This window comes from Mirounga angustirostris, unplaced genomic scaffold, assembly GCF_029215605.1.
Source record: "Mirounga angustirostris isolate CCGP_5_RB_7025 unplaced genomic scaffold, mMirAng1.0.hap1 SCAF_4, whole genome shotgun sequence".
Lineage (NCBI taxonomy): Eukaryota > Metazoa > Chordata > Mammalia > Carnivora > Phocidae > Mirounga > Mirounga angustirostris.
In genome coordinates, this window is record NW_026991712.1 from 118,598,529 (window position 1) to 118,659,122 (window position 60,594).

The following is a 60,594-nucleotide window of genomic DNA, read 5'->3' on the forward strand; positions in this document are numbered from 1 at the left end:
TTATTCCAACATCATTTATTGAAAAGAACTCTCCTTTATCCATTGCATTGCCTTCCCCCATTTGCCTTCCCCACATACCTTTGTAGAAAATCTATTGACCATATGTGTGTAGGTCTGTTTCTGGACTCTATATTCTGGGATATGTTTTATGGCCTAGCTCATGATCTCATTTGGTGACTGTTACATGAGCACTTAAAAAGAATGTGTACTGTGCACTAGTTGGTTGCAGTGTTTTATAAATGTCAAGGTTAAATTAGTTTATAATGTTGTTCAAATTCTTATTCCATTGTTGAATAATGTTCCATTCGTATTGAGTTTTTCAATCTAGTTGCCACAATTTTTGACAATGAGAGATTTATATCTCCAAGGTTGATTGTTGGTTTGTCTATTTCTCCTTTAGTTTTGCCAATTTTTGTTTCTGGTATTTTGAAGCTCTGTTAATAGGTACATGCACATGTAGGATTGCTATATCTTCTTAGTGAATTTATTTTTTATCATTATAAAACAATACTCTTTCCTTTCTCAAGGCCTGTTTTATCTTATAGTAATATATTAACACCAGCTATCTTATACTTAGCATTTGCATAATATACCATTTCCTTGTGTCATTTTTGACTTCGATGTCTTTATATTTAAAATGCACCTGTTGGGCGCCTGGGTGGCTCAGTTGGTTAAGCGACTGCCTTCGGCTCAGGTCATGATCCCGGAGTCCCGGGATCGAGTCCCACATTGGGCTCCCTGCTCAGCGGGGAGTCTGCTTCTCCCTCTGACCCTCCTCCCTCTCGTGCTCTCTGTCTCTCATTCTCTCTCTCAGATAAATAAATAAAATCTTTAAAAAAAATAAATAAATAAAATGCACCTGTTGTAAATTCCATATAGTTGAGTCTGCTTTTTTTAATCAAGTCTGAAAATCTCTGCTTTTTAGTTGAAGTGTTTAGTCCACTTATATTTAATATAATTATTAATTTAGTTGGCTTTAAGTCTACCATCTTCCTATTTGCTTTCTCTTATTTCCCTCTGTTCTGTGTTCCTTTATTCTACTTTACCTGTTTTGTGTTAACTGGTTAGTTTTAGTGCTCCATTTTATCCCATTTATTAGCTTTTTAGATATATAGTTCTCTATTATTAATGGGTGGCAAGGGGTTTATAAATGCATCCTTAATTTATCCCAGTCTACTTGAATATACAACTTCAAGTGTAATGTAAGTACCTTTTAACAGTATAAGTCCATCTGTCACCTGTCTGTTCTGCTCTTGCTGTCATATATCTTACTGAATTATGTTATTAATAAAATAATACCTTGTTTTTATTTTTACTTTAAACAATTAATTGGCTTTTAAAGGAATTGAAAGTAAAGAAAACCAACAATATATTACATTTACCATTTTATAATTTCCAGTGATCTTCATTCCATACTGTAGCTCTGTATTTTCACCAGATATCATTTTCCTTTAGATTAAAGAAATTACTTTGGTATTTCTTGCTGATGAACATGATTTCAGCTTTTATTTCTCTGCCTTCATTTTGAAAGGTATTTTTGCTCATTATAGAGTTACGCATTGACAGATTTTTTCTTTTGGCACTCAAAGATGTCATTTTGTTGTCTTCAGGCCTCAGTTGTTTCTGATGAGTAATCAGTCATTATTCCTATGATATACTGAGGTGTTATTTTCTTTGCACAGATCCTATGTTAGGTTTACTGAGCATCTTAGACCCATGGGTTGATAGTTTAAGTTAAATTAGGAAAACTTCAACTAGTATTTCTTTGAATATTTTTGTGCTTCGTTTTTCCTCCTTCTACTTCTGGGACTCATTTCTATGTATGTTAAACTACTTGATAATGTTTCACAGGTCATTTTGACTTCTTCATTTTTAAAAAATGAAATGCTTCAGTCTGCATGATTTGTTTCCCTGTCTTCAAGTCATCCGATCCTTTCTTCTGTAGTACCAGTCTATTGTTAATCCATTACAAAAATCTTCTTTTATACATTGTATTTTTCTGTTTTAGTAATTTCATTTGCTTCTTTTTAAAAATTTTGGCATCTTTCTTGAAATTTCTTCTCTATTCGTTACTTATACCTACCATTTCCTATAATTTCTTTACCATATTTATAATAGTATTGCCAGCTTATTGTTTGCTAATTCCAAATCTGGATCAATTTTTCATCTTCTGTTGACAGATTTTTATTCTTATTAATTATGGGACACATTTCCTGCTTGTTGGCATGTCTTTTGATTTTTTATTAGATACTTCATGATGTTTTGTAGAGACTCTGTATATGTTTTCTTTTTCTGAGTTATGTTCTAGCAGTAGTTTAATTATTGGTGAATCATCTTGATTTTGTGGAGACTTGGTTTTAGGCTTTGTCAGAGCAGATCTATTTCAGTTTTGTTCTTGTTCTAGGGCATAACTTCAGTCTGGGGACGTGAGCCTTGAAAGAGTTAAATATTTCTAGGCATAATCCCCACTATCTTCCCACACCTTCTTAAATAAACAGGAGTGAAGGAGTAGTATGAGAACCTGGCTCTACTCCTATATACCTCTGCTGTTAACCAGCATAGTGCTTTGCATTGCTCCCTTAACCATTTAATTTTCCTATCTATAAAATTAGGAAAACATTCAAAGGCTTAAAACCCACCACACCCCATCTCAGTACTATATAGTATCAGCTCACTGAAGCTACAGAGAAGCAAATCCCAGGCTAGCAGGCATAATGGCAATAGAGGGAGGAGGGACTGACTGCCTAGGGGCTTCAAGTGTGCATCAGCAAAAATTTAGGCACTGTGAGACTTAGAATATAACAGGTCAGACCTGGGATGTAGTCTAAGCTGCAAGGAGGCACCCTGGGTACAGAGATTTGCTGGTAATTTTACTCCTCAGCACTGCACTGAGTCTCTGACTCAAGCTCTATGCTTCTTTCTCTTTCCTCTTGTCCCAATTTCCTACAATTCCCTCCCTGCATCTCCAGAATTTAATCAAATTTTCATTCTTAATTGGTCCTGGTTTTAAAATTCTATTCCACATTATTATTTATATTTATCCAATAAAGTTTAAAGTTCTCTAATATACAAGACAAATTATTCTATTGCTGAATAATCTTTAAAAAATAAGGATAGTAAAATTAGATGAAAGATGGTTTTTATTTCCTTGTGAACTGTGCTTCACTCTAGTCACCCCCCACCCCCATAGGTAAATAACCTTTGATGGAGAAAGGATTCCCAGAATCTTCTTTAAACAAAAGATAGTATCAGTTAATCATTTCCAAAGGTCAGTTTCTCCCTCTCCCTTGGGTCCCCCATGGCCTCTTCTTTGGTTGAAATCAAATAAAACTATATAGCCTGTGTATATATTAAAATAAGCTCAGTGGGTGCCTGGGTGGCTCAGTTGGTTAAGCGACTGCCTTCGGCTCAGGTCATGATCCCAGAGTCCCGGGATCGAGTCCCACATGGGGCTCCCTGCTCGGCAGGGAGTCTGCTTCTCCCTCTAACCCTTCCCCCTCTTGCGCTCTCTCTCTCACTCTCTCTCTCTCTAATAAATAAATTAAAAAAAAATCTTTAAAAAAAAAAATAAGCTCAGAACTATGTCTTTCGTTCTTTACTTAAAGCCTTATGAGAGTTGTAACCATTTTTATTGAATAACACCCAAGGCAATAACTTGGAAACTGCTTTGATGAGAATACAATCGCATATGCAATAAATTCAATAGACCTCTCTTACAAAACTAATGTCAGGGGACAAGGATAATACCCACATTTTAATGCTAACTCTTACAGTGAACAAAGATCTCTTTGAGCACTAGCAGTGGGATTTGATCTGTAGTATAGTTAACCAAATGGCAAGAGGTGAAGAACTTTACAATAGGGGCTTCATATATAAAATGCAGCTTGATCTTTAGTCATAAGAAAGCAACCTATTCTGAAAAGATAAGGGGAAATAAAAATTAATCAAAGTAACTAAGCAGTTGCTTCATATAGACAGTTATACCAATCTCCTTTCCTCTACCTGGGGCTATTTTTCCTCTACAGTAAAACAAGCTTTTCTTGACTCTGGTTCACCCTTGCCCTTGCTTTGCTTTTAAAGAAATTATCTTGGAGAATAATTTTTATTATTTTGTCCATAACCAAAGCTTAAGGGTTTCCTAACTTCCTTCCAAAAATGAGTATTATAAAAGATTTTTTTGTCTGTTTACCATGTAAAAATCTGATCTGTATTATACAAAAACTCAAAGCATTTTTAATAGTTCTGATGTTAATTTGACTTTATTGGTATGTTTTTGTAAAGTGTAAAGGCCATGGATCTTATATCTAAGTAGGAAGGTACCCTGTACATTTGTTCATATTAATTTTGTCCCATTCTTTTTCTTGTCTGCTCTCTTTTTCCTGTTTAAAATACAGTGTGTTACAACTATAGTGAGGCAAATGATTCCTATCAAACCCACTGCTGTCAAAACTCCTTTCAATATAAGATTGTCTCTGTCAAGTATAAGAGCAGAATTTGGGGGAATAAACAGAGATGCTTGGGCAATGTTAGATACAGCAGACTTTAAGGAGTTCCTATCTATTGCTCGTATTGCCACATAAATTCTGTGGCTTTCTTGTGTCTCTCCATCAGGTTGGTGGTCAGGTCCATTTGTGAAAAGCCTTGGTGAGAATGTAAATACCTCCTTGGTGCCAGCTTGCTGAGGATTTAGCTTTGATGCATTCACTAAAATGGCATTGTTAAAGTCATCTTGAATATTCTGTAAACTTTTACTGATTCTTATTTCATAGCTGTTAGCTGAAATTAAAAAATATAAATGGAAAGGTTAAGTCCCTTGGGGAGGTTTTCTGGTTTATTAGAAATGACTAATGAGAATAGCAACAAAAAGTCAAAATACCTAGAAATAAACATAACCAAAAATTGCATATGAACAAAACTTTAAAACACTATATAAGAACTCATATTGAAACCTGGACAAGAGGAAAAACTTATTATGTTTTTTGAATAGGAAGATTCAGCATAATAAAGATGTTATTTTTCCCTAAGTTATTTTATAAATTTTACATAATTCTATTAAAAGTGCCTCTAGTTTCTATTTTAACAAGCTTATTGTAAAGCTAAATGGAAAATAAATAGTCAAGCTTGGCCATATAAAGACTAAAAAATAGCAATGTGGAAGGACTAAACCTATCAAATATAAAAACACTGTAATGCTTCTGTAACTAAAAATTGCAGTACTGGTGCATGAATAAACTAATACCTAAAAATAGGCCACAATACATCCAGGAATTTGGTATATGATAGAAGTAGAATTAAAATTAATGGGAGAAAATACAAATTTCTTGATAAATGATGTTGTGACAATTGGATAAAATGATGTAAAAAAATAAAACTGGATCCATATCACAAACATTTTTTTCAAGATAAACGCCACAATGATCAAAAAATTTGATGTAAAAAATTAAAATATTAAGTATTTAGTAGGAAACAATAGATAAATTCCAGTATAGCCTTGAAGTAGGAAGGGCCCTTCTAATTAAGACTCAAAATTCAGAAGCCATAAACAAAAAATTTAAGTACATAAAATGAAAAACTTCTACATGGAAAATAGCTTAAGTAAGACATAAGCATAAATGTTAAGTGACAAAAATATGCATTACTTAAGTCAAAGGTAAAAGTTTAGTTCTGAGTTCTGGTAATGGCTACATAGCTTAGACTAACTCTCTAGAAGATAACATGTATGAACTCGGAAGAAAGCAAAAAACAAAACAACAAAAAACCCACAAAGCTACTGAAGCACTGGATTCAGATAAAAATAGGCAGAAACCAGAGGCATTACAATCCTTAAAAGAAGGAAATCAGAGTAGGAATGATTCATGTTTGTACAGCTTTTCCTCTTACTTTTTTTAAAAGATTTTATTTATGTATTTGACAGAGAGAGACACAGTGAGAGAGGGAACACAAGCAAGGGGAGTGGGAGAGGGAGAAGCAGGCTTTCCACTGAGCAGGGAACCCGATGTGGGGCTCGATCCCAGGACCCTGGGATCATGACCTGAGCTGAAGGCAGACCCTTAATGACTGAGCCACGCAAGTACCCCTAGCTTTTCCTCTTAAAGCATTTCCCTCTCCTGTACAGATATGATAGCTGGAATGGAAAGCCAACTACCTTCTGGATCTGAAAAATCAGAAGACAGTATGGGATTGCCCGAGTAGCTAAAAGTTGAGGGAGCCAAAGAGGGACCAACCCCAAATCTATGCATTAACTTTTTTCAAACCATTGGAAGACTTCTAATTATTCATGTATGGGTGAAACATTAAGAGCTTAAGGGACAAACAGCAACTAGAAGGCTGAAAAACTGAGCAGAGTTTTATGCTAATGCTCACCAAGGGTATAGAGTTTGGAGTGTGAGTCTTGTCAAGTTAGAGGATCATGGTAAATATCTGAAGATAGCCACTAAAACACTGAAAGAGCCATGCTTTAAGAATAAAGATTGGGTTTCAGAATTAAGGGATATGCCCTGGATTAAGAGCAAAACTGAAATAGACGAACCCTAGGCAAAAGTAAAACCAAGCCTCCTCAAATTCAAGGTGAACCAAACTATGTATTAAAAAAATTTCAAAACTCTTGGGGTGCCTGGCTACCTCAGTCAGTTGAGCGTCTGCCTTTGGCCCAGGTCATGATCTCAGGGTCCTGGGATCAAGTCCCTCATAGGGCTATCTTCTCCCTCTGCCCCTTCCTCCACTCTTATGTGCTCTCTCTCTCTTTCTCTCTGAAGGGAAAAGAAAGAGGAAAGGAAAGGAAAGGAAAGGAAAGGAAAGGAAAGGAAAGGAAAGGAAAGGAAAGGAAAGGAAAGGAAAGGAAGGAAAGGAAGGAAGGAAGGAAGGAAAGAAAGAAAGGAAGGAAGGAAGGAAGGAAGGAAGGAAGGAAGGAAGGAAGGAAGGAAGAAAGAAAGAAAGAAAAGAAAAAGAAAAAGAAAGAAAAAAAGAAAGAAAAGGTTTCAAAACTCTTCAGAAGAATATAACAGATTCCAGAGTCTATAATTTACTACCACATGCCCAATATACAATAAAAAAATATCCCCAGACATGCAAAGAAGTAGAAAATGTAATATATAGTCAAGAAAAATATCAGGAAATAAAATGAGTCACAAAAGACTGAGATTTGAAATTAATAGCCAAGGACTTTAAAATAACCATGATGAGGAGTGCCTGAGTGGCACAGTTGATTAAGTGTCTGCCTTCAGCTCAGGTCATGATCCCAGGGTCCTGGGATTAAGCCCCACATCAGGCAGGGAGCCTGCTTCTCCCTTTCCCTCTGCCTATCGCTTCACCTGCTTGTGCTCTCTCTCTGTCTTTCTCTGTCAAATAAGTAAATAAAATCTTTAAAAAATAAAATAAAATAACCATGATGCAGATGTTAAAAGTCAACAGGACAAGTTGTATATAGTGAATGAAGAGATGGAAAATTTGAGGAGAGACATGGAAACTTAAAAAAAGAAGAAAATGAAAATTCTAGAATTGGAAAAAGAACAGAATGACAAAATTCACTTGAGAAGATTAATAGCAGATTGGACACAACAGAAGAAAAAAATCAATAAGCTTGAAGACAAGTCCATAAAAATCAAACTGTAGCACTCAGGACAAAAGAGAAAAATTGAACAGAATTTCAGTGATCTTTGTGATATACTGACATATCCATTTAGTGTATGCAGGTATAATATAATATATAATGTAATATGTAATATAATCATATCATATCATATCATATCATATCATATCATATCAATATTAGCCAGGAAGAAAAGAAGAAAAAGAATAGAATAGAAATTTTTGGAAGACATATTAGCTGGAAATATTCCAAATCTGGTCAAAAAGAATACAGATCCAGGAAACTCAGCAATCCCCAAACAGAATATGTATCAGGAAAACCACACTTAGGCACATCACATTTAATTTGTTGAACACCAAAGATAAAAACAATTTAAATCAGCCAAAGGGAAAGAAAGACACTTTATACTTAGGAGAATAATAGTAAGAATGATAGCGGACTTCTCATCAGAAAAAAAATTGGGGCCATAAGATAATGAAATAACATATTTAAAGTACTGAAAGAAAAATCTATTGCCCTGGAATTTTATATCTAGTGAAAATGTACTTTAAAACTTAAGGCGAAATGAACGCATCTTCACATAATTGAATCCTGAGAGAATTTCACCTGAAGACCTGAGCTACAAGGTAAATGATGATAGATAAAAATTCAGACCTACAGGAAGGAAGAAGACTAGAAATGGTGACTATATGGGTTACAAAAAAGTGTTATTTTTTTCTCTTTAAAATTTATCAAAAAGACAACTGATTGTTTAAAACAGAAGCCATAACAATGCATTGTGGGCTTTATAAAAATGTAGCAGTACAATATATGACAGCAGGGCGCCTGGGTGGCTCAGTTGGTTAAAGCAACTGCCTTCAGCTCAGGTCATGATCCTGGAGTCCCAGGATCAAGTCCTGCATCGGGCTCCCTGCTCAGCAGGGAGTCTGCTTCTCCCTCTGACCCTCCCCCTGCTTTTATGCTCTCTCTTGCAAATAAATAAAATCTTAAAAATATATATATATGATAGCAGGACCACAAAAGATGGCAGAGGGTACAAGGAATTATACTTTTGAAAGAGTCTCACATTATATGTGAAGTGGTATGACATTAATTCAAGGCAGACTATGATAATTTAAAAAACAACTGCATGTTATAGAACAGCTAAATTTGGAGAAGCTGAGGGCAGGAAGTTTATTATTTTGATTTTCCTTATATTGTTTTGATTTTTCAAAATTGGAGTAAGATACACATAACAAAATTTATCATCTTAACCATTTTTAATGTGTACAGTTCAGGGTATAGTTCAGTACTTTTTAAGTGTTACATTCACATTGCTGTACTGTTTTGATTTTCAATCATGTGAATGTATTACCAACTCAAAAATAAAATTATGAATAACAAATAATTATGCAAAAAATGGAAGCCACCTGTAGTACTAACCCACTCTAATAATATCATAATTCTTATCTAAAATGGCCAAAATTAGATTTAACAATGAATAGAGCAGCTTCAAAGGAGGATTTTATTCTGAGGAATGAAAACCATAGGGCATTCCAAGTTTTAATTAAAAAATGAAAATATTTTGATAACTATGTTTTTGAACAGTTTCCAAATCTATAATAATTTTTGATAGTGAGACTATTTCTATTCCTGAGTAGTAATTAGAATAAAGCACCCTTAGAGAAGGTTGTCAAAACAAAATAGGCTGTATATTCAAGTTTATCAATCAGCCAATTCCCCCTGAGTGAACCCACTTGGAGCTGAGTTGCTTCCTGCTGTGGTTCAAATATAGGAGGACAGATATGGGTGAGAAGCTAGGCTGACCATCCACTCTATACTCACAGTGGAACATATCCTCTGTCTCCCATTCTCTCTCTCAGATAAATAAATAAAATCTTTAAAAAAGAAAAAAAAAAAAAGGAACATATCCATTGTTCCCATGTCCGTTGTTCTCTCTGGAGAAAGCCCTCTCCATAGTGCTTTCCCAGAGTCTTCTAGATAATGAAACAAGTAATATTTCATAAGCCTCAGCATTGACAAAGATTTTCCACATCCACAGCTCTCTCTGGGTGAAATTAATCATCTCATTTTAAAATAAAAAGTAAGGACTCAGGAAGTTAAATGTGCTACCATGGTGAATAGTTAGGAAATAGTAGTGCTGGAAATGAACTCATTTCTTCCAACTCTAAATCCCATTACTTTCTACCATGAGCACCTAGAGCAACTGCAAAGACTCAAACTCAGCTCACACATTCATGGAGAAACACCTTCCATTTACAGTACTTGTTATGTTCCCTCTCTCCTTGTGAGAAAAAGAAATCAGGCTGGTTCTGCATCTTTGACCTCTTAGGTACATATCTCTAGGTTTGGTCTTTAACTCTTTTTTCACAGTATATTTTAGCAAATGAAAGTAACTCTATGGCCTTGGCAAGACACTTAAACTCTCAGGGTCATTCCCTTACATTTGAAACAAGGGGGTCAGACTAGCACATCTTTAAGATCCCTTCTGTCTCCAAAATGTTACAAATGCTGATATTTACTGAACACTTAGTATGGACCAGACACTGTTTTAATCCCTTTCTGTGCCTCACTGCATTCAATTCTCTTAACAACGCTCTGAGATAGCTACTCTTACCATCTGCTTTTGCAGATTAATAATCAGAAGTTGAGAGAAATTAAGTATGCCTCAGGTTACACAGGTAACAGGTGGTATGTCTGATTCCAAAGCCCAATCCTTTAACACTATGCCGTGCAGCCTCCCACTTGGCTACCCTCCCTCCTATTTCTTATTTCCCAATAACTGTGCTACTTTTCCAGTTACTGAGGCTTTCATCTTCATTAGCATCTTTACCAGTAGATTCCTAGTAGGGAAAGCACTGGGCTTGGACTGAGGACCAAGACAGGAAGTTGAATACTTGGTCCCATCTTCAGGGAGTTCTCTCAACTGTCAACAGTTGCTATTTCCTCTCTTCATTTGAAATACAATTCATCCCCTAAGAATTATTTTAGGTCTCTCCTACATTCACTGTTCTTCCAGCTTAGTAGTATAACTGAGGGTTAGAGGAGGGGGTCGTGAGAAGAACAGTTGCTATCACTGAATAGCTTCTTCAGAAGCAGCACATTTTCAACAACTTTTAAAGATAGTAAGTTGTCACAATAGTTGTATAAGAACATGATGAAACGATGTCAGAGGAAGAGTGTGAAAGTCAGGCTGTTCGGCTCATGGGGAAGGTAGTCAGTGCAGGGAAGGAGGTACAATATTGGTGCTTTTTGGAGTCTGGCCCCCCTCCAAAGGCTCTGCCCAGGCCCCTGGTGTAAGAACCTGGCTTCTCTGCTCCCACACACTGATCTCTACAGCCTTTTAATTTCTGTGGCTTCCAAACCATACAAATGGCATTGTGTTAAACTGTGGGTTTTGACCATTTTATGCCTTTTTTTCTCAGTATGCAATTATAAATTCTTGGAGTGCAAGGACCATCTTAAATTATGCTTATATAATGTTTAGTGCTGTGCTGGGCATTAATAGTAGCTTAGTAAATATATTTTCACTTTAATTTCTTTTTTTAAATATTTATTTATTTGTCAGAGAGACAGAGAGAGAGAGAGAGAACACAAGCAGGGGTAGTGGCAGGCAGAGGGATAAGTAGGCTCCCCGCTGAGCAAGGAGCCCAATGCAGGGCTCCATCCCAGGACCCTGGGATCATGACCTGAGCCAAAGGTGGATGCTTAACAGACTGAGCCACCCAAGTGTCCCTAATTTCTAAAAAAAAATACAAAGGAGATGCAGAACATGCTTGGTACTCAGTTTTAGCAATTATTTTACCCCAGACTTTTAATGAAAACCCAAGGAAGTAACCCATTTCCGTAATGCCTAGCCTGTATACATAATGGTGATCTGATAATATTTTGTTTATTCCACATAATTGGTCATCTTTTCTAGGATATTGTGTATAGTAAAGAGCTGCTATCTGGATAAATACTGATATGCTTGTCCATATATGAGATATTCACTTATTGCTAACAAGGTTCTTAAGAATAGTCACATTTTTAATAATTGTAAAGCCAGAGACATGCCCCCATTATTTTTAACTCTGGCCATAGAGGTGAGGACAACGCCTTTCTAGACAATAATTTGTGGGGAAAAAATAGGGACTGAAAGCACATGTTTATGGATTAAACAGGTGCCTATTTGCTAGTTGGGCTAGTCATGACTAATTGGTCAATTTTGCCATTGCTGAGTCATCAAATCAGTTATGAGAATAATTTCAGCAACTTAATACACATCCAGGCATCCCCCCCACTTATCTTTTGTGTTTTATGGTTTTGATATTATAACAAGCCAGATCTGCTTCAAGCATCCTGCTCATCAGTGAAGTTGCATGAAGATCTTTCTATTCCCTTGATTAAGGCCGACTGTGATACCAATTCTTTTCTTTTCTTTTCTTTTCTTTATTTATTTGAGAGAGAGAGAATGAGAGACAGAGAGCACGAGAGGGAAGAGGGTCAGAGGGAGAAGCAGACCCCCCACTGAGCAGGGAGCCCAATGTGGGACTCGATCGTGGGACTCCAGGATCACGACCTGAGCCGAAGGCAGTCGCTTAACCAACTGAGCCACCCAGGCGCCCTGTGATACCAATTCTAAAGTCCCATATGGTTGTATCTCTTCTTTTCAAGCCATTAATAACCACTAACACTGCACACTTTCTTTCTACTCTTATACTTCAGCAGTGTAGTTGAAATAACTAGGGCTCTTCAGAGGAACAGTTTCCAGTAGTAATGGGAGCCTGAGCTGGCATATGTCTCTTTCAGCACACTGGGGGCTTCTGAGGCACTGAGGAAGGAGTGAGAACACGGTTCCCTCTTACCTTTAAATACAGATGGGAGCGTTTGTGGCTCCTTACTCTAAATGTTAGAGAAGGCAGTAGCTACACAAACCAGCAGCCCAGTAAACTTGGAATACTTTCTCTTCCCCCTCTGATTTTATATATGTCACTTCATTTCCTCTTTACGATACCTTATGAAATAAATATTTGTAGCCCTATTTTCCATATAAGGAAACGGAGGCCAATGGAAGCTAAGCAACTGGCCAAAGGTCAAACAGCTGGCTTTAAAGCCAGAGTGGGAACAATTTTTTCCTGACATGTAAGTTACAGTTTTTTCCTTTATACAAAGGACATATCCATCCCAGAGTTTCAATCATTGCACATCTCCAATCTTTAAATTAGGAGAATCCTTAATTCAGAGTGTGAAGTATTTCACTTCCTTCTCCTCTGACAAGAAGGGGTAGATTTTGATAAAAGAACTAGAAGACAAAGCGACAATACTGATGTTCCTCAGCAGCACAAAATTATTTGTAATTGAGATGCTTTCTGGTGAATGTAGTAAATGGATGATAGAGAATTATAAGCCAGATAAAGATGACCCAAGTTGGAAGCAAGACTGGCAAAGGCCCAAGGTGGTCACTGTTATTGACTGATATTGACAAAATAAGCTTTCAGTAGAGAAGGTTGGTTTCTACAGGCATCTCAATCAGAGGCAACAGGAAATAAGTTATTTAATGTATAACCAATGATAACCATGTTCTGGTGATGGCAAAGCTGTTAGAAAAGTTATTCTCTGAGGAAAGTTATTTTGTTGAGTTGCTACAGGGATCCAGAAATGGTGCTGGAAGCCTGAACCTGGTGTAGGCCTTAGAAAAGGGAATGTTAAGAAAGAACTTCATCAGCGTCCACCCACACAAGGATAAGGAAGCCCACATAATGAAACTGGGTCTAGTCTCCCTAACAAAAGTGATGGCCACAAGTGGGGGTGGAAAATGCACCAAGTTTTGCATGACTTACGGGAATTATTCCCCTAACCCTGACTTGTAAATCTTTGAATTCACTATCCACTATCTAATCTTCAGAAAACTAAATACCTCCAGTATTTGGAGGCCCATGCTCTGTAATGCAAAACCCTTCTGTAGACTAAACTACTCTTGCATATGGTATTTATGTTTCCAATCAAGATTTCTAGATGATCAGTGTCAGTTCGTTTACCAGGGCCTTCTCAATTCTGGGGAGCTGATGAGCTCCCATTCCTACCTCTAGCATATAAGGCCCCATCAACAACTCAAAGCTTTTCATAACAATCCTCTGCAGCTTTGTCAGCTTGAAGCCCCCAAAGCTATTTTTACCCAGCTAACCCCTGACATAGTTATTGGAAATGCCACCTTGTAGAAATACAGGTAGTGAAGCAAGAAACCTACCATGGCCTTGATCATAGTCTTCTCCAGGTGCTGTCCAAGATAAAGTCACCTCCTCTTCCACTTCGACAGCGTGCAGGTCAGTAATTTTGCATGGTGGAAACACGTCAGGATGGGGGCCAGCTGGAACTCCTAGCACGGAAAAGGAGCCTCCTGAACTTACTCGGCTAAAGCCCCACTTTGGCTCCTCCTCACTCCTGCCCGCGGATTTTCTTGGGGCATTCATCTGAATGTTGCCTGTGACCAAGAAAAGAACGGCCAAAACCACAAATGACAATCTCCTGAGTAGCTTGTTTTTGAGAGATTCTGAGGAGACATTTTAAAACCTTTTTTTCTTTACTACATCCTTAGAATAACTGAGTTTGTTTATTCCACAATTCATTCATTCATTCATTCATTCATTCATCCATCCATCCTTTCACTAAATAAATATTTTGAAGGCAGTAATCACAGACAAAAGAGTATTCCTTTTGGGATTTATAGTCATACCAATAAAACTATCAGTCATGATAAACATAAGAAGGAAAAAGGGCAGGGTGATGTGAAGAAAAATAACACAGATACATAATTTGTAGCGGTATCAAGGAAGTAATATTTAAAGGCATCCTAAAGGGTGAGTAAGAGTCAGCCAGGCAGAGTGGAGGTAATAATATCTCAGGCAGAGGGAACAGATTGTATAAACTCTTGAGTTCCTAAAGAGCCCTGCAAATTAGAAAAATTTAATTAAAGCAAGGACGAGAATAGTTGGAGATAAGACCAGAGAGAGAAGCTCCTAGAGAGCCTTGCAGGCCACTCTAATGATTTTAGAGTTTCATCTTATGAGCTGTGGGGAAGCAGAGCAGTGACATGATCACATTTACTTTCTAACAGGTCACTGTGGCTGCTCTCGTTAAAGAATGGGTTCTAGCACAGCAAGCAGTGGGCCATTAAGACAGCCACTGCAACAGTCCAGACAGGGGGACATGGCAGGGTGGGCTGGGTGACAACAGTGGGGAGGAGGGCAGAAGTAGGCAGTTTGAGATGTGATTTGGAGATAAAATCAGTAAAAGCTGGTGATAGGTTTGAGTATGGAATGGTGAAGGAAAGTTGGTAGAAAAAAAAAAGAAAAGAAAAAGAAACAGCTCCCAGGTTTCTAAAATGAGCAACTTGGGAAGAGAAGCAGGCTAAAGGGAAAAAGACTGAAAATGTAAGTTACAAGGTTTGTGATTCCTTTATAACATTTAATTGAAGATGACAAGGAGCCAGTTAGACATAAAAACCAAAAGAGAGGTTTTTATCTAGATTTAATATTTTTGAACTTATCAATTGGGAAGTTATAGGCATATAGATATTATTAAAGTCATATGGGTTAATGAGGTTACCTAATAACAATTTCAATTGTAATGATAAATAGCATTTATTGAGTGCCTGGCTCACTACTTGCCAGGTACTTATTTAAGTATCTTACAGGTATCAGCTACTTAATTTTCCTAGCAATGCTATAAGGAAGGTACAGTTATTACCCCCCCTTTTTCAAGATGATGCAACTGAAGCAAACAGAAACTAAGTAACTTGCCCAAAGTCATACAGCTAGCAGTACATGGAGGAGCGAGGTTCCGAACCCAGGTAGAGTGGCTCCAGATGGTAGGGTAAGAAGGTTAGGCCTGAGCTCTGAGAATTGCCAACACTTAGAGGCTTGATAGAAAAGGAGGAGCTGGAAAAGGAGCCTGACCAAAAAAAAAAAAAAAAAAATTCCAGAACATAAGAGGTAATTGTAGAAGCCAGGAGATGACAAAGGCGAAATCAATCAGCTGTTTCAGACACTGCTGAGGACTGACATATATTCTTTGGATTTAACAGCAGAGTGGTCACTGGTGACTAGGCCCAGAGCCATTCCAGTTTTGGGGAGTTTGGGTGGAAGTCAGATTGTGGCAAACAGAGTCATAAATTGGAGGTGTCAAAGTGCAGGCAGCAGGTTTAGACTAATGTCAAGGAAGTCGATGACAGGGAGGTGGACAGTATCTGAAGGGAGACCAACAATAGAATTTTTTTTAAATATGGGATGATAAATCATGCTTGAATGCTGCTCAGAGGTGTCGGTAGAGTGGGACCATGCAAGAGTGAGATCTCAAGTCCTCTGGATGGGATCCAGAGCAGATCCCGTAGAGACACTGGCCTTTGGAGAGGAGAAGGATGCAGACACTGCTGTGTCTGGGGATTTGGTGGCATGAAAATAGAGCAGCTCCCATTATTTAATGAAGTGTGTGCTCAAGGTGGTCTTCTAAAAGTGAGCTGATAAAGTGAATGTTATGTGTAGTAGACATGCCTAGGGAAACCTAGCTTTTTCTTTCTATGCTGCTAAGAGCCTCTACAAAATACACAGATGAAAGGACAGTTGAATATTACTTTTCTAATCTCACTGTATACCAGATGCTGATAATGTGTATCCTTTAAACTCAGGATTTTAGAAAGATACTAGACAAGACAGTAACCTTTGAGTTCCTCAGTAGGAATCAAGTCTTATTCTACCTGTTATCTATCCCAAGTTCCTAGGACTAAGCCCGTCACCTAGTAAGCCTTCAAAAATGTTTGAGGTATAAATGAAAGAAGGAATATTTATTTATAACTATTATAGCTAGATGCAAAATCATATCTATGCAATAAAATCATGTTACCTTGCAATTTGATTTACACTGGTTTTGAAGTAACCCAAAGTAAATACATAGGAGAGTAAATTATGTTTTAGGAAAAACTAAAATTATCAGGAGATGCAAATTCAGTGGAACAGCTTGATTATTTTCTATTTAAAAGTACATAAAGACCAAAAATATAGAATCATGTTATGAAATAGTTATGATTAATTATAGCTGCTAAAATTCATGAAAAGTATTCATAAAGATTCTACAGTTTGGGAAATAATGTTTAGAAATCTTTTTGAGATTGTTTAAAATGATTATAGCATATTTTTGTTTGTCTGTTACACTTTAACCACTGCTTCCCTTTGGGAACTATAATAATGGTGTTAAGAAAAGATGTATATCTTCTATTTATTTGGTGCTTTTCTCTTGAAGGAAGACAGGACATCTTCAGGAATCACTCAGTTGTCTGTAACATCCAAACTCATATTTATTCAGGAACTCATTTTTTGTGTGGATTGTTTGGGCTGTTTGCTTCCTTCTTTCAACTGCTAACTACTTTTGCCTCTTTTTCTTGCCTAAACCTCTATAGAGGAAATACAGGAGCTATAAATGAGAAAAAAATCAACAAATCTCTTTAACTGTTAGTAATTCTGATGAAACAGCCACAAGAAAGAGTTCAAAATAATGACTAAAATGAACAAATATCTATGGAATATCTGTGGGAATTATCTATTGCCTTCTTGATTGCCTACCTTGAACCACTGAGGATTGAAGAGATAGCACAAATTATACATTGACTTAAGCATAAAGGGTTTTGAAATTCCATCTCTCTCTTACTCTTCTCTCTCTCTCTCTCACACACACACAGACCAGCGATATATACGTTAAATGCTGTTACATAACAGTGCTCATGATTCTTACCGTTCGCTATGTAACCTGGTACATACATAGCACGACTCCCTGGAATAGAGTAGGCTAGGCCGCTTATGCTGGGGGAGTGACTGACATGCACTTTCAAGCTATATCTGCCATTTACAGCAAAGGAGAAAAAATACCTCGAGTAAATTCCATCATTTTTTATAATATCAGCACCTGCATATATAAAAAGAAAGCTCAATGTCACCACTTGTCATCACAGTTGATTACTAATATTTAATTAAATCATTAAATAATAAGCTTTATTCCCTTCTTTCTTCCCATTTTAGCAAATCCAAATGGATTTGGATTGGAATTGATGTCTAAATTTATAGACATTTGGATATAGATGTCTAAATTTTTAGACATATTTATGACCATGATGGTCATAGCTACTTTTAATATTAAAATCCAATGGCTCCTTAACTTCTCCCTGTGATTCCTTAACCTCTGAAAAATTATTTTCTGAAGGTGAATGAGTTGTGCTTCAGTGCTCATAAAGCATATAATAACCACCTTTAGAGCTCTTCTTCTTATCACTGAAAATAATACTAATTTTTCATGGAAATCAAGCATATTCTTTTTGTTTATGGTTACAGACTCTTTTGAGATAAAAGCTATTCTGTTCCAGGAAATAAATATAGATGCACATATACACATTTCATACAATTTCAAGGGATTTATAAACATCCTGCAGCCCTGATGAAAAAAAAAATCTGGTAGTTGATAAAGTAGTGTGAAATTATTTAATTTCCTCATTAGGAGGTAACATGGAACTATTGTTCTAGATTCTGAGGGGTTTGCTGAATGGGGTTTGACAGGCTTTGGTTCGATCCACTGAGCTTTGCTTCAGGAGGCATTTGGAAAGCTTGGCCAGAGCTAGACTTCTTTCCTTGAAGAGCAGTTCAATTCCAAACCAAGTCCAGCTGAATGGTGGGGAGGCCCAGACTCCAGGGTAGCAGTGGGAGGTATAGCTTAGCCCAAGTGCAGAACACTTTCACTCTTCAAGTGCAGGTGGCCACCCTGGGCAAATGGCTTGTCCTTTCCTCGAGTTAGTTCACACCACATACTCAGCCTTGGACCTTAGCACTGTATCACCACTAAAGTGCTCTCAAATCCCTACTGCAGAGGCAGGACTGCTCCTTAATAGGAGAAAAGTAGGAGTATATTGAATTAAAATAAAAAGTGCTGAGCAACTTATTATGATAGTAGGTCTAGAAATTTTTTATCTATTGGAAAGAAATAAAATGTTGGTATTTAGAGGTTTACTGATTAATCAGGTCTATCTATTTGTTAAGAAATGATAAAGGAAAAACTCTCTGTGCCACAGTTACTACCCCTACCTCTTTTAATCCCTGAGTTAGAAAGAAATGGGAAAGAACACTAGCTTGGGGGTCGTGGGACTTGGTTTTAAGGTCTGGATCCACCACTCAGTAGCTGTGAAACAATCTCTCTGAGCTTCAGTTTTCTCATCTATAAAATGGGGAAAACTTATCTCACAGGGCTGTTGTGTTGATTATCTCAGAATGTTCATGAGAAAGCACATTTTAAATTATAAAGGACTTCATAAGTGTACATTTTATTATTGTTCATGAATATGGCAGCAGATAAATACTGCTTCCATTATAAGAATAAGTGTTAGCCATTTACATGTGTGTTAAGTATTGGGGAAAAAAACAAGCCCTAAATTTACACTTTGACACTTAAGCAATACTTTCCATTGTTTCTTTCATTAGAGTATAATTTTTTTTTTGAGAGAAAGAGAGAGAGAATGTGAGCAGGGGGAGGGGCAGAGGGAGAGAGAGAATCTTAAGCAGGCTCCATGCCCAGTGCAGAGCCCAACGCTGGGCTCAATCTCATGACCCTGAGATCACGACCTGAGCCACAATCAAGAGTCTGACGCTTAGCCGACTGAGCCACCAGGCTCCCCTAGAGTATAAATTTAGACATCAAATAAATAAAATGGTTCCAGGGAATAAATATAAAAGCTGTTGAGCTGACTCAGGTGATCTCTCCTAAGAGAACAGGATCTATTCTCCAGGCCAGCCCACAGGCTGAAGCAAAGGGGAAGCATTCTGGAAAGTGCATTTTTGGACTATATACAGAAACTAAAAGGTGTAGCCATGGATAAGCAATCAGAGCATGAGACGTTCATTTGGATCCATTCCAACAGACAAAATGAGAGGACTTCTCTGGTGTCCCTCTGAGGTAGATTTGGACTAAAATCCTTTGAAGGAACTTTTGTTTCATAAATGTCATACAAGATTGCCATGGCAAGATGCTAACGGGTTGCCAAACCTAAGACTCTTGAAAAATAATTATCTTGGAAACACCTGAGTGCAGGAGTATAGTTTTATTAGTAGATCAAACACTTGTGGCTGCTCACATAGATTTTGAGGCCTATTGTCCTTCTGAGAATGTAGTTTAGGGAAAGAACAGAACAGAAAAGATAAAACAACAAAGGAGTTTGTTTTTAAGACAAAAAGTTAGTCAGAAAGAGTCTAGGAGCTGCTATTTCCTGGCCTGATGCTGTGCTGTCTGTGAGGTATGATGTAGAATGTGTAGAATGAGCGCTTGAAGTAGGGTTTGGTTTTCTTTTACTTTGTTTTCCCCGTGGTGGAAAAATCTCTGTCATGATTCCACTAGGCTTGCTGGCCTGGTCATCTTGTGAGCAAATCATACATGTAAATGCACTGGCTCTTCCCTCTTATCAACCCTAGTACTTGGCTAAAGAATAGTCTGGGGTTATCTCCCAGTTCACAAGTTCAGTTTCTAATTCTGTCTTCACTATTGGGCCTGAGGAGACCACCGCTGCATCTTACTTCTTGGGTTTTCATTTGCTATTTTAATTGTCCAATCTTCTTATTTCAGTGAATAATACAGCTGGTGAATCTTAGAGGAATATGGGCATGTCACAAGGACATAAAAGCCTGTTCTGTGTGACCTCAGTGAGTTGCTAATGTCACTGGCCAAATAAAGACCTAGGTGTCAAGCTACTTCCTCCCACCCTTTTGTTCACCCCACAGCCACACTGAGGAACCTCAAGGAGACTCTTCCCAAGTTCACATTCTCTTTCCTTGTGCAGATGTGACCTGTAGCTACTCAGTATGTCAGTGACTCTCTTGAGGACTTGGGAATCTCAAAAGATTTGAGGAGAAAAATAATTGAATTGAAGGACTTTTACAGGTAAGCTTAAGATTGATAGTGCAGCATCATAACACAACAACAGCTCTCGAGAGCATGAAAAATGACATGACATTCCTTGTTACCTGCTCCATTGTCAAAAAGGTCCAGTGCAACAGGATCGGCAGCCTCTGGCTCAATTGTAGCAGTAACAGTGGCATTAAGAATGGGATAAATCCCTTTTCTCACATTTGCATAAATCATCACAGGCTGGGGAAAACGGGTGCTATCTCTTTCCACAAAGGCTTCCACAGTAGCAGGGGGCATGGCTGAGCTGGAGGCACGAGAGGTCACTGTCACTTTCAGGGCTTGAAGAGAATGGTGGGTATTGTTCAGTGTGTAGGTCCAGAGCCCAGGCTGCAAAACAAAGCCTTTTTGTTTTGTCAAATGTGAAGAAAAAAAATCAACCCTTAATTTTAAAGCATAAGTCTGAGCTCCTAGGGGCTTTAATCCTTGTTTTGTTGATGCTGCATTTTCTGAAGTAACTACAGAAGAATGTCAGGGAAAGTAATATTGGTTTAACAATTCATTATTTACATGGCTTTCACAGCACAACCCACTTTTATTGTTAGGTAACTTCTTAGGGAATTATACCATGAACTTATTTGTGGGGAGGACATATTTTAATTCACATTTTTGGAAGATAATGATAAGTGTCCAGCTTCAAAGTATTTTGCAAATGTTAACTTGAGCCCCTTCACCCAAAAGACATTTCAATGTTTTTATTCCTTTTCTACAGTTGAGAAAATTATAGCAAATTAAGTGGACAATTATGATTTATGTGAATAACTGGATTAAAAAGAAGTAGTATCCTTCCTTCCCTTCATGTCCCTCAACCCCCACCCTGAATATCCAGAAATCTCAAACCACTTAACCCACATACACTATTAGAGACCAAGAAAAGGAACACTGTTTTTTAATAAGTCAGGATTCTACAATGCCTGTGTTGAGTAATTTGTAGAAATATTGCTAAATGCCATTCTCTTTTGCCTGTCTAGGCTGCCTGGGGGAAACCTGCAAAAGAATGTCAGAAAGAAAAAAGCTTAAACTATAAATAACAGAAGTTTTCTTTGGATAAGATTATATATAAATATCCCTTTCTTCCCCATTCTTGCTGTTGCTTCTTTTTTTTTTTTTTTTTTTTTTTGAGAGAGAGAGCATACACAAGCTGGGGGAGGGGCAGAGGGGGACAGAGAGAGAATCTCAAGTAGGCTCCATGCCCAGCACAGAGCCCAACTCGGGGCTCAGTCTCGCAACTGCGAGATCATGACCTGAACCTAAACCAAGAGTTGGTGGCTTAACTGAGTGAGCCACCCAGGCACTCCACTGTTGCTTCTTATTAAACCCTAGAAGTAACAGGAGGAACACAGTACAGCTCGAGGGGAAAGAGAAAGCAGCAAGGGGTTAAGTTGTGACTCAACGTGGAAAATTAAGATGCCACCACACCCTAGTCAGCCTTCTTCTTTGGGATTCATGAGCTTGGCCATTTTCCTATGAAGTCATAATTCAAGTATCAAGATCATCTATTTATTCTCTTTTTTTTTGGAATCATAACATTAGTAACAAACAGTACAAATCGCCATATCAAAACCTTCTCTTTGGGTGTAATGTGTGTTTTGCTGTAGGACACCTCGTGCAGACTAACAGGTCAGGCAAAGGCAGCAAAAAGTAGGTAAAATGTTCTTGGCTCTTGTGCAAAGAACATGATGTGAAAAGAACATGATGAATTGAGAGAAAAGTAAGGAGGAGCAGAGCAGAGAATGTTTGGGAAGAGGGTTAAGAAATAAGCTTGGGCAAAAGTTAGAACATAAACTGCCTGATATGTAACATAACCACATAGATTTTATCCTGAGACCACCAATTAGTTTTGAATAGGAGATAGGCTTGATCAGATTCATGCTTCAGAAGACTCACTGGGGTAGAGGTGAAACAGAGGCAGGGAAATCCTAGGAGAGGCTGCAACAGGGATCTGGGAGTGGGGAGGGCCGAAGGTGCTGGGGAAGGACTGCACTCAGGCAGTGCATGGGTGGACCTCATCAATTCACCACCCTGCTGAGAACCACTAGCAATTTCCTTTCCCTTTAGGATTCAAGCTCTTCTTGCCTTTACGGGCATACAGAGCCCTTGCTGACATGGTTCCTCTTTGTGTCTAACCTCATCACTTCCTCTCTTTCCTTCCCCTAAATCTCCGCCTTATATACTGCTGTGTAGTTCATCCATGTTGACCTACTTGTAGTTCTATGAAGAACTATATTCTGTTTTTTTCTGAGCGTTTCTATGTGCTATTTCCTCTGCCCAGAATGTCATTGACACCTCTGGTCTCTTTATCCTCCATATTTCCATTTTGATGTTTTTACTTCCAGGAAGCAGTCACCTTCCCTGGAAGCCTGTGCATCATTCCTGTATGCTCTGAGTAACCTGTTCTTATTCCTACCATGGTATTTTATTGTAAAGCACCCAGAACAAGACCCAGCACATAGAAGATACTCAAAACCATATGTATTGCATATATTCATATTATAAATTCTAGGTAGAGTTTTTTTTTTTTTTTACTAAGCATATAGATAACTATGTGTGAATTTTGTAAAGAAGGAAGTAAGCAAAAATAAATTATTTGTACTGCATACATACTAATTTCCACTGTTGAAGAGAGAAGACTTTGGTATCCATTATTTAAAGTTTTGAACATAACTTAGTTGTTTCTCTTACATTTTTAACATTCACAAAATGCCTTCGTATGAATTTAAAGTAAAATTTTGATCAGAATAGGATTTCTTTATACAGTGCATTTAATTATGTGATTCGATTGAAAGTTATGTACTTGACTTGTAAATGTTGTCATTATGAACAAGCTCACAACACCTACCTTAGCAGTTCCTGGAACACAGAGGCGAGCAGTCTGCAAAGCTGGATTGGTGGTAAAATTATTTGCATAGTATTTTCTTCCATTAGGATCAAATAATGCAATCTCAGGGGGACCACTGGTCTGCCATGTGACTAGAAAGGTAGTGTCATTGCCCACACTGTTATCCAGGGTCACAGTGTTTTTCAGTTGATGGTGAGGTTTAACATTTTCACCTGCACTTTCAAGCTATTCAAGAAAATACACATATATGTGAAAGTTTCTAGTGTAGGCATAAACATTCCATCTTTTTCTTTACTTCTGGACAAACAAAAATAAATGGGCAAAAATAAAAATAATTTAGTTCTGACATGTACTATATTTAGATAAATAACTTTTCATACAAATACCTCTCCAAAGCAAAATATTGTGTATTATAGGAGTACAGAAGATATAAAATAGTCTATTATGGTTAATACAAGTGTCACTTCATTATTTTTTACAGAGAGATTTTAGCTGTTCTCATACTAATTCTCATCTAAATCAATAGTAGCCTCGGATCAGCAATTATAATAACAAGCTTTTAAAAAAATTTTGTTTGTGAATGTGCTTAAGCGGTTTAATTTATATGTTATCTCTCCAGATACTTTTATGGGCATGGAGCCTAGTGCGAGACTTGAACTTACGACCCTGAGATCGAGACCTGAGCTGAGATCAAGAGTCAACTCTTAAATGACTGAGCCACCCAGGCACCCCTACTTTTATATATTTTAATAAGAAATAAAACACTGAGTTTCAGGGGGCTTGGGTACATTAAAATAATTATTTAGCCATTCACAATAAGCCACGTGCACGTGTGTGTGTGTGTGTGTGCATATAATACATACAGAGTGCAAACAGATGACGGCACTGTGCTAAATGCTTTACATATATTATCTCACTTAATCCTTATGAAAACCCTCTGAAGTGAGTACTGTTGTTATCCACATTCACAGTTGAGAAGACTGCGGCTTAGAGAAATCATTTGTCTAGTTGTCACATGGCAAGGAGCTGAAACTGGGATAGAGCCCAGGCAGGCTGACATCAGAGCCCCTACATTTAATCACTATGTAGTCACTACAGACACAAGTCAATAAATAACTTCAAAAATTTTATTTATTAAATAAACACACTGTGTAACGCTCTATAATATTGCTCAAACTTGGGAAGCATATAAAATTTTTGGTAGATGACAGCAAAAACACTGTGGATTATTTGTTCAAGTCCATTTTACAAGTGTTTGTGGTCTGCTGACTACTGGGGCACATTCTGTGCTGGGCTTGCACTGTTGAAGGGGATTTAGATGTAGTTTCTGCCCACAGTCTAGTGGGGCTAATGACATACAACTGGGGAGAGGTGGCCAAGTTTGGGAACATGAGGCTAATTTGAGTCATATGAATAATATTTTGTTAAATTTTTAAAAAAACTTTTTTGAACTTTTGTTTTTATTTCACATTATTAAAGAAGAAATCACATGGTAGATAATTTGGAAGAGCCCAGTGTAATCTAATTTATAATATATGTTCTCATTTATGGTTCACCTTTTTTCACTTCTAATGATGGAATTGTGGTATTGCCTTACTGTGTACATATATTACATATATATAATCTTCATGTTAAATATTTCCTAAGAGTAATTTAACTGCCTTCATTGTTCATATCAAATCATTAACTTGGCAGGTTCACTTACCATCTGTAAGGAAACATCAGATAAAATTTTGTCCAAACCCTCAGTTATGTTCAAAATATCTTTAAAGTACTTAGAAAAAATTTGGCCTTTTGAAAATGGCTTAATCGATCAGAGGAAGCCTTTGTGAGCAAAGTCAAGTAAATTGCAGTAGTCAACGAGATATTTAAAATTTTTTAGAATTTAATGAAATAGTTGATCCTGTTAATATGAGGGAGGAGCTTCAAAGAAGTTTTTAAAGAAGCCAAAAAAGGATTATGACTGATGAAAAGTTATAGAACTAAAATAAAGACACGGTTTCTTACTTCTTGGCCTTACTTCCACCCCACCTCCACTCCCAGTTTGAGCTACTAGGAAGAAGCACACTCTGCTTCCAGACCTTAAAAGGCTGAGGTAGCAATTACAGGAAATTATTCCTAGGGTGGAGAAGAACAGACATCAGGTAAAAGTGAAGTGAAGTGAAAGTGAAGACCAAGAAGCTCATTAAAAGGGGCGCCTGGGTGGCTCAGTCGTTAAGCGTCTGCTTTTGGCTCAGGTCATGATCCCAGGGTCCTGGGATTGAGCCCCGCATCGGGCTCCAGCCCCGCATCGGGCTCCCTGCTCGGAGGGAAGCCTGCTTCTCCCTCTCCCACTTCCCCTGCTTGTGTTCCCTCTCTCGCTGTCTCTCTGTCAAATAAATAAATAAAATCTTAAAAAAAAAAAAAAGAGAAGCTCATTAAAAGCCTTCTGTGCAAGAATTATTCCATATTCAAATAAGGTTAATGAGGCAGCACAATTCATCTCTTTTTCTTGCTTCCTTCTCCCTGCCCCGCAGCCCCATCTGTAAGTGTAATACCAACGAAATCCTGACCTGAATACGTTGTTGAAAAATGTCTCCGGTTCCAGAGGAAATTCTACTGAAAGCATCAATCATGCTGTTGGAATTTGATTTATCTGGAACAAAGAACTTTAAACCTCCTGAAATACATGATCGGGATGTTAACGATTAAAATGTATAAAATAAAACAAAAAAATAACAAGTTAGGTCTTTTCCAACAACCTTTCTTATGAAAGAGGGCTAGTGTTGGGGAAGGAGTTGTGCTTGACTTGCTTTGTGTGGCATCCTACCAGCCACATGGTAAGCTCAGAGGTGAGTGGTTTTGTCTGTTTTGTTCACAGCTGTAATGTCAAGGTCTAAACGTCTATCTGGTACAGGATAAAAACTCAGTAAATATTTATTAAATAGTCTTGTAATTAAGGTAATTTGTAGAGAGCCTAGGGTAATTGCCATCTATCATTGGTATATATTTACATTTACATTTATATTCTGATAACATTGTTTTCAAAGATAATTCAATAAAATCTAACTTTCAGTTTTTAAGTCAGCAATACTCATTTTTATTGACTAAGGAATAGAAGGTAAAATTATTCCATGCCTCATTTGGAACAAAGAAAATATGTATCTTACAATATGGTATGTGTCCTTATGGAAATTAGTGCATTTAATCTTTTTAAAAAAATTCTTTTATTGTTATGTTAATCACCATACATTACACCATTAGTTTTAGATGTAGTGTTCCATGATTCATTGTTTGTGCATAACACCCAGTGCTCCATGCATAACGTGCCCTCTTTAATACGCATCACCAGGCTAACCCATCCTCCCACTCCCCTCCCCTAGAACCCTCAGTTGGTTTTTCAGAGTCCATCGTCTCTCATGGTTCGTCTCCCCCTCCGATTTCCCCCCCTTCATTCTTCCCCTCCTGCTATCTTCTTCTTTTTTTTTTTTCTTGACATGTATTGCATTATTTGTTTCAGAGGTACAGATCTGAGATTCAACAGTCTTAGTGCATTTAATCTTAAACATATTTTTAGCTCTGTGATTATACATGCTCAGATTGGTTTAACAAAGAAATGGTAAAATTATATTTTCAATGGATGTATATAATTGGCACCTTCTAAGGAAAATGTTTAAAAGTCAGCAAAATTTGGGGCATTTGGGTGGCTCAGTTGGTTGAGTATCCAACTCTTGATTTTGGCTCAGGTCATGATCTCAGGGTTTTGAGATTGAGGCCAGTGTTGAGCTTTACTGGGCGTGGAGCCTGCTTGGGATTCTCTGTCTTCCTCTCCCTCTGCCCCTCCCCCACCCCTCTCTCCCCCCTCTCTAAAAAAAAAAAATCCACAAAATTTTGGCAGATTTTAACAATGATTTTTATGTTGTTTTCCTTAAGATAACTGTTTCTATTTTTTTTCACTTAAGCCACACATTCTATCGACATAATCTGAGCTTCATGGTTGTGCTTTGAATATTCAAGTTAAAGGAAATGCTCTAAAATACAAGGTTTTTAAAATATATTTACCTGTATGACGTGATAATTCCTCCAGATTTTTGACCACGGATGAACCCAGGGCAATGGAATGAATGGTTGAACCACTGCTGAGCACGGTGAGTAAGCAGTTGCCAACATGCTCATCATTTCCACTAGTCACTAATATCATCACAGAGCCATAGGCTTTTCCATTCAGTTTTTCAACCACCTGAACATAGAGTATCAGTCATTTGGAAGGAAATATAATTCAAATTGTCTCACTGAACGGAAGAATTCACTCATTCCAGATTCCCCACCCATGAGGCGTATGCGTCTTTGAGGTCCTCTGTGGCTCGCTGCTCTCTGTGCCCATCCCATTCTGTCCTCAACTCACTTCATCACAGGACTTGTCACCCTACGTGCCATTGCTGGTTTGCTTGTAGAGAGGGACTCTTCCTGTTTGAATCATCACAACATGACCCTGGTTTAGAATAGGGTCCATGGTAGAGGTATGGGAGCACATTCTTATGTGTTATCACTGCCTCTGACATCCAGTGAATGACCAATAAGAGGACTTAGAGCAGTGGTTCTCAACCTTGACTACACAATAGAATTAGATAGGTCTAGAATGACTATACACAGCAGCCAGACATGCTGATTTTGACTGGAAAACCCAAGGGTAAAAATGGCTACAGTTGGGACAGTCCCAGAATGGATAGAGACAGTGTTAGAAATTGTCCAGATGATGCTGAAGTCCCCCAGCCTTGGCCATTGTATTTATTATTTACTCATTCCTTCAACAAGCGTTTATTGAGCAACTGTTATGTGACAGGTACTTTGCTAGGCCCATGGTGTTTAATGGTAAATAAGATATGGTTCCTGATCTCAAAAATAATCCATCACTACTGTCTTATAGTTGAGGCTGTTATGACCACACTGTAACAGATAACAATCAGAATCTGTTATCAGAGCAGATAACCCCAAAACAGATAACTACAAAATGAAGGGAAGGAAAGTGATGGTGATTTGAGGCTTGTGGTGCTCTACTGTACCTCGAATCCCTTCTTAAGCCCTGAGCAAATGCTGGTTTCTGCTTCCGCTGACACAGTCATAGGCAGATGTGAAACCAACAGCTTTCGGTCATCATCACTGTTAATTTGGTGTAGTTGGGCTCTGATCTCCCCTTTGCTGTTGAAACTGATGATGCCCACAAAGGTATGAATTTCAACAATCTGCATCAAGTAAAATTCTGCTGCTTGTTGCAGTCGAAGGAGTCTGTCAGCCTATGTCCCAAAAAGGAAAAATAAAGAAAAGTAGTAACATTTGGTTGGTAGACAAAAGTATGACTAAGCAACTCAATTGGCAAATATTTCTGCAAATCATTTAGCAATGTCAGATTGTAATTTTTTGAGCTGTAAAGAGTGATGCAATGCTGGAATCTTGTTTGATTAATTGCAAAAAATAAATGCTTTTCAAGGAGGGGGGAGTGGTTTAGAACCCTGCCCCCAGCAAGCTGTTCATATTTACCACTCTCTAAGAACACATATTCCCACTATTTTGCCCCAACTCAGAATTCAAGATCTATGAAACCAGTTAAAACTAGATTTATAAGTGCTTCTTTTAAAATCCAGTCTGGATAAGAGGAAACGCTGCAAAGAGACCTGATAGTAGAGAGAAGTAGAAGTTAGGGGTATGTATGCTGGCACTATCCTCTGTTACCATGGTCATCTTAGGTTGGAAACTTCATCTGTAAAGTGCGGATAATAATATTTTTCTTAATTATTCAAATAGAATTGCTATGAGGATCAACTGAGATACATATGTGACAGTACTCTTATACTTTGAAGTGTTAACCAGTTCTAACATAATATTACTGACCAGGTTTGGGCAGGTGATGTTACTGATGTTTTGAAGGCTATGGGAGCAGCAAGCTGAGCTTCAGTGACCACCTGCTCAGGGATGACTGTAGTCTCTATCTCCAACCTAGACATCTCCCTTAATATCTGGACCTACATTCCACATTGCTTAGGAAACATCACCAATTTAATGTCCCATGGGTATCTCAGACTTGACGCACTTTGAATTCATTGCCTCTCTTCCCAAATACTGTTTCTCTTACAATATTGGGAAGTAAGTTGGTAGGGTAGATGAAGCAAGGACTTTGAATCTGGCCTTCAACTTTTGCTAATTATGTGACCATAGAGAAATTACTCATCTTTTTAGCTTCAGTTTTCTCATCTGCAAAACGGATAAATAGTCAGCACCCAGTAAATAGCAGCTATCGCTAACCATGTCATCAAGTCATCATTCTTTTTTAAGATTAGTGAATTAATTTTTAAAAAAAATTTTAAATTCTTAATCATGATCTCCACTCCCAACTAGTTAAGCCAAAAGCCTGGAGCTGTCTTTCATTACCCCTCTGTTATCAGCCCCCATATCCTTGAACAGGTCCTATCAGCTCAATATCTTAAATTTCTCAAATTCATACCATACCATCTCTCCATCTTATCTGCCATTTCCTTAGACACACCCAATGTTATTTATAGCCACATCAATGGATGTATTTCTCCCCCAAAATTTTTTCTAATTTTTCTTGTCAGCCCCTGCACAAATTCATCCCTTCCCTGGCATTCCTCCCTTCTTCTCCTTCACCTATTCCAACCTAGCAAGTACCTCCTCATCCTTCAAGATTCAACTCCCAAGTTCATCCTCTCAATGAAGTCTTCCTCAGTCACTTTCTTCTATGGCACTAGATGCTGTCTCATCAGTGTTCCCACAGCAACTCACACCTCTGTGGAGCCTTGCCACATTGTATTATATTTATTCACATGTGCATGTTGTGTGTCCATCATTAGATTGTGAGCATTTTTTAAAGATTTATTTATTTGAGACAGAAAGAGTGTTGTGGGGAGAGGAGCAGAGGGAAAGAATCTCAAGCAGACTCCCTGATGAGCATGGAGCCTGTTGCGGGGCTCCATCTGATGACCCTGATATCATGACCTGAGCCGAAATCAAGAGTCAGACGCTTAACTGACTGAGCCACCCAGGTGCCCCAGATTGTGAGCATTTTGAAGCAGAGACTGTTCTGTCATCTCTGCATCCCCCAAGCCAGCATAGTGCAGGCACCTAATGAATGAATGGCCATGATGGTTCAAGGACAATACTGGCAGGAAAAGGGACGGAAGTTTGTTTTGCTGTGAGTGTTACTTAAAGCTTATTTCTATTCTACTTCCTTTAGGTCTTCTCTCAAGTAAAACTATCACTTTCACTCTATCTATTCTTCCTCAATAGAGGCAGCTAGCTAATATAAATTATCCTGAGAACATATTTAGAAGATCATGCCCTAGTCAGCTGCAGGTAGGTAAGATTACAAAATTATCCAGAAGCTGAATGTATTAGTGGTGCTCCTAGTATTTCAGAGACAAGCCAAAAAGGGCAAATTTTCCAGGACTACTGGTCCAGAGAATACAAGAGGACAAACTCTTCCTTAGGACAAGTACTATAATAAAATAATAACTACCACTTTATGAACCCTAAGCTTCATATTCATTTTCTCATTTATTGCCTCTCAACAACTTTATGAAGTAGATGGTGGTATGCTGGTAAATGTATTTTAAAAACTGGATTTCTGGCAAAAGAGAGAAGAGAGAGAGAGACCCTGATTTGTTGCAAAATTGACAATTTCTGTGGGGTAAATACTCCCACCATGGCTGATTTCAAGCTGTCACTTGTGACGTCACTGAAGGCAGAGCTGGGGAAGAGATGTGTAGTAGAAGACCATGCAGACACAACAGACCAGAAATAATCTTAAGAGCATAGATCAGAGATCAGCAGACATTTCCAGAAAAGGGCCAGAAATTTAAGTATTTTAGGCTTGGTGGGCCATACGTTCTCTGTTGCAACTTCTCAACTCTGCTGTTTTAGCACTAAAGTGGCCATAGATAAGATGTAAATACATGAGTGTTGCTGTGTTCCAATACAACTTTATTGATAGACGCTGAAATTTAAATTTCATATAATTTTCACATCATGAAATACTATTTTCTTGATTTTTTTCTAAGCCATTTAAAGAATAAATCCATTTTTAGCTTGTGGGCTATGCAAAAACAGGTGGTGGGCCAAATTTGGCCCATGAACTGTTGTTTACTGACTCTGGTCATAGATAATAGTAAAAAAATAGTAGGAAAATAATTAGGAAGTAATGAGTTTTAAGCATTTATTATGTTTGTTTTAATATATTTTATTTAATTCTAAGTCTACATAGTTTAATTTTTAATAATGGCTATATTTAACTACTGGCTTGCAAATTTCCTAAAAATTTAACAATTGACTCCAATGAACTAGTATAAGCTGGTTCTGTCACAACACTAAAAGTAGGTATTATAATCCCTATTTTATAGTTGAGGAAACAGTTCAGGAAGTAGGTATTATAATGACTATTTTACAGTTGAGAAAACAGTTCAGGAAGGTTATTTTACTCTTGATTAAAGACAGTAAGTGAAGAAGCCAGGATTTAAAGCACATCTGCCTGGAGACACTAAGCCTTTGACCACTATCTGAGAGTTCTGAGGCTTCCAGGAGTGGGTTTCTGGAAGGCTGTGAACTTCCTGGATGACTGAGGTATGGTTTTCTATTCATGGTGACGTGGAAAATACACACACAATGGATATGCACACTCTTTGCAAACTCGCTGTTTCTTACCTCAGCAAGGGATGTGTACCAGTGAGCGAAATATGGCCAGACTAGAGATTTTCTTACACATCAGGCTTTTGGAAAAGGCTCTTGGTTGGGAAAAAATTTGCAATTAGTAGCAAAAAGTCAGGGTTAGGGATTATCTGTGGGTTTCATTTATCTGCCTTATCTCAATTTCTGGCCTACATTCTAAATTTGTTCCTCTTGTCCCCAAGAAAAGACGAAATGCATGATGATTCCAAACCTTTGACCTGTCCACCTCTGCCCTTAACCTCTGAAAATGAAAAGAATTAAAAACTAATAGAAAAAAAAGATAAATGGTTTACAGCCATTTTGTTTCAAAATATTACCTCTGCCATCTTACTGGACACATCCAGGACTAAACACACCACTTTGTCGCCAGCCTGAATAAGGGAGAACACGGGAGGAGGTGGAAACTCAGTCTCATTCATGGGACAGCTATGATTAAAGTCAGCAGAGTCTGCGATTACATCCCATGCACTTCTGAGGCTGCACATTTGGTTCTGTAGGTTTGGAGCTTCTTGGTTGTGGGTACGTGCATTACAGAATTCAACCACCTAGAAAAAGAACAAAGCCTATCAGAATAAAGGCACTCCTCCCATATTAGACATACTTCTTCTCAAGCAACTGAAGGTAAAAGGGCATGGTAAGCTGAAACATGAGATATCAGAAGTGCTGTATCAGTCCTTATTACTTCAAGAATGACAGTGAGTTTACAAATACACCTTCACACCCTTTGCTTGAAACACTGGCACCCTTGTGGTACTTGTGATCAGTCTAAATTACAGTCTGTTTGCACTTGGATAACAGAGCAGACTGTGTATCTTAGTCTTAAGAAAACAAAACAATCTCCCACCTTTTTTAGTATGAAGTATGTTAAATAAACACTCTACAAGATGTGATCTCAGTCAGCCTATTCCTTGGAATTATATTTAATGACCCACCTTCACCTTTATTTATTGATCAGTCAACATAAATCGATCTAGTTCAAATATTGATCTCTGTAAGAATAGGATAAGGAAAAAAAAAAAACCTTAAACCTACTTCCTGATCTTTTTCCCCATTTGGAAATAGAGATATAATTCATTTAATAATACTAAACATATGTCACCCTTTTTTAAGGTATGGTTTGCATTGTGAAGTAATAAGTTACCGCCTATTCCCAGTGGCTATATTCCGGTAGAGTAGATACTTCCTGCTAACAGAGCCATGGGAGCTTAGAGCTAGAAGAAACCTTTCCAGTCCCATCTCTAATTTCATAGAAGGGGAAGCTAAAGCTCCAGAAGGTTGATAATTGCTCAAGGACATGGTTTTCTCAGTAGCATGGGGAGACGAGAATAGAACCCATTTTTGTTGTTGTTTTTTGTTTGTTTTTAACTCTTTTCTCTCTTTCGTGACTATGGTTAGAGGACGGTGAAATTTTTTTGACTGGATATTAATGATTAGGTCTTTCAAAGATTCACACACAATGTGGATGAAATACATGGAATTAAGTTGGCTTCCAATATTAAAGCTATAAATTAAAAACATAATGGATCAGACAAGAAATGTGAAAAATCCCTTTAAAGTTACAGAATGACTTGTAGCCTTGACTAAACCAGACTGAAGAAAAAAAGTTACTTAAAGAAAAGAATGCGTCAATCTAAGGGACATTGGTCAGCCGTGGAAACAGAAAACTTCACAGAGGCACATGCCCATGTGCTCTCAGCACCGTGGAGGGGAGATGACACACAGACATGAGTTTCAGGTCTTTGTGAAAATGGATGGATAGATCAGGTCATGAAGGCTGATGCCAGTAAGCTTCTGTATCACCAGTCTCCCTCCTTTCTGATTCCATTCCCTCCAAGCAGGCTTCTGGTGAGAAGCACACACAATTTTCCTTCAGAGAAAAAACGAACTGGCTAAAGGATGCAAGTATTGGATCCCCATGACAGAGTACTATTTTTAAATAATAATGTAAAAAATGTTGTTCTAGATCCATACACTAGTCTCTTGCCAATGCAGAATACTGACAAGCTTAAGTTTCCGAACCTGCAGCGCTAAGGGTTAGTTGATTTCTCTTGGTAACACCTGGTTTTTCTTTTTCAATTTATACTATGCAAAACAAGGGAAAGAGAATTAGGAAACACAATTAAAGTAAGAGTGGTTTGCTACTTTTTTTGTGTGGAGATGCTGGGGAATGGTTTGCTACTTCAAATGAGAGAAGTATAATCATGTGTTATATCACTCTTAGTAACTCAAAAACACTTCTCCTCAATACCTCCAGATGAGCAGTTTATTTTGAAGTTTCCAGAGCTTCCTTGTTAAATCACCTTCCCTAGAAAGCAAATAATCACTTTTCTAAAGGATTTTTTTTTTTTTTTTTTGGTGATCATCTTTGGGGCCTCAGTGTTTTTTATCTGTGAAATAAAAACTAGATGAACTCTAAGGTCCCCAAGCTGTAAAACATAGTGAATCTTAATTATCTTTTTGTTTAAATACTTGAAACATATCAGTCCATCTTGGGAAGAGATGGCATGTTGTAGGAGTTTGTCATTCCAAGGCCATACTTACAGAAGATAAACTTTGCATGAACATTATTGATGCAGTTGCATTTTGGGTGCTATTGTATATAAACATACATCCTTCTTTGAAAAGTTTACTAATAATACAGTTTTCTTGAGGGCAAGGGCCTTTTTCACATACAAAAATGCCTGTGATGTCAGATGAACACCTAAAAACAGAAAGAGAAATTGGGTCTATTTCAGAAATACTTAGGTTTCTTCTTCATTGGCTCATATAATTATTTATTCTAAGGCTTATAGCTTGCTAGATACACATAAAACATCTTAAAAACTACTCTGTTAAGAAAGTTAATTAATTTAGAAATGCACTATACTTTATTTTAAAGCATTTGATCTGGATGAGGAATTCTCTCTTGCCAAGGGTTTTACCAACTAAACAGGGTCAAAGGAAAAGATACCAGGAAATCAATATGAACTTTTGGAGTCCCAAGGAGGAGCATTAGTGATAGTATCCTGAGTCACAGCTTCTTTGAGCTCATTGCCATTGGACATCAGAGCAGAAGAGAATGGAGATGTAATGATGATATTTAAACGGATTCTTTCCTAAATAAATAATCTCAAATACTACCAATGGGAGTGAAGAATAATACGACCTTTAGAAGAGAAATATCTTTAAAAAAAAAAAAAGAACTATCTTCCAATTGATGATCAATTGATAATTGGTCAATATCTACCAAAATTACAGCTGAGGGTACATTTTTGGCTCAGTAATTCCTGGAAACTATTCAATAGATATATAGATCTGCCTGCATACATGAGAAATGACATATGTGTAGCATTATGACCTACAGTATTATTGGCAATAACAAAAAACTGGTATCAACCCACTTGTCCAACAATAGGAAACTGGTTGAAAACGAGTGAGATGGTACATCCACACAGTGGGACACTAAGTAATTATTTTTAAGAAAAAAAGGATGAAGAAAAATATATATACACATTTATTTGGATTTGCCTGAAGAAATACTAAAAAAATAATCAAGAAACTAATAAAAATGGTTACCTAGAGGGAATGAGAGGGAACAGGGTAAAGACAATGGTGGGAACAAGATATCTTAGAGTATAACTTTTTATGTTGTTTTCATATTTAAACCACATATTTACCAACTTTTAAAAAATGAAATAAGATTCAAAAGTTTAAAAATGCTGTGAATTGTGTAAGACTGTTGAATCACAGACCTGTACCTCTGAAACAAATAATACATTATATGTTTAAAAAAAAAGAAGATAGTAGGAAGGGAAAAATGAAGGGGGGGGGGGAATCAGAGGGGGAGATGAACCATGAGAGACGATGGACCCTGAGAAATAAACTGAGGGTCCTAGAGGGGAGGAGGTGGGGGGATGGGTTAGCCTGGTGATGGGTATTAAAGAGGGCACATTCTGCATGGAGCACTGGGTGTTATACGCAACCAATGAATCATGGAACACTACATCAAAAACTAATGATGTAATGTATGGTGATTAACATAACATAATAAAGAAAAAGTTTAAAAATGAAAGGATCTCTTCCTTGTCAATTAGGTTTTAACTGCCATTATCAACTTCGTTTTACAGTAAAAAAAAAAATAAACAATGAATTTTAAACATGAGAAAAAGTACCAACCTTGTTACTTTAATTTGGTTTTGCCCATTTATGTAGAAAGGTTTCTCATCATTGTATTCGTCGAACACACCCCAACGGAGATGGGCCCATTCATGGACAAATACTCTACCTGTGGAAAAGAGAGCTTTGGTTTTGTGTTCCTGAAATCTCAGCAGTGGGCTTTGCTAAAAGGTGAAGATATAGCATCACTTGACTATATATACTCACTACAAAGGGTTGAAGTGTAATTCTCTCCCACTTTTCTCTTCCTCACCTTCCATTCCCATCTCCTGCTTTACCCTCTACCATCACAAAAGAGGCACTCTGAAAATATATTTAGTCCTGTAAATGCAGACCAGTGATTTACTTAGTGCATACCTATTTGAAACCGCATTCTCTCATTTCCCCAGTGAAGCTGCCTAACACATTTCTATTTAGCTTCTTACAGGCCTACCATTTCAGGATTGGGGGAAGGGAAAGCAGCTTATCTAAGTACAGTGAACTGAATGCTTATATCCACCCCCCCCCCAAACCAAATTCATATGCCTCATGTGATGGTATTAGGAAGTGATTAGGCCTTTGAGAAGTGATTAGGTCACAAGGGTGGAGCCCTCATGAATGGGATTAGTGTCCTTATAAGGAGACCCCAGAAAGCTCCCTCCTCTTCCCACCATGTAAGGACACAGAGAGGAGATGGTTGTCTATGTACCAGGAAGTGCGTACTAGACACCAAATCTGCCAGTGCCTCAATCTTGGACTTCCCAGCCTCCAGAACTGTGACAAATAAGTTTCTGTGGTGTATAAGGCACTCAGTCTGTGGTATTCTTTTATAGCAGCCCAAACAGACTAAGACATAAAAACAAGCAAATAAAGATTTCCTCTTCTTTAGTCTGTATTTTCCAAGCATACCTACTTTTTTCTTATAAGTAAGCCTCCTCTCTAGAGCAATGATTGAAACCCTGAGGCCAGAGAAGGATAAAGGAGTAAAAAAGATCATAAACCTCCTCTCCAGCTTGGATGGTCCGTTCTCTTTTATTTTATCTCTGATTCTCTGTGTTTATATTTGTTTCCACTCTTGGCTCATGGAAAACAAATCCTTTATATCTTTATCTCTTCTCTAAATTTTGCATTTCCTTCAGTGTTCTAATCAAAACTACTCCCCAGTAGAAGCTTTCGGGATTAACTCTCCTCTCAAAGTGCGTTTTTCCTTTTTTTCTGATTTCTTTTCAATTCTGGGAACCAGGAAGTGTTTGCAGAGCAGACTGAGGCTGCAGCATGTTGTGCAAGTTTTGTACCGTGGGACAAAGGAAGGGAGGGGAACTAAGTGGAAGGTATTAAGGAAAAGTTTGTGCCTACTCAGGGAATTTAGAAGTGCTGGTGAAGTCATCATCTATTTGTGCAGAGATTATCAGCACCTGTTAGTTACTGGGGAAAAGATGTTTGTTTTTTTTTTTTAAAGTGTTTTATAAAGTGTGTTTTATACAGTGTGTTGCCCCAGTTCCCACCAGCCATACTGAAGATAACAGCATCTATTTAGATTTAAATGGGAGTAAAGTGAAAGCATCATTTGAAAGGCACTACTGTTAAAATCAGAAACAAAAAATTAAGCATGGGATAGTTAGCCCTGGACCTGTTGATCTGTTCTCTGGACAGTTTCTCCCTCAGATCTCATCCACTAAATGCCAGTCTCCAAGCCTGTTACCCTGACTTCTCTCCAAAACTCCAGCCATCCACATCCACCCCAGGCTGAGCCTTTCCGCCAGGACAATCCGCTGCTCCCCTCAATCAACTTGCCTAGATCCAAACTTGTGGATTTCCCCCTGAAACTGTCCCTTCTACTTCCGACATAAACCGGGTTTATGTTCCTTAATGCTGCCACACACCCCATCACCCTGGCCTTTCACTCTGTAGCAGGCAGACCTCTAAGTTCTCTTTTTTCCCCTCGGGAATATCTCCCATCACTTAGAATTGTTAGGATTAAATAAGATAACGTTTGAAAAACAGCACAGCACCTGGCACATAGAAAATTCATTGTTCTTAATACTCTTTCCTGTCCTCACCTCACTGCCCCTATTCTTATTCAAGTCTTATTGTCTCCTGCCTGGACTTCTAGTTATTCTCCTGATATTCACATTCCCTCTCACTGACTTGAGGGAGCCAGATTATCATTATTATACAGCCAGATTCATCTTCTGAAACGCTTTTATGTTGGTTTCACTTCTGTGCTCATAAGCCTTCAGTTGGCGACTCGCTAACTTGGGCAGCCGAGTCTCCCCTGCAGCTACCCCCCCATGCATTTCAGCCTTTTCTTCCACTACTTCACTCCTCACAGTCTCTCTGCACCATCAGTGTGCCTACTGCTCTCATCTGTCAAATATGCTCTGGATCCTTCTACGGCCACTGTTTATTCATACTCTTTGCCCTGTTCTCTCTCATCTTTCCATTTACCAACATGATATTAACCTTGGACAGCCTTTCCTTTGTGAGGCCCTGGCTGAGCACCGTTAGTGCAAAATGTTCTCTCGCTGAATTCTTGTAGCACTCACCGTCTGGGCCACCAAACTGGTGTCCAACTGTTTTTTGGCTCAGTTTTTCTCTTACCTTTCATGGGCACGTAACCTATCTCTCCCCATGCATATGGTAAGTCCTGAGCAGGTTTCAGGTTCTTTGAGTTGCTTTTCAGCAGCAAGCACAGAATATTGTAAATAGTACTGCCTGATGTCTGTTTCTGGATTGGTCACACTTACCTCGTGGTCCATAGCCAGCTGTTAAGTCATCATTTACGAGAAAGTTAGATGTGAAATGAATGTATTTTCCCTCTTTTCCACACCCTCTGTATTGTAGTGTGTATGGGTCATCTCCATGGACCCCATACCAGTCAGTCACTATGACATTTGCCTAAATGAGAAGGAATGCTTTATAATACTCTGTATCCCAACTGTGATGTTGGTGACATAAACATATACATTTGTTAAAACACTTTGAACAGTACTCTTTACAATCTGTGCATTTTACTGTATGAGTTGTATTCCAATTTAATAACAGATTTTTTTAAAGTTATGTCTTGTAAATGGAGTTTAAAATGCATGCACACCTAAATATCAATAAAATTATTTGTCATATCAAAAATATCTGTATTTTAAAAGCTTAGCAACTTTCCGTGGAGTTTGATTATTTCCATGTGACCTTCCCATTTTCCAGATTAAAATTTTCTCAAAAGCCCACACTGTAAAATTCTGACATTATAAAACCCTATAAAATATAATAAAAATATTTGAGTAAATGTTAAGGGCAGTGAATGTCATTCAGACTGTTCTGTAAAGTGAACAGCTTTTTGTAGGTTACTTCATCAGTACAGGACAATAAGATGTGTTTGTTTTAAGCCTTTTCCTTTCATTCCTGTTATCAATTAGATCAGCAAAACAATCATTAGAATGAAGTTATATTTCATCTTGTACCCTTACCATTTCAATTATTATTGCTAAAACACAGTAGTTTAAGTCCAAAACCAAAGAAAATATCTATTCAAATAACCATATAGGAAATACAATTTTATATACAACATTGTTTCTTTTATTTTTAGGAAGAAACATAACATGTTGTCTCAAGACTTGCCATTAGAAGTATGTTGTTAACTTTTTTTTTAAACAAAGCTTATTTTAGAACTATAGATCTAATATGATCCTATAAATATACATCAATGATCACTATATGTACCATATGTGTACTGTTTTATGTGTGTGTGCGTGCACACCCCCAAGTAGAGGAAGGTAATATTTTCAATTTTATTTTCCAGTATTTCTACAGTGTTTAATTTGTTTTTGCAATGAGCATGAATTATTTTTATAATAATTAACATTAATTTTTAGAAAGATAAGAATTTAAGCCAGGGGTTTTGCAAAGCAGCACCTACAAAAGGGCTACAGATGTCATGCCCTTGGATAGTTTCACATGGACAAAACCTCATTCCTGTGTCTGGAAATTTGTCCTGAAGCTAAAAGGAAGGAGTGCTCTGCTGGGGATGGAATACTCAGTGGCTGTTTGAGGTTCCATTCTATTATAGACCCTAGTAATACAGCTCTTACCTACTTTTTCTAACTCTCCGTCCCCTCCCCTGCTTCCTACCTGCATTTGACTGTGGGTTCACAGGGACAGGAACCACCTTGCTTGTCCATGCCTAGCATGGCCCCTGTAGATAATGATCATTCACTGTTTGCTTAATTGACATTTGAGGCTAAAGGAATCGGTATCCAACAGGTATATAAGCAGCACTCAATGATTATTCTTTCCTTTAATCTTTCAGTTCAGTAATATTCTCATTTTTATTTTAATTATTTATTTCTCACCCCTCCATTAGGATCAGGAGTATGACCTGGTTTTGATGCTAGTTGTCTCCAATACTTCTTTGTTTCATGGAAGGTCAAATTGATTAATATCATCTACATAGATAGCTAGAAACGGCGTAGCTCAGTGCAAAGAGCAGGGGTTTGGGAAGCAATTAGACATGGATCGAAATTGTTGCTCTGTAATTTACTAACTGTTTGACTTGGGACAAAATCCTTACTTTATTTGAGCTTCTGTTTCCTAACTTATGGTAATAATTTGTGATAGCAACTAATTTTAAGGTGTGTGAGAACTAAACAATATATGTAGAATGCCTGGTGCTTAGTGGAATCTTAAAAAACCACTGACTCTCTAGGGGTGCCAACGTGGCTCAGCCCATTAAACATCTGACTCGATTTTGGCTCAGGTCATAATCTCAGGGTCTGAGATTGAATCCCTATGTGGAGACCCCAGTCTGCTCCTGCCCCTTTTGCTAGCTGCCCGGATTCTTGTTCACAGTAACCTCAGTCATTTGACAAATGTATTTAACATTTGTTTATAGCATGCAGACATAATCAGGGATGCTTAACTATGATCTGCAGCTTATAAGAGTTCTTTGAAGGTTAAGTTCTTTCTGGTTGGGAAAGAAAAAGAAGCCACTCCTCCCCTCTCCCCCCCTTCTGCCTTCCTTCTTATCACCATACTCCTCAGAAACAGTGTCCTGGACTTGGGCTCATACGAAATTCTGCTAATTTACACTCTGGCGGGAGAAGGCAGTCATATTTTATAGCTTATGTTTCTGTCTGGACATGCATGTCTCCTGCCCCTGACAGGATGGGAAAAGAAGGTAGTCATAATTGGAATTGTTCCCTGCACAGCTCATACTTAGTAGGATAAAACCAGCTTTTGGTCCTTAAGCAAACATTTCAGAAAGGACCCTATAAGTTACAAAGAAAAGAGGCCTTCTGAGAGGCTCGTTGGGCAATGGCATTTTGTTTATTTTTTGTTCCATAATTTGTACTCATTTATTATATTTCCATGTATCTTGTGAATAACTATCTTCCCAATATTAGTTGTGTGTTAACATCAATGACTTGTTTTTGCTTAAGTTCTCACTTTTAAAGTTCGAACAGAGTGTATCTTGGTTGTTTTTTCCGGAGTTAAGCTCATTTAAGAAAATCCTGAATTCTTACCTTTTCATATAATTCTTGTTTTACTTTGCTGTAATTATTAGCTTTCCATGTGGCAGGTATTAAAATCTTTATATTTCTGAAAAACACTCTTCTCTTGGTAGCATTGAATAGGTAAAAAGAAGCTTCAGTTATCATTTCCTATAACCAAATAAAAGAAAAGCTTATCTTGGCACTAGTAAATTTTTTATGTTTTGGTTTTCTGATTATACTTGAGTAAGTAACAGTAAAGAGTAGTGAAAATATTTTAAAGAAGCCCATTTCTTTTAGAGATGGCCTTAGACTTTGGGAAAACTTGGGAGCAAAATAAACCTCAAATGGTTTATTTTGGTAATAATATTACCAAATATATAATATTTGGTAGGGATTTTAGGACACCAGCAGTGAGTCTGGGCTTGCCTATGTAATTTTTCCCAGTTTTGTGAAAAACTTTTAAGCTTTTACCAAACAAATCACTTTCATGTCACTCCTGTGGGCATGTTCAAGACCACACCTTATGATGATCCTGATTTCTCTAAAGCAATACCAACAGGAGGCTCTTAAGTAATGGAGCTATGATCCTCCTTCACCACATTAAGGTGAAAATAGTCAATTACTTTACAGAACATTCAGATGAAAAGAATTTTGCTCTTCAGCACTCCATCCAGACTCTCTTTCTGTCTGAGAATTCTCGGCCTCAGGATGGAATCCAACAGCTTGATTTTAATAAGCACAATCGTGCTTATTCATCAGTCAAACATCTGGTCTTTGTTACCACAATGGGTTATTTTTTTAAGTTGCTACCCCCCAAACAGTCATATTAGGAAAACAAAAAAAGCTAAAAGTAATAGTAACCAACAAGAACAAATCAGGAAGGGCTAGCTCAACACTCTGAGCCAAGACTGTGCATAATTAAGTGAACATACTGGCTTGGCCATAATTATAATTTTTGGTGCTTAAAAAAAAATGCTGGGGCGCCTGGGTGGCTCAGTTGGTTAAGCGACTGCCTTCGGCTCAGGTCATGATCCTGGAGTCCCGGGATCGAGTCCCGCATCGGGCTCCCTGCTCGGCGGGGAGACTGCTTCTCCCTCTCCCACTCCCCATTTGTGTTCCCTCTCTCGCTGTGTCTTTCTCTGTCAAATAAATAAATAAAATCTTTAAAAAAAAAAAATGCTGATCTCTTTACTATTCAAATACAGACTGAGCAAAATTGTTAGCTTTTTAAAGAAGGCTACAACCCTGCTCTAATGGGATAATGGTATCTATATCACATTTGTCACTTACCTTAATATTTGCGATGAGGTTCTGATCTTCGGATACCTGAGGGTTGATTGCAACGAGTAACCCATCGTACCCATTGTCTTGAAGCTGCACTCCGGCTCCCAGGAATAGGAATTCTGGAATTAGGGCCACCAGGAGGGTCACAAACTTCAGGCTGCCAAGGGGACCCACATTGTCCCTATGGGTCATGTTGTAGAGAAGCCTCCAGTTCACTCACACTGGCCCTACTGGGTACATTGCACCAGGTTGTCAGTGGGAGAGCTGATACTTTCTTCCTGAACTTGGAAGGTCTTAGACATTGTGGTGAAGGAGGTGCCTTTTTTTTTTTTGCAAAACTTGGGTGGATCTCCCGGAGAGCTGCCTCTACATGTCCTTTTCCTCTAGGCAACACCAACTTGCCTGTTTTGTGGCTGAGCTTCCTTTTGAATCACGGTTGGGCAAGAAATTACTCCTTAGTCAGTACATCTTCTCAGAAGGGAGAGGGAAATAAGACAAAAGGAGCTTGAAAGAAGGAGGCCAGGCTGGATGGGCTAAAAATCGGAGAATCTGGATTGTTTAATCCCCTTTCAGCAGAAACACAGAAATCTGTCATGACTCTTCTCTCTCATCCTTGACGACCTCCTCCATCAGGCAGCACAGCAACTTTTCTACTGCACTCAAGTCATTTTTTATTTGCTGTAAGATTCCCTTGTCTGCTTCTTTGGAATATTTGGAAATCCATCCTGCAGCCCTGTCCCTGGGGCCCTTGGGTCAGGTCGTCTGGGCAAGCTCTCAGCTGATGGTGGAGGGGAAGGTATCAGATGTCCCCCGAGAAGGGCCAAGTGACAGGAACTTAGATGCCTGGGCAGACCATGGAGGCCTTTCCCTCTGCCCTTGCTGCCTCTCCTCCCTGGACCAGGAGAAAGAATAAATTTCTCTTTCAGCAACTCTCTCCTGAGGGCAAGGCTGTGCCTCAGTCCACCTTCCATTTTTTAAGGACCAATCACAGGGTCTGGTACATAGTAGACATCACAAATATTTTTTTAAAATTTTTTTATTGTTGTTAATCACCATACATCATTAGTTTTAGATGTAGTGTTCCATGATTTATTGTTTGCGTATAACACCCAGTGCTCCATGCAGTACATGCCCTCTTTAATACCCATCACCAGGCTAACCCATCCTCCCACCCCCCTCCCCTCTAGAACCTTCAGTTTGTTTTTCAGAGTCCATCATCTCTCATGGTTCGTCTCCCCCTCCGATTTCCCCCCCTTCATTCTTCCCCTCCTGCTATCTTCTTTTTTTTTTCTTAACATATATTGCATTATTTGTTTCAGAAGTACAGATCTGAGATTCAATAGTCTTGCACAATTCACCGTGCTTACCAGAGCACATACCCTCCCCAGTGTCTATCACCCAGTCACCCCATCCCTCCCACCCTACCCCCCACTCCAGCAACCCTCAGTTTGTTTCCTGAGATTAGGAATTCCTCATATCAGTGAGGTCATATGATACATGTCTTTCTCTGTTTGACTTATTTCGCTCAGCATAACACCCTCCAGTTCCATCCACGTCGTTGCAAATGGCAAGATCTCATTCCTTGTGATGGCTGCATAATATTCTGTTGTGTATATATACCATATCTTCTTTATCCATTCATCTGTCGATGGACGTCTTGGCAGCATCACAAATATTTGATGAGTGTTGAATAGTACCTGATAACTACCTAATGCTTTAGAATTTACAAATAACCCCATTTAAATGTCAATTCTCTGATGCAGGCATAACTCTTACTTCTATTTTTCAATGAAGACACCGAGTCTCAGAAAGATTGAAAATTAGCCAACAGGGAAGGAACTAACTCTTATTATGTGATGGGTTTTATCATGCTTATTTTATGCGTGACAAAACTAAGGCTCAGAAAATCTAAGTAACTTGTTCAAGGTTGTGCGAGCCTTGTCATAGTGCTAGAATGAGACCCACTGGCTCCCTCCACTGTTTTTCACCATATCATATTGTCTCGCATTCTCAGGGAACTGGAAATAAAGTGAGCTTTATTATAAATGTAGAGCTGCAACGTTGAGGGACAGTGATGGTAATTTTTCTCTTGCTGTCCCTCTGCTTGGAACCTCTTCTCTGACTGCTTTTCACTTGCTTTTCCTTCAAATTCCAGTTCTGGCCTGGCAGCCTGAGCTGAGCTTCCTAACTAGGTCAAATCCCCTCTTTCATGTTTCATAGCATCAGATGCCTGTCCTTTGCAGTGTGATCATGGTTGTGGTGTCACATTCATTTTGTGTGATTGGTTTTCTGCTTCCTGTGAAGGGTATATGAGAGGAGGGACCCTACCCTGTCTGTTTTTATCACTGCCTCCTTAGCACCCAGCTCAGGAGACTCTCAATAAATTTTTGTTGAATGAATGAATGAGTGAATGAATGGAGTGAGGGGAAGGAAATAAAAGCTAGATTACAGAAGAGCCCTGGATTATAGTGTGAAAATGCTCCCCCCAACTTTATTTTTTTTTTAAGATTTTATTTATTATTTGAGAGAGAGAGAGTGAGCGAGAGAGAGCACAAGCAGGGGAAGCAGCAGAGGCAGAGGGAGAAGCAGGCTCCCCACTGAGCAAGGAGCCCAGACACGGGGCTCCATCCCAGGACCCCGGGATCACGACCTGAGCAGAAAGCAGACGCTTAACTGACTGAGCCACCCAGGCACCTTGCTTCCCCCAACTTTAAAAGTATCTCTTCTAGAAGGTATCTCTTCTGTTCTGAAGCAGTTTTCTTCTTGCTCCATCTTGTCAGAAGGCCCTGGGGTGTAGGTGCTCCCCCTGGGTGTGAGGAGAATGGAATGTCTCTGGTAACAACGCGGCTGCCACAGGTGGCCACTCGACAGCTCAGAGGTCAGCTTAGCTGTCTTGTCTCTCTGGGCTGATTCCCAGCCGTGGAGGTCTCTCCGCCTCGCTCTCACTGGGCGACAGAGTGGAAGCCCAGAGGTGTGGTGATGCTGAAGGCTCTGCCTGTAACTGTGATTCACTAAACCAAACAATGAACTTCATTTTCAACTTTTCTTGGCAGTTTATTTTCTTATGCCAGTCCCTTGTGCTGTTCAGAAAGACATTATTGACATCGGTAAAACCATATGCTCAAAAATGAAACCCGTAAGCCGTACTGAGAGTAGCTTTCCACCAACAATCAGAGAAGAGTTTCTTCTTGCCACCATGCACACTTGTGTGAGTTGTTCTCTGGCGGAGGGGCTGTTGAAGGCTGGCATCCAGCCCTCTCTCCACTTGCTCTTAACAATAGTTACAAGGGCTCCCGTAGCATGGGGAGTGGAATGTTAGCTAGGGGCTGTGTGCAGCTTTAGAAAGAGCAGCTACATATGAACGATCTTGTCCAGTTTCACCTGAACAAGTGCACTCAGGTTTTGCTCCTCCTGGGCTGAGGGTCCAGATATGTCCATTCTTGTCTACCTGTTTTTTGTGTCCTTGGTTTTAGAATCCAATCCCCCAGGCTGGCCACTCGACTGGCATCCACTTTCATCATCTGTCCTGACAGGATTCTGGTCACTGACCCATTCTCTGACCATGTCTGGGGTGTCACAATCACTTCGAGAGCCTTCTCCCACTTCTGTTTTGCTCTCAGCAACCAGGCCTGGGGCCAGGCCAGCTAACGATCTCTTCTTTCTGTCTTCTGCTCTGACCCGGCTGACCCTACAGGAGACAAAAGTAAAAAGCTCTTAAAAACTGACTTGGCTAAGTGACTTAAAAGTCATTCCTGAGGGGAGTGTCCACTTCTGATAAAGTGTGACTTTGTCAACAACAACAAAAAACCCCCACAATTTATCCTTTCATTCAAAAAATATTCACTGCTCATGTCTATGGATTTTATGATATCTGAAAAATGAAATACACCCAAAGAGAAGAAAAATGGGAATACAATGTTCAGGCATTTATTTAAAGTTATAGAAATTCTAGGAATCTGCTCTGCTTTTATCTGCTTTCAAGAAATAAGAGTTATTCCATTTCAGTAACTGAAGAATCTAAAGCACATCTTTGTTCATTGTCTGAGTTTGCAGTTCTTCCTGGCCCCAGAAGGCCTCTCTGTTTTCATGGAGTCTGCAGGCAGAGACCCACAAAGTGAGTATCAGAGGAGTGAGGAGATCTGACATCATGAAGAGTCCAAGGAAGTTTTGAATTATTTCTTCTCAGGCTTTTGTTCGACTCCTTAGCAATCCCATTTAAAACAGGAAAGTTCACGATGTGGCAGGACTACAAAACTATGGGACCACTTTAGTTTTGCAACATTTATGAAATAAATCAAAATGGAAGTGAGACAAATTGTAAAGAGTAAAAATTTGAATGAAACACAGTTTTCCAAGGACTCGGATGGCACATTTCATGCCTCCCTCATCCCATTTTCTTCAAACTTATATTCATTTTCAAAGCAAATGAGTGAAGTGGATGGTCCAGATAGAGTCCAGGAAGTTATTGGTGTTTTGTTGAGTCACCACCATATCAGAGCTTGAAGCTCTTATATTTCTAGTTGTTTTAATTCTCCCTATGCAGTCTTTCACCCCCAGACTTTTGCTATTAAGCCTCCTCCTCATCCTCACTGTGCCAAGAACTTTGCAGATGACTTCGTGCATGGGGAAAAAAAAAACCCTCTAAAATTTGCCAAAATGAATGGAAAACAAGAACTACTTCTAATGATAACCTAATAAAGAACATGGGAGAAAGGGTATAGAATATTTCTCATTTGCAAAACAGGCATAAAGTTGTGTCCTATAAGATACTTTTATATCTATTATGTACCAGATAGTATATAACATCATGTGGATGTAAGATATTATCATTATTATTATCATTATGTTCCAGGGAAGAACAAAAAGAGAAAGCAGACATGTAGTGGAAATTTTTTCAAGAGGTGAAAAATAACCAGGGAGATTCAGAGAACAATAAATGAAAGTACAAGCACAAAGATTACATAGTTCTTTCCTAGTCTCCCATTCTGTTTTCTCTTTGCTCTGATTCTGTCCATCTGTGAAGTTTTAAAGGCTCTGCCAGATTCCCTTGTTGTCCCCAATCCCAGCAAGGGGCAGCAGGTCTTTCAGTCTTCCTCTTGTGCTGTTTCTAATACTCCATTTCACCCCGCAAGCCCTGCAAAGAACAGGAGCAACTCCAACCAGTTGAAAGACCTGGCATTTGGAGGATTAGGGCTCCCCCTTCTGTTCTCAGGGGTATCTGTTCTCAGGTATCTGGGGCTCTGAATCTCCAGACAAAACTCTCAGCAAACAGAATTGACCTGTACAGACCTCCCTCCCAGAGCACACCACAAGTTATTTAGAGTAGTACTTTTCAAACTTTAATGTACCTAAGAATCACCCATTCAAATTCAATTCCAACTCTGTAGGTCAAGGTGAAGCCAACATTCTGCATGTGTACCAAGCTCCCAGGTGATGCTGGGCTGCTGGTCCTTGGTCCACACTTGGAGTGGTCTCCTGGGGAATATCCAGGGATTTACTTTGGGATTTCCACTCTTGCACGACAAAGAGACAGTCTATGTAGTATTTACAGATATTTTTTACCTTCTTATGGGAAAGGCCTCTGCTTTCCTCAGATCTCAGGAGAAAAGCATTGCATTAATTATGCATTTTTATGGGGACACGATTGTTTAAATATTCTTTGTAAAGAAACAGCTACAGAGTTCAGAGTTAAAATTTAAAAACCAACAGCACAGGTATGTAGGTTTTAGATTCTTGAATGTCACAATCACCTTTCTATGATTAGAGCCCCTGCCTTAAATTTAATCTATTTTCTTATTGATCATTATGTGAGCCATGGTAAGATTATTTTAATGACCTCCAAAATGTAGCCTCAAACAAGTAATTGCCAAGGACGGACCTTCTTTAAACAGGGGATCACTTCCTTAACTTTTATTTCTCTTTTTTAAATCAGTTATTCATTCAAAAATAAAATTGTATCAAATACACCTCAATAACACTGTTAAAAACATAAAATCATGTTTCTACTAGATGCCCGGCACCATTCTAAGCACTGAATATGTGTGAATGAAATGGAGTTTACGTTCTGTCCTAATGGAGTTTATATTCGAGAAAAGAGAGAGAGACAGCAGGCAAACATAATGGGATATCTAGTGAAAGTGTTATAGAAAATAAGAAATCAGGTAAAGGGGAGGAAACAATAAAAGGGTGGAAATTGAGGTCTGTTATTTTGTATCAGGTGGTGGGGAAGACCTCAGAGGTAAGATTATCAGGAGTGGGGAAGTAAACATGCAAACATCTGAGAGAGAAATGGTTCAGGCAGAGAGAAGAGCAATTGGGAAGCCCCTGAGGCTGGGGGGTGCCTGAAGTGAGAGATGCCGTGGACAGGTCCCTGGGTGAGGGTCTGTGACGTGGAGGCCGTGTCCAGTGCACAGACCACATAGGCTGGCAGCTCATGGAAAAGACTGGAGTGTATCTGTGAAATGGGAAGTCAGTGGTGGATGTGGAAGAGTGACACTATCTGACTCTCAAATTTCCTTTCTGTGAGGAGGCCAAGGGTGGAAGCAGGGGCCAGGGAGGGGATTATTGCTGAACACAGGTGAGGCAGTGGAGTGGACAGAGCTCAGGTAACACTCTTGGTTGTCTTCCGTTAGTTAGCCTTCCTTCAGCTTTCTAGCAGTTTCCTTTCTCCTCTCCATTGAAATTTTTCTGCTATTAAGATGAAATAAAAACCCCTTCAGCTTGTAAGCTTATTAAGAGAGGACTCAAGGAAAATTTTGCCTGCCCAGAAATGCAGAGCATAGTGCTGACTGACAGCAGAAGAAATAAAATGAGAAGCAGTGACATGAAAATAATCTGAGGTTATCTGTGGTCAAATGACATGAAAATACAGTCCAAGTTTATAACATAAGGCTGTGGTTCTTGATGCTTTGTCCACAGGTGCTCCATAAATGATAGCTACCGTTATTATGAGTTTAGTTATATGTTGTTGTCAGCTGGGGCTCCCTTGTTCCTCAGAGACCTCCATACAGTTGTTTTTTATCGATGTCAGTTCCATGACCTGTGGAAGACAAGTCCCCCTCCTAGATTTCTGCAACTACCTGCACACTTGTCTCCTTAAAATTCCCGTTTCCTAGTTCCACATGGGCGGCTCCCATGCTTTGTTGTATTGTTCTGAATATGGTGTTATGAGTTTTCCAAAGAAACATGTACGTATCTTGTTTGTGAGTAATTTAGACTTTATTGAAGAGTTCATAGGTGGAACTAGAGAAGGATTTATGTCACCGAAAAATAAAACAAAACATTTCCCAATCACTGAAAGCATCAGCCTTCTTGAAAGAATTTTCCACAAATGTGGAGCGTCCTTGGCCCCCCAGTTGCCTCAGTATCTTTCTATCCCAAGGGATCTCTCCTTTCTCTCTTCTCCTTACTTTCAACAGTGAAAGCAACCAACTAACTACCACCAACAAAATCCCTGCCTGGCCCCATATACAGTGCCCTGCTCCCCAGTCTTCAACACCGCACAGAAACCGGGCAGCATGGGAGGATTAGAAGGGCTCCCCTTCAACCTCAGACAGTTATTAAAGTGTTTTCTCCAGGAGGGATTCTGGCCAACAGGGGTTTTTAAAGACTCTTCTTAGTCACTCATCTTCCCAGTCACTTAGTCACTCATCTTCCCAGTCACTCATCTTCCCATGTCTCACTTCCCAGCTTCAAAAGCCACTTCAGCTCATTTCTATTTCTTTTCCTCTAAATGGGAAGTTAAAATATTTATTCTTTTACCATTCTTTTTCTTGTGACCTGTCATTTCTATTCCCTAAAGTCGCTATTTTCCCTTTAATTCGCTGGGCATAGCTAAGGTCTCAGGGTTCTTCCCGTATCCCGCAATGCCTAGCACCCTACTTTGATCCCAGTTTTCTTCAATAACCTGCATATTTGTATCAAGAGTTTTGGCTGTGGCTTGCTTGACATTCCCAGTAAATGCTCTGCTTAAACTGAGACCATCTTTGGTCTCCTTTCTTTTTCCTTATTACTCACCAATTCTTTTTGTCTCCCCCATTTGAGTACTTTCTCTCCTTTTTCTATTCTTCTCCAAAAAGAATGGGGAGCAACTTTTAAAAAGAGATTAGAGGGCGCCTGGGTGGCTCAGTTGGTTAAGCGACTGCCTTCGGCTCAGGGCATGATCCTGGAGTCCCTGGATCGAGTCCCGCATCGGGCTCCCTGCTCGGCAGGGAGTCTGTTTCTCCCTCTGACCCTCCTCCCTCTCATGCTCTCTGTCTCTCATTCTCTCTGTCTCAAATAAATAAATAAAATCTTAAAAAAAAAATAAAAAGAGATTAGAACAGTATATGTCTTTTACTACATAGCTGTTTTTATTTTTTTTCTCTATTAGAAAGTAATTATTTTTTGAGTAGGGTCTCTTTAGAGTCACATAACTAGGATAAAGGAAAAATCAATCAGTTCTTTAATATAATGCCATAACTGGTTACTAAAAATACAATCATCTTAAAAACTAAAAATGTACAATGGATGATACATTTTAGTTAAGATCAGATGGCCATAGTATAAAAGTATGAAGAGTATTTTAAAAGCAATGGTTATAAGCAAGTGACAATTTTTTTTAAAAGAAATTTTTGGGAAGCATTTTATCTTTTCAAAGAAGAATAAAAGAATGAATTTTTTAGTGTCGTAATTTATCCTAAATGTCATTATATCATATACATGTTTTATCTCCATTTGGGTGAGTTATCAAAATATAGATTATAGCAGTGAGTCACACACCGTAAATTACTTACTGAGCAGGGGATAAAGCCAAAAGAGTAAAATTCCAGAGTCTAAGAATACAATTTTCTGCCACTTCTGTTTTCAATTATATAAATTTTATTGGCATTCACCTTTAATCTTGTATTATAATATTGTATAAGCAGCTACTAAATGGTTAAGTTTTGGCTTGGACGTTAGACTAACGGGATTGACATCCTAGCTCTGCCTTTTACCGACTGTGTGGCCTTAGGTATGTTATTCATTATCTCCATGTCTCACTTTCGGCATTTGTAAAATTGGTGTAAAATTTAGCTAGTACATGTGGTGATTTCAATTCTGTTTAGGTCACAATGAGAGTTTAATAAATATGAATCCATATTAATTTATGGCCTTCCTTTGGTGTGTGTGGCACCTGCTTAGGCCCTGTTAGTTGCCTAGCTAGTGGCTTGCCTCCTTCTCTTTCTTGCTGGCAGAACCCGTCTTCTGCGACAGAGGTCAAACATGTCTGATGCTCATTTTTCCAAGCCTCGCTCACATTGGGGCACAACTCTGTGACCTGACTCAAGCCAGTAACCTAAGGATTAGTCTGCTAGCAGGAGGGAGGTGGAGGAGTTGGAGATGGTGATGTTGAGATTGTTTATAGATAATAATTTCCTTCCTGAAAAAAAAAAAAGGGAATTATCTAGGAAAATCCCACCCCTCTTTCCTAGAAGAGTGCCAGGAGCTGAGGGAGCCTCTGTGGCCCTTGGGTGGAAGCCAAAAAGTGAAAGGTAGTAGAGCTGAAAGGTAGAAAGAGCCTGTGTCCCTGATGACACTGGTGACAGCTGGGTCAACCTGGAGAGTGCCTAACTCCAGACACCTTACTGTGTGACATAAGATGTATCTTCAAGCCGTCATTAGTCAGCTACTCTGTGACTTCCAGCCCAAACTGTTACAACTGATAAAGGCACTTCAAAAAATAGCATTGATAATTTCTAAAAAGTGCCGATCAGTATTTGGAAACATGTATGTAAAGTGGTTTAACGTATAAACTGTATGATATTTTGAGGAAAAAAATAATATTAATCTCCTAGGTAAAATTTTGACCAAGCTATTTGCTCTTCCATACAAAAGGGTCATGCTGAACTTCAATAAACTAGGGGACAAAGACCTATTGAAAAAAGCCCATCCAAAGTAAATAAGCCTAAAAGAAAATAATTTTTTAAGAAGATTTTATTTATTCATTTGAGAGAGAGAGACAGTGCAAGCTGGAGGGAGAGGGAGAGTATGAAGCAGACTCCAGGCTGAGCACAGGGCCGGAGGCAGGGCTTGATCCCACAACTGTGAGATCCTGACTAGAGCCAATATCAAGAGTCGGTCACTCAACCAACTGAGCCACCCAGGCGCCCCTAAAAGAAAATAATTTTTTATTAAAAAAATTTTTTTTATTATGTTCAGTTGAAAATAATTTTTAAAAAAAGCAAACAACCGGGGCGCCTGGGTGGCTCAGTCAGTTGAGCCACGGACTCTTAGTTTCTGCTCAGGTCTGATCTCAGGGTACTGGAATTAAACCCGGTGTTGGGCTCCGTGCTGAGCAAGGAGTGTGCTTGGGATTCTCTCTCTCTGCCCCTCCCACTTGAAATCTCTCTCTCTCTCTCAAATAAATAAATAAATCTTTTTTTTTTTTTTTTTAGATTTTATTTATTTGAGAGAGAGAGAGCAAGTAAGGGGAAGGAGCAGAGGGAGAGGGACGAGTAGGCTCTGCGCCCAAGCACAGAGCCCCATGTGGGGCTCGATCCCAGGATGCTGAGATCATGACCGGAGCTGAAATTAAGAGTCAGATGCTTAACTGACTGAGCCACCCAGGTGCCCAGATAAACAAATCTTTTTTTTTTAACGCAAACAACAAAACTAATCCTTTAGCTTTCTTACGTTTTTCTTTAAGTGTATACTAGACCATAATATGCTAACTGTACCAATTTTATGTTGTATCCCTGCATTATTAATATTCTGTTTCCAAAGGATCACATTCTGTTTTCTTATGAATATTTTTCTTCATAATTGACACTTAGGAGTTCATCATTTTCAGAGTGTTTTTAACTTTTTTTTTCCTTCTGTTTTAAGGTATTACTGAAGTTTAACTCACATAAAATATTACATTAGTTTCAGGTGTACAACATATTGTTTTGACATTCCATATGTTACTCAATGTTCATAAGTGTAGTCACCATACCATTATTACAATATTATTGACTATATTCCCTATGCTGTACTTTTAATCCCTGTGACTTATTTATTTTATAACTGGAAGTTTGAAGCACTTAATCCCCTTTATCTATTTCACCCATCTTCCCACCTACCACCTCTCAGGCAACCACTGGTTTGTTCTCCAGGAGTCTGTTTTTTCCTTTGTTTATTTGTTTGTTTTGTTTTTTAGATTTCACATATAAGTGAAATGATATGGTATTTGCCTTTCTCTGTCTGACTTATTTCACTTAGGTCCATCCATGTTGTCACCAATGGCAAGAGCTCATTCTTTTTTACGGCTGAGTAATATTCCTGTGTGTGTGTGTGTGTGTGTGTGTGTGTGTGTGTGTGTGTGTAGCATTTCTTTGTCCATCCATCTATTGATGGACACTTGTGTTGCTCCCATATCTTGGCTATTGCAAGTAATGCTGCAATAAACACAGGGATGCATATATCTTTTTGATTTGGTGTTTTCATTTTCTCTGGGTAAATGGCCAGTAGTAGAATTATTACCATATGGTGGTTCCATATGGTATTTCCATTTTTAATTTTTTGAGTAAGCTCCATACTGTTTTACGCAGTGGTCGTACCAATTTACATTCCCACCAGCAGTGTACAAGTGTTTCCTTTTCTCCATATCCTTTCCAACACCTATTTCTTGTCTTTTTGATAGTAGCCATTCTGACAGGTGTGAGGTGGTATCTCATCATGGTTTTGATTTGCATTTCCCTGAGGATTAGTGATGTTGAACATCTCTCCATGCGTCTATTGGCCATTTTCATATCTTCTTTGCAAAATGTTTATTCAGTTCCTCTGCCCATTTTTAAAGCAGACTGTTTGGTTTTTAGTGTTGAGTTGTGTAAGTTCTTTGTATATTTTGAATATTAACCCCTTATTGGCTATATCATTTACAAATATCTTTTCCCATTCACTAGGTTGCATTTTTTTGTTGTTATTGATGATTTCCTTTGCTATGCAATTATGAGTGTTCTTTAAATAGTTAACTAACTCTCAAATAAACTTCTAGTTATATTAGTAGATTTTCAAGCAATACAAGAATAATAAAATAGTGTCTATACTCTCTGTGACCACACAACATCTTTATGCCATGAGACCTAAATTGCTTACCTTTATTCTTAAAGCCTTTACTACCTAATCAGAGCCAAACAATAGTATATTTTATAAAGAAAATTTCATACTCATGCATCATTTTCCTTTGGTCAGTCAAAAAAATGGTAACGTCTGTAGGATAAAATACCTAGCTTACAACAAAGGATAAGCAGTGTTATTTTCTGCATGATATTAAAACAAAATTTTTTATTTAAAAATTGCCTATATAATATATTAAATATTCTATACATGAAATAATTCTACTGAGAGTAAATATTGAACATATGTTACAACTTGGGCTGAATTTGACAGTGTTTATTTAACTGGTCAAACATTTTAGATTTTTGTAGGTTGTGGTCATTACTGGAATCATTTATGGTTTAGAAGGAAAAGTAGATTCACATATGCTACTATGTTTTTTTGTTTTGTTTTTTGTTTTTAAGACTCATGTCTGAAGCCTCAAATTCTGTGGAAAATATCTGGATGAAAAGAGATAATCAGATCCAGCAATCTCACTCCTTGGTATTTACCTAAAGGAATCGAAAACATATGTCCACATAAAAACCTCCATGCAGATGTTTATAGCAGCCTTATTCATAATTGCCAAAACTTGGAAGCAAATGAGATGTCCTTTAGTAGGTGAGTGGATAAATAAACTATGGTACATCCAGACAATGGAATATTATGGAAATGAGATATTAAGCCATGGAAAACATGGAGGAAACTTAAATGCATGCTACCAAGTAAAAGAAACCAATCTGAAAAGGACACATACTGTATGATTCCAATTATATGACATGGTGGCAAAGGCAAAACTATAGAGACAGTAAAAAGATCAATGCTTGCTAAGGCTTTGGGGAAAAGGAGAGATGAAAAGGCAAAGCATAGGGAATTTTTAGGGCAGTGAAAATACTCCTTATAATGTTGTAATAGTGAATGCAACATCCTTATGTAGTTGTCCAAACTCAGAATGTGCAACACCAAGAGTGAACCCTAATGTAAACTATGGACTCTGGGTAGTAATGATTTGTCAAACCAGCTTCATCAGTTGTAACAAATGTTCTGTCTGGTGGGAGATGTTGATAGTGAGGGAGACTATGTATGTGTGTGGACAGGGAATATATGGCATGTCTTTGAATCTTCCCCCAATTTAGCTGTGAACCCAAAACTTCTCTAAAAAAGAAAGTCTAAAAAAAGAGAGAGATAATCATTCTTGATTTTCTGTCATGTGCTTTACACCTTAGAGCAACTGTTGTTTACTAATACCTATCACCTATAGGACACTTACGATTTGATCAGACAGGGCTATGTGCTCTACAAATATGACCTCAATCATCACAACAATCCTATCAGGCAGGTAGAATTATTCTTTAATTTTTTGGGGGGGGCGGTGGGGAAAACACAACTTAGAGAAGTAACTTGCCCAGGACTTGTGGTTAGAAAACATGAATACAGGTTGGTATGGTTCCAAAGGCTTTGCTCTTTTTTTTTTTTTTAAAGATTTTATTTATTTATTTGAGACAGAGAGAATGAGAGAGACAGAGAGCACATGAGAGGGGGGAGAGTCAGAGGGAGAAGCAGGCTCCCTGCCGAGCAGGGGGCCCGATGCGGGACTCGATCCCGGGACTCCAGGATCATGACCTGAGCCGAAGACAGTCGCTTAACCAACTGAGCCACCCAGGCGCCCTGGTTCCAAAGGCTTTGCTCTTAACCACTGTTATTGTAACAGCCCATTTCAACCTCACCCCACACTTATGCCCAGCCCAAACTTCAGTGGTTTAGTTAGTGCAGAACTGGAGTAGTTGCCTGTCTCAGTGTTTTCTGGTAAGGACCTCTTTCAACAACAGGTAACATGTTGCCTGCTCCTATAGACTAAATGTTTATATTCTCCCCGAATTCATATTTTAAAACCCTAATCTCCATTGTGATGGTATTTGAAGGTGGGACCTGTGGGAAGTAATTAGGTCATGAAGGTGGAGCCTTCATTATGGGATTAGTGCCCTTATAAGAAGAGACATGAGAGAGCTTATCTTGATCTTGGACTTCCCTGACTCCAAAACTGTAAGCAATAACTTTCTGTTGTTTAACTCACCCAGTTAATGGTACTTTTGTCATAGCATCCTGAACTAAGACATACACTTTCTCTCTAGGAAAAGTGATGCCTTTCTGTTCCCCAAGACTTTGCTCAGTCTTTGTTTGACTTACCCTGTGGACAACAACCCTTACGGTAAACGGAATTTACCTAATTGCAAGACTTAAATAATTACTACAGTAATTAAGAGAATATGTTGGCTAACTGAACATAATAAAAAAAAAGGAGAGAGAGAGAGAATATAATGCTGGCATGTGTTTAGATTATCCATTATTAGAACAGAATGGAAGGTCCAGAAGTAGACACACACATGAATGGTCTAATCATTTTCAGCAAAAGCAGTAAGTTAATTCAATGTGAAAGAAAAAGTCTTTCAAATAAATGATGATAGAACAACTGGATATCTATATAAAATGAAGTAAACCTTGATATCTGCTTCATTCCTTACAAGAAAATGAATGCAAGATGGATTGCTCATACAGGAGTGCCTGGGTGGCTCAGTCAGTTAAGTGTCTGCCTTCAGCTCAGGTCATGATCTTGGGGTCATGGGATTGAGCCCCGCATCAGGCTCCCTGCTCAGCGGGGAGTCTGCTCCCTCTGCCTCTTCCTCTGCTCATGCTCTCTCTCTCAAATAAGTAAATAAATAAACTTTTTTAAAAAGATGGATCATACATTTAAATATAAAAGCTTAGAATCATAAAAAGTCTAGAAAAAATACAATTATCTCCACAAAACTATAAAAGGAAAAATGGATAAGGATATTTGATTGTATCAAAATTTAAAATTTCTGCTCACCAAAAGGTATCATTAAGACAATGAATGGGCAAGATACAAAGTGGGAGAAAATATTCATTATATATTTCATAAAAGATTTTTTTCAGAAAATATAAAGAACTACAAACCAGTAGTAAAAGGACAACCCAATACAAAAAGGGCAAAAGACTGAATAACACATCATAAAAGATACAATTATGGTTCATAACTATTAAAAAGGTGCTCAACATCATTAGTTATCAGGGAAATGCAAATAATATCACAATGAGATGCCACTTCACACCTACTAGAACAGCTAAAATTTTTTAAAAAGTGGCTATAATGAATGTTGGCAAGGATGTAAAGTAATTACATATTTTGTCCTTTTTTCATATGCAAATTCAGTGTTTGTTTTGCCCTTACAACATGTCTCAGTTAAGACTACTCACATTTTAAATGTTCTGTAGCTATAGGTGGCTAGTGGCCTCTGCATTCTCTCTATTGGACCTGGATTTATTAATGTTAGCACTATTAACATTTGGACTGAATAATTTTTTGTTTTAGGGGCTGTTCTGCGCATTGTAGAATGTTTAGCAGCTGACCTCTACCTACTAGATGCCAGTATTACAAGGTCTATAAATCTATGGTTAGATCTCAGTATATTCCAGGGCACAAGTAAAAAGTCTGACTTGGGAGAAGTCTTTCATATTAAAAAAATGTGCGTGATTTTGCTGATTTATATTGGCAGAAACCTATGGAATATGATAATGAATTCCAGGGATGTTAGATCAGGGACAAAGGAATACAATTTTTGATGAGATCGAAGTTATCAATATGGATATATTAATCAAAAACCATGGACCTGGGGCACCTGGGTGGCTCAGTTGTTAAGCATCTACCTTCGGCTCAGGTCGTGATCCCAGGGTCTTGGGATCGAGCCCCGCATCGGGCTCCCTGCTCAGTGGGGAGGCTGCTTCTCCCTCTCCCTCTGCCTGCCTGCCTACTGGTGAACTCTCTCTCTCTGTCAAATAAATAAACAAAATCTTTAAAAAACAAACAAACAAACAAAAACCATGGACTCATTGTGCTTGCCTGAGCATCTGGGAGTGGTTCAAGGTTTGCTTGGTTGTTGAAACCTGGATCCAATGCTGTCCTGCACTAAATAAAGATGAAATGCTAGAAATCTCTTAAAAGACTTAGGGAGATAGGATGTTGGAATGGATTTATCATGTGTGACTCAGTCACCTATCTCCAATTGTATCCTGAGAAGGCTAGAGGACTTTCTCTTCACTAATGCATTGAGAAAATACTGGGAGGGAGAGGAAGCTGTTGTCCTCTAAGCCCAGGGATGAAGTTAGGAGATGCTGCAATTGAATAGGATCTCTAATTCCCTAATGGAAATAATAGGATATCAAAGTGGCAGAGGCCAACTGATCTCGCTTAAGCATCAGGGATGAGATAGCAGTGTTTACCATAATAGGCCCCCGGGGCCAGAGCAGTAATCATAGTTGTTTGGGAGGGATCTTTAGCAGTGTGAAAGTGATTATGGTGTCCCTGTAATTGAAATGGATGGACAGCCTTCTAAGATCTTACTTGATCTATAATAATGAAAAATTGCTAGATCTGATGAAGAGAGATCTGAACTTCATCACCTTAATGGAGATTTACAGCATCTCGACATTGCTTCTTAATTCATGGCTATTATAATAAGAAGGTCAATTGATAGGCCCTGGAATGGCCCTTTTCTACTGAAAAAGTTAACCTAAGTCCCATACCATATTTCTAGGGGAATTCTAGTGATTAATGCCACCATCAAAGACTTGAAAGATGCTGGCGTGGTGATTCTGAACATACTCACATTTAACCTTCTATTTGGCCTGGGTAGAAGATGAATGGGTCATCTAAAATGTTGATCCAGATGTAGTCTTTTTATCGGGTGAATAAGTATAATTCCTAGCATCTAGTATGCAGATATCGCTCTGGCAAATGTCTTTTATTCACCCTAATATGTGTAGCACAGCTGAAGTTGTTTGATTTTTATCTGGAAGTGAGAACGTGAGAGAATTTATTGCTTTACGTAAGAGCTATGTTAGGTCTTTAGTTCTCTCTCATACTATAGTGTGCAGAGACCATGATCATTTCATTACCTTTTGGGGTATTGCTTTTGTCTACTACATTTATTGTATTGTGCTGGCAGAACCTGATGATCAGGAAATAGCACATACCTTAATGCCTTGCCTAGCAAATTGTTTCCATAGACGCAATGTGACTTTGACACTGTCCCATCAAGAGGTGGAATCTTTTACTTTTTCTCTTGTATTTGGGCTGGCTCTCTGATATATTTTAGATAGCAAAATGCAGTGGAAGTGGTTCTGTGTAAATTGTGTGGCCTTAGATCTGCAGCTTCTTCCTTTGCTACCTAGGACACTCACTCTTGGAACACACCTGCCATGAAAAAAAGCTCAAGTTGGCCACATGCAGAGCTGCATGGATAGGGTGAAAGAGGCCTTAGCCTTCCAACTGAGCCCACCTAGTCACCAAACATAATTTTGGATATTCCAGCCTCAACAGCTATCTGGTTGCAACTTGATGAGAGACACCACCTATTGCCACGTGGAGGAAAAAACCCACACAGCTGAACTCTGCCTGAATTTCT

At 38.5% G+C, this 60,594-nt stretch overlaps 1 protein-coding gene and 1 long non-coding RNA gene across 2 annotated transcripts; one reads left to right on the forward strand and one right to left on the reverse strand.

Moving 5' to 3' along the window:
* Positions 1–3,596: 3,596 nt before the first annotated feature.
* Positions 3,597–43,416, reverse strand: CLCA2 (chloride channel accessory 2). Its single transcript, XM_045897285.3, has 14 exons — positions 43,022–43,416; positions 41,762–41,899; positions 38,993–39,143; positions 36,267–36,375; positions 34,653–34,812; positions 32,429–32,656; positions 28,439–28,669; positions 27,438–27,615; positions 25,949–26,055; positions 23,397–23,621; positions 20,617–20,887; positions 17,354–17,524; positions 13,818–14,051; positions 3,597–4,776 (listed from the first exon to the last, which is right to left on the reverse strand). Exons 1-14 carry the CDS (start codon positions 43,205–43,207, stop codon positions 4,334–4,336), a joined length of 2,832 nt encoding a protein of 943 aa, XP_045753241.1. The 5' UTR covers positions 43,208–43,416; the 3' UTR covers positions 3,597–4,333.
* Positions 19,152–56,693, forward strand: LOC135364155 (uncharacterized). The gene is made up of 3 exons (XR_010410865.1): positions 19,152–20,533; positions 25,913–27,523; positions 55,537–56,693. It is a non-coding gene; the product is annotated as an uncharacterized LOC135364155 (long non-coding RNA).
* The last annotated feature ends 3,901 nt before the right edge of the window (positions 56,694–60,594 follow it).

What these genes read in the sequence shown, in the direction of transcription:
- CLCA2 (XM_045897285.3), bottom strand. Translation starts at nt 43,207, where the DNA reads ATGACCCATAGGGACAATGTGGGTCCCCTTGGCAGCCTGAAGTTTGTG. An exon ending in AGCTGGCTATGGACCACGAG is followed by an intron (nt 36,376 to 38,992) that starts GTAAGTGTGACC and finishes TCTTTTCCACAG; the next exon opens with GTAGAGTATTTGTCCATGAA. An exon ending in TTTTTCAACAACGTATTCAG is followed by an intron (nt 23,622 to 25,948) that starts GTCAGGATTTCG and finishes TTTCTTGAATAG; the next exon opens with CTTGAAAGTGCAGGTGAAAA.